At 37.7% G+C, this 72,089-nt stretch overlaps 3 protein-coding genes and 3 pseudogenes across 3 annotated transcripts; 1 reads left to right on the top strand and 5 right to left on the bottom strand.

The window, feature by feature from the left end:
* Positions 1 to 1,598: 1,598 nt before the first annotated feature.
* Positions 1,599 to 3,809, top strand: DEFB135 (defensin beta 135). The gene is made up of 2 exons (XM_045056960.1): positions 1,599 to 1,837; positions 3,500 to 3,809. Exons 1-2 carry the CDS (start codon positions 1,780 to 1,782, stop codon positions 3,667 to 3,669), a joined length of 228 nt encoding a protein of 75 aa, XP_044912895.1. The 5' UTR covers positions 1,599 to 1,779; the 3' UTR covers positions 3,670 to 3,809.
* Positions 3,810 to 17,210: 13,401 nt separating this feature from the next.
* On the bottom strand, positions 17,211 to 19,969 carry DEFB134 (defensin beta 134). Its single transcript, XM_011281571.3, has 2 exons — positions 19,912 to 19,969; positions 17,211 to 17,457 (listed from the first exon to the last, which is right to left on the bottom strand). Exons 1-2 carry the CDS (start codon positions 19,967 to 19,969, stop codon positions 17,315 to 17,317), a joined length of 201 nt encoding a protein of 66 aa, XP_011279873.2. The 3' UTR covers positions 17,211 to 17,314.
* A 2,280-nt stretch (positions 19,970 to 22,249) lies between these two features.
* Positions 22,250 to 23,202, bottom strand: LOC109499351 (annotated as a pseudogene).
* Positions 23,203 to 31,708: 8,506 nt separating this feature from the next.
* LOC109499398 (beta-defensin 131B-like) lies at positions 31,709 to 31,858 on the bottom strand (the record flags this gene model as incomplete). The annotated part of the gene is made up of 1 exon (XM_019829991.2): positions 31,709 to 31,858. A coding segment is annotated over one exon (150 nt), but the record flags the coding sequence as incomplete, so codon positions are not given.
* A 520-nt stretch (positions 31,859 to 32,378) lies between these two features.
* Positions 32,379 to 33,315, bottom strand: LOC101086648 (annotated as a pseudogene).
* A 35,991-nt stretch (positions 33,316 to 69,306) lies between these two features.
* Positions 69,307 to 70,403, bottom strand: LOC101086902 (annotated as a pseudogene).
* Positions 70,404 to 72,089: the final 1,686 nt, after the last annotated feature.

Raw genomic sequence — 72,089 nt, forward strand, 5'->3', positions numbered from 1 at the left:
TGACCCGAGCTGAAGTTGGCCGCTCAACTGACTGAGCCACCCAGGCGCCCCTCTTTTCTTTTTTTTTTTAGTGATATATATTATTCCATTGTAGGTGTGTATATGCCACATTTTCTTATCCATTCGTCTTTTGATGGACACTTAGTTTGTTCCTCTGTTTAGGCTATTGTGAATATATCTATATCTATATTTATATCATCTATATCTATATCTATATCTATATCTATATCTATATCTATATCTATCTATCTTAATGAACATGGGAGTGCAGCTGTCTCTTGAGGGTAACGATTTCATTTCCATTGGATATATACCCAGAAGTGGACTTGCTGGATCATATGGTAATTCTAGTCTTTTTTCAATTTTTTTTTTTTTTTTTTTTTTTTTGGGACAGAGAGAGACAGAGCATGAACGGGGGAGGGGCAGAGAGAGAGGGAGACACAGAATCGGAAACAGGCTCCAGGCTCCGAGCCATCAGCCCAGAGCCTGACGCGGGGCTCAAACTCACGGACCGCGAGATCGTGACCTGGCTGAAGTCGGACGCTTAACCGACTGCGCCACCCAGGCGCCCCTGGTAATTCTAGTCTTAATTCTTACCGGAAAGGTTTTATGCAGAGCAAATGCATGACCCAATTTAATGACCCTTATGAAGGTTATTTTGGTTACTGCAGGAAGGATGAATAGTAAATATGTGAAAAAAAAAATATGGGAGACCAGTTAGGAAGTGATTTAATTGGTTTAATGAATCATGGTGACGCCTTGGAGTGTGTGGTGATAGTGGAGATGGAGTGAAATGGTTGGGTGTGAGCTATATGTTGGAGCACAATTGGTAAGATTGGTTGTAAGTGGGGTGAGGGGAAGGAGGTATCAGGGGCATGCCTGCTATTGTTCTGGAAATAGCATGGGGCTGTTAGGAGATTATGAAATGCTGCTTACCTGTCCTATGATATGTGGGGCCTCAGCAGATGAACAGCCTCTAATCACCGAAGGCTACTATGGAGTAGTGTCCTCCGAGGAGAACCCAGCAGTTCACAGGGACCCAGAGGCAGAAGGGTGTGCTGGGGGAGAAGATGCAAAGTAGAAGGAACTGAGATTCTGGCGGGCACAGTGGAAAGAGTAAAGTTAGAGGACAAGCAGATTGGTTGGATAAAAGGAGATAACAGGCAGACGGAGTGAGAGAATGCTGATGTGGCTGTAGCCAATGCTCCAGGTTAGAAAGTGATCCTCAGGAGAGTGTCCCTTAGTACCCTCATGCTCCCTTGATCGCATCTTTTTGGGGTGCTCCCAACTCATGTCTTCTACTCTTCCTGTATATATTGATTTTTGCTTTGCAATTCTTTTAGGAGTCTTTCACAGATCTAAAATCTCAATCACATCACACACTTCTTGAAGTTGAAAACACCAGTCCAGTTTATGTACTATCTCACTATATATATATATATATATATATATATATATATATATATATATAACTTTATATACACTATATATATATATATCTCACTTTATATTCTATCATATATAGAGAATATAGAATAGGGCTGTTGATGCAGTGTGAATTCAGTTGCCAGCATACAAATGACACTAAGGAAGGAGATTTTCATGGTGAGATGTCATGTTCAAAGTCAGCCCTTTAGTTTATTGGACTGCTCAGTGGAGCAAGGAGATGTTCTTGTTCCTGAAAGGTTCACTAGCCATGCAGCTCCCCATGTCTAGAGAACTACATATAGAGTGACTGTCCTTTGCCTTCCAGTTGTCCCTTTGTTGATTGGTTCAGCAATGAAGAGCTTACTCTTGGTCCTTGTGGTCCTTGTCTTGCTCTCCTGTGTTCCACCAGGTAAAATGAAATCCCCTTCCTGTGCGACTATGAACAGTGAAGGGAGAGAGGGCATGAGGTTCTACAAGAGTGAAAAGAAAGCAGGACTTGGAGGAAGGAAGATGAAACAGGAAGGGATGAGAACAGAGATGGACATTCTGGGCTTTTCCGGAAAATGGAGAGAAGATACTGAGGACACATAACAGGAGGTGGTTCTTTCCAGTGAAGAAAATGGTCCTGAATTTTGGTCTGGGGAGTCTGTGATGTTTGAGGGGAAAGTCAGACTGATGATATTGGCATCACATTGGTATTTAGATTGGTATTTAGAAGACAGATAGGATTTGGGGACGGGAGGGTGGGGGGCGTTCCTTTAGGACTTTTAGAATTTGTATTCCTAAGTCAGTTTCCCAGACTGTTTTTCACACATTTAGAAGCCAAGGCAAACTCGATGCTGAGCAGAATCAGAAAATAGAGCTGGTTGTTCCAGTGTTTTAACTTACAGCATGATGGGATGCCCTGGAACATCATTGAGAGAATTCACATCCTCTGGACAGAAACTAGCAACTTGATAATACCAAGAAGGGTCCACTTAAGTCTCTGAAGTGGAGGTTCTCAAAAACTGCTTGTAGTTTTCTGGGGTCTGCAGAAAGCTTCCCCAGACCTTCATATTCGAAAGGTGCCAGTTAAAGGTCAGGTGTGCAGTACTCAGAAGACAGGCCCAGATGTGATTGTGTTGAGACTACTGCTGCTGTTCTGGATGGAAGGACCTCTGGACAGTGTGAGCCGTGTTTCTGCTGGGCTCCCTTGTCCCAAGAGGGGTGCCTCAGGGCTAACGGGCACCTGACAGGCAGGTTTGCTTGCCAGTGGCCTTTGGTCATACCACATTGATTATTCTTCTATCGCAAAGGCCCAAGGGATGGTTCCATGAACCAGCTGGGTGAGACTGATAAGGCTTAGCACACAAAAGTGTATAGTTCAGAGGGTGACTCAGAGCCACCTGCACTCTTTTAAGTCGCCTTCCTACCACCCCCTCCATGTTTTCAGCTTCCAGAGGTACCCAGGTGTTAAGGTTAGAAAGTATGCTAACCTTATGGATATAAGATGTGTGTTTCAGGTATTTCAAAGCCTTTCACACTCATTATCCCATGTGATGCTTTTCATGTACTCTGTGACTAAGCCAAGACTGATAGTAGGGTACTTGGCTAAAAATCATACAGAATGTTATTGGGATGTAGAGCTAGAACCATGGGCTTCTGTAATTCTAGGTCAGTGGTCTTTGCTTCTTCAAGCTGAGGCTCTGATAATCTCCAGCTACCTTGTTACTATCCCAGACCCCGCATGCCTTCTGGTATAGGGCCTCTGTGGATTCCTGGGACTACTCTGAGGTCTTAGTGTTCTTTCCATGGCAAATAGTCCCAAGCAGAATTTGCTGGGCCCTGGTACCTGCATATTGTTGATTAGTGATTCATGTAAGGGGGGCCCATGGGAACTAATGACTTATAATAGGGTCTCTGGAAAATGAGAGCCACTGAAAAACAGGCATTCAGCCATAACATGACTGGGATGTTTTGATCTTATCCAATTTACCATTAAAATGTTATAAAGTACAGCCTTCAATCTGATTTATCCATGGTATCATGACCCTGCAGAACACTGTGCATTAACCCTTGTTTCTGTTGACAGTTAGAAGTGGAGCGAATACATATGTGAGAACAGCATTTTCTACATGCTGGGGAGGAAAAGGTGTTTGCAGGAAATTATGTGGAGGAAATGAAGACTATCACATTTTTTGTGATGTTAGACGTCTGTGCTGCGTTAACAAAAAGCTTTTAGATGTACGGGTTAGAAGATAATTGTGAGTATCTGAGGCTCCTGCTGACTTCCTCTGGGACCCAGATCCTTTTCAATTGTGCTATCCTAATAAAATGATGGTTTTAGTCCTTCTGTGTTTCAATGTCTGCTTTGTTTCTCTACCTTTAGAGGCATTCAGTGTCTCTCCTATGAAGATAATCTCTTGGTTAAATTCCTTGTCTTCAGGATTGTTCTTTTCGTTAATTTATTCCTTATTAAACATTTCCTAAAAACTTTTTTTGAAGTATATGATGCAATCAGAAAAGTTGCGAATCATAAATGAATATCTTAATGAAGTTCATAAATTGAACACATCCACGTAACCTGCACTCAGATGGAAAAAGAATATTACAACATCTCAGTCACTACTCGTCCCTGTTCCACAAAGGATAATAATCTCTAGCCCAGCTTCTAATAGCATAAGCTTTGGCACCTATTTTTGAACTTTATTTTTTGCTTTTTTTTAAAAAAAAGTTTATTTATTTATTTTGAGAGAGACAGAGAGTGGGGGAGGGGCAGAGAGAGAGAGAGAGGGAGAGAGAGAGAATCCCAAGCCAGCTCCACGCTGTCATCACAGAGCCCGGTGCAGGGCTTGATCTCATGAACCATGAGATCATGACCTGAGCTGAAATCAAAAGTTGGATGCTTAACAGACTGAGCCAGCCAGGTGGCCCAATTTTTAAACTTTATATAAATGGAATCCTTTATATAAATGGTACTCTTTTGTGTTTGGCTTCTAATCTACATTACTTTATGACCTTAATTGATATTGTTTGATGTAATTATAGTTTATGTATTCTCAGTGTTGTATAGTATTGCATTGGGGAAGATTTGAATATTCTAGCAGACATGGTCATTTATGTAGTTTCTGGGTTTTACCTCTTATAAATAGTTCTGTGATGCACATTCTTGTATGTGTTTTTTGAGTCTTATATGCAAGCATTTCTGTGGGTATATACTTGGGAGTGAAACTGCTAGCCATGAACCATGCATATATTCAATTTTAGTAGATACTGTTAAACTGTTGTCCAAATTGGTTATATCAATTAATACTCCAGGCAGTGTCCAGGAGTTCTTGCTTTTTTCCAACCCTTTCCACAACTAGTACTTTGGTCTTTTCCCCCCTTCATTTTGAAGAGTATGTAGTGATGTCATGTGGTGGTTTAATTTGCATTTCACTGATGACTAATGAAACTATCCAACTTATTATGTGATTATTGGCCATTTTAAAAATTAGATTCCATGCCCAGAACTCACGACCTTGAGATCAAGAGTCATATCTTCTACTGACTAAGCCAGCCAGATACCCCTTACTGGCCATTTAGATATTCTTATTTGTGATATACCTGTTCAAGAGTTTCATCCATTTTTTCTATGGAATTGTCTGACTTTTTCTATTTGGGAATCTCCTAAGAAACACTCATTATTTGACACTGGAAATAATAACGTTGAAAATATTTGCGTTTAAATATGGAGAATGTTGTAGTTTACAATGCACAGAGAAATTTTGTACTGTTTAGTATGACAAGGCTGTGAAAATGTTTCTATTCTTAAATATTATTAAATTTTATCATCACAAGCAAGATAAATCATTCAAGTTAGTAGTGATTCAGCCCTCTTGTTTCTTGAATAGGTTATAGGGGGAATTAAGCCAAAAGAGAAGCAGTTCTTCCAATATGACAGGGAAAGAAGGAATAGATTTGCTCCTGATGGGCAAGCTTCTGGGAGGGGACACTGTCAAAGTATGGGGTTTTAAGTCAACACTGGCTGCTATGATAGGTCAAATACCCATCCTGTGCAGATTATATCCTAAGACTGAACTAGACTTTTTAAGCTCTTCTGTGAAAAGGAAAAAAGGTGATTATACACACAGCCAAGTTATGTTTCAATGTCATTAACATCACTACTGTCATCAGCTACATCCGTCCTGAGGGTGTCCTGTTCAGGTGGGAAGAGTAGGTAATATAGGGGGTTCCTTCTTTACTATAACCAATAAAGAGGATCCTTGCCCCTCCCCCTCTCTCTCTCCTCCCTCTCTCCCTCTTCCTCTCTCCCCCCTCCCCCCTCCCTCTCCCTCTCCCCCTCCCCCTCCTCCTCCCTCCCCCCTTCCCTCTCCCTCTCCCCCTCCCTCTCCCCCTCCCCCTCCCTCCTCCCTTCCCTCTCCCCCTCCCCCTCCCTTCCCCTCCCCCTCCTCTCCCCCTCCCTCTCCTCCTCCCCCTCCCTCTCCCCCTCCCCCTCCCTCTCCCCTTCCCCCTCCCTCTCCCCTTCCCCCTCACTCTCTCCTTCCCCCTCTTCCTCTCACTCTACTTCTCCTTCTTCTTTCTTCTTCATTATTCATTATTTATTGTTCCTCTTCTCCTACCACCTCTACTACTACTCCTTCTTTTTGGTCCCTTTCTTCTTCCTCTTCCCCTTTTTCCTTCTTCTTTTTTAGTGTTTGCTGTCGTGGACTCTATACATGTTTGTGAAATAGAGTAGACTAAAATAGGCTAGACTTAATTTTTCTAACTTAATAGTCATCTGTGATACACGAGTTCCATCAAGCCTCTGAATGGTGATGAAGTTATAATTGTACTGAGTTATGCTTTCTTGTCTTGTCTGCCTCAAATCACTCATTTACTCCGAGACCTTGGATGTGCCTTATGAGACCGACCTCCCTAAAAATTCTTCCATGCTTTTCTTGTTTGAGTTCTGGTGTTGGTGTCTGCTATTGGAAATTTGATTGGAGGTGGGATCTTCCCCTTGCAGGTGCCACTGGTTGGTACTGTCCTGTTCACTCTGATGTCTCTCCATATTCTTTAGGGCAAAAGAAAGGGCTGCCACATTCCCTGCAGGCTCCACTGAGCCAGCCTCATACTATAGTCCATACTGAGATAGGTAAATACACCTGCGTTGTATTTTTTTTCCCCCATCACTTCAGCATGAGATCAATGCTGCTCATGGCTTCAGGTCTCACAGAGTCCCTTTAGAAAACAGGACTTACTGCTACTTCCTGAAGACTCTGCACAGGACTCAGGCAAATATTTATGTGGCTGAGAGTCATCTAACGGACTCCACATTCCTCTCTCCTTCCAGGAACATCTGCAAAAATTTTCCCCTTTACGTCCCTTTCTCCACATAAAACTGAACTTGTGCCAGTAGAGGAAAGCCAATATCAGGCCTTCAACTACACACAAAACACTTATTTCTGTGGATATAAGAAATCTAACCACTGATCCATCTAATTATGGATGCACTTCAAAGTAAGTTACAAACATCAGAACATTCCTCTCTCAACACTTCAGAATGACATCATTAATTAGTGTTCAATAGTTTTTTTTTTACATTAAAAACTTACATACAATGAAATACACAGGTATTAAGTGTATCACTTAAAGAGCTTTGACAAATGCATACACCTATGTAATTGAAACCTTATCAAGGTATCAAACATTTGCATCCCTCCAGAAAGTTCCCTCATTCCCTTTTCCAGTTATTTGCCACCAGCTTTCTATTTGCTGAGCAGCAACTTCTGTTAAGTTTTATATTAACCATAGGTGGTGGGTTGTGTTTGCCTATTCTAGAACTTCATATATATATGTGTATATATATATATGTATATGTATATGTATCATTAGAGTGTGTAAGGGTTACTTACTGTTACCCTTACTGTGTAAGGGTTTTCCTTCCACATAGGTAATATTTTTTTTTTTAATTTTTTTTCAACGTTTTTTTATTTTTATTTTTGGGACAGAGAGAGACAGAGCATGAACGGGGGAGGGGCAGAGAGAGAGGGAGACACAGAATTGGAAACAGGCTCCAGGCTCTGAGCCATCAGCCCAGAGCCTGACGCGGGGCTCGAACTCACGGACCGCGAGATCGTGACCTGGCTGAAGTCGGATGCTTAACCGACTGCGCCACCCAGGCGCCCCCACATAGGTAATATTTTAGGTTCTTCTATGATACTGCCTCATCTGTAGTCCATTCCTTTCCATTGCTGAGTAGTATTCTATTGTGTGACTTTACCGCAGATTATTTATCCATTCTCCTCTGGATGCACGTGTGAACTGTTTCTACTTTTTACCTATTGCAGCAAAGCTGCAACGAACACTCTTGTACAAATCTCTTTGTGAAGAGAAGCTTTTATTTCTCTTGGGTCAATACCTATGGGTGGAATTTCTCAGACACAGGGTAGTTGTATGTTTAGTTTTCTTTTAGGCAACTTTATAGATATACAGTTCACATTCCATAATTTCATAAAACCCCTCCCTTTAAAGTATGAGCTCCTGTGGTTTTTAGAATAGTCACAGACTTGTACCACCCACTGCCCAAACAACGTTACAATGTTTTGATCCCTTCCCAAAGAAACTCTGTAGCAGTCATTCCTGTGTTTGTATATTAGGGTTTTCACAAAGTACCAAAAACCAGGTGCTTAAAGAATGGAAATTTATTGTATTATTGTTCTGAAGGTTATAAGTCTAAGATGAAGATATCAGCAGGACTGGTTCTTTCTGAAGGCTGGGAGAGAGAATGTGTTTCATGCCTCTCACCTAACTTCACATGGTTTGCTGGCATTCCTCAGCTTAAGGAAGCATCACCCTAATCGCTACCTTTCATGTGGTGTTTTCCTTGTGTGCATAGGTCTATGTCCAAATTTACCCTTTTACTATTATTATATTTATAATTCCCAACTTTATTTATTTATTTATTTATTTATTTATTTATTTTTCTATATTCCAAATTTTTATTTAAATGCTAGTTAGTTAACATATAGTGTAATATTGGTTTCAGGACTAGAATTTACTGATTCATCACTTAAATATAACACCCAGTGCTCATCACACAAAAGTGCCCTCCTTAGTGCCCATCACCCACTTAGCCCATTCCCTACTCCCTTCCCTCCATCAACCCTCAGTTGGTTCTTTATCAGTAAGAATCTCTTATGGTTTGCTTCCCTCTCTCTTTTTTCCCTTGCCACGTGTTCATCTGTTTTGTTTCCTAAATTCCACATATGAGTGAAATCATATGGTATTTGTCTTTCTCTGACTTATTTTGCTTAGCATCATTGTAAATGGCAAAATGTCATTCTTTTTGATGGCCGAGTAACATTCCATTCTCTTCTTTATCCGTTCATCAGTTGATGGACATGTGGGCTCTCTCCATAGTTTGGCTATTGTTAATAATGCTGCTATAAACACTGGGGTGAATGTACCCCTTCAAATCTGTATTTTTGTATCCTTTGCAAATTTACCCTTTTTGCAAGGACATCAGTCCTATTGGATTAGGACCCATCCTTATGTACAACATAAGGCCATTTTGACATGTACAACAATGCCATTTTAAAATAAGGTCAAATTCTGAGGTACTTGGAATGAGCACTTCAAAATATGAATTTTGGGGGACACAATTTAACCCATAAGATTCTCTATTTCTTTACATCCTCACTCAGCACTGGCTAACCACTCATCTCCTTTTGATTTGCCTGAATTAGACATTTCACATAAAAAGATTTTTGACTGATTTTTTTCACTTCATATAAGATTTGCAAGGTTCATTCCTGTTGTAGCACGAACCAATATTTCATTTTTAATTTACCAAATAGTCTGTTGTATAGATGTACATTTAATTTTATAATAAAACTTAAGAACTTTTTTCAAAGCAGTTGTACATTTTATACTTCTACCAATAATGTAATATATACCCTGTGTCTCCACATTCTTGTTAATATTGGTGGCATTAGCCTATTTAATTTTTAGCCATTGCAGTGTATATGTGCAGTGGTATCTCACTGTCATTGTAGTTTGCATTTTCCTGATGACCAAAAAACACTTTTTAATGTGGTTCTTGGCGATTTCTAGATTTCTTTTGTTAGGTGTGTGTTCAAAACTTTTGTCCATTTTTTACTTTTTTTGGTCTGTTATTATTGACTTCTTAATCTTTAGTTTTCTTCTTCTTATTTTTTTAATGGTGTGTTTTGATGTTTGGTAGTTTTGAATTTTGTTAAAGTCAAATTTATCAATGTTTTTCCTTTTCAGGTTATTGCTCTTTTGGGTCCCAAGAAACCTTTGCCTACCTCAAGTTATAAAAATATTCTCTGTTCTCTTGTGATCTTAGCTTTTATGCTTACTTTTATGATCCATCTGGAATTAATTTTTGAGTGTGGTCTGAGAAAAGGTTTCTTTTTTTTAATATGAATATTAAGCTGTTTCAGCAGCACGTGTTGAAGAGATTTTCCTTTTCCCATTGGATTTCCTTGGCAGCTGTGTACAAAATCAAATTTCTGGGTTCTCTATTCTGTTCCATTAGTCAATCCTTGAACAGTATCATGCTGCCTTTTAAAATGTTTATTTATTTTTGAGAGAGAGAGAGAGAGACAGAGTGTGAGCGGGGGTTGGAGAGGAGGGGAGAGGGGAGGGCAGAGAGAGAGGGAGACGCAGAATCCGAAGCAGGCTCCAGGTTCTGAGCTGTCAGCACAGAGCCCAATATGGGGCTCAAACTCACGGACTGCTAGATCATGACCTGAGCCGAAGTCAGACACTTAACCGACTGAGCCACCCAGTCACCCCCATGCTGCCTTTCTTAATAATGGCTTTATAATAAATCCTAAATTCATAGAATGATAGTTCTGCTATTTGGTTTTTCTATTTAAATATCATTTAAAAATTTTATGTCCTGTGCATTTCTATATCAAATTTAGAGTTAGTTTTTTGGTTTCTACAAAAATGTCTTCTGGGATTGTATCAAATCTATAGGTCGTTTTAGAAAGAATCGACGACAATTCATGAATATAGTATTTCCTCCATTTAGGTCTTCTTTTTTTTATTGCTGCAATGCTTTATAGTTTTGATGCTACTATAAATGGAATGGCCTTTTAAATTTCATTTTCATTTTTCTTTTGCTGCTAGCATATAAAAATACAATTGATTTTATGATGACTTTGCATCATAACTTTGCTAACCTCACTAATTCTAAAATTTCTGATTTACATTTAAGACTCTCTACATAAACAATTGTGTCATCTGCAAATAAAGATATACTTACTCCTTTTTTTTTTAAACAAACTTTATTTTCCTCATTTTTACTCATTTTCATTAAGGAGTGCACATCGAGTAAACATAACCTTTTTTCCAGTATATATCTTTAAGTTTTGACAAACAGATACAGTTGTGTAACCACACCACAACCAAAATACAGAGTAATTGTATCCTGCCCAAATATTCTTTCATATGCTTGTGTAGAAAACCTCTCCTGTTTCCCTTAGTTCCTGGCAATCACTGACCTGTTTTCTTTCCCTATAGTTTTGCCATTTTCAGAAGGTCATTAAAATGGAATCAAACAGTATGTAGCCAGTTAAATCTGGATTTTTAATTTAATATAATGCATTTGAGATTTATCCGTGTTGTACCATATATCAGCAGCTAATATCAGAAATCAGTATCATTCTTTCTTTTATTTATTTATTTTTTTGTATTTTAATAGATTTTAATTGTTTAGAATAGTTTTAGGTCCCAGAAAAATTGAGTGGAAGGTACAGAGATTCCCATTTACTCACTCCCCTCACCAGGTCCTCAGTCCTATCTTCCTCCATTAGCAACATCCTGAACTAATGTGGTACATTTTTTAAAAAAATATTTATTCATTTTTTAATTTACATCCAAGTTGGTTAGCATATAGTGCAACAATGATTTCAGGAGTAGATTCCTTAATGCCCCTTATCCATTTAGCCCATCCCCCCTCCCACAACCCCTCCAGTAACCCTTTGTTTGTTCTCTATTTTTAAGGGTCTCTTATGTTTTGTCCCCCTCTCTGTTTTTATATTATTTTTGTTTCCCTTCCCTTATGTTCATCTGTTCTTTATCGTAAAGTCCTCATAGGAGTGAAGTCATATGATATTTGTCTTTCTCTTACTGACTAATTTCACTTAGCATAATACCCCATGTAGTTGCAAATGGCAAGATTTCATTCTTTTCGATTGTTGGGTAATACTCCATTGTATATATATATCACATATTCTTTATCCATTCATCTGTTGATGGACATTTGGGCTCTTTCCATGCTTTGGTTATTGTTGATAGTGCTGCTCTAAATAATGTAGTACATTTGGGGTGCCTGGGTGGCTCACTCGGTTGAGCGTCTGATTTTGGCTCAGGTCATGATCTAATAGCATGTGAGTTTGAGCCCCGCGTTAGGCTCTGTGCTGGCAGCTCAGAGCCTGGAGCCTGCTTTAGATTCTGTGTCTCTCTGTCTCTGCCCCTAACCCACTCGCATTCTGTCTCTGTATCTCTCAAAAATAAATAAACATTAAAAAAATAATGTGGTTACAACTGATTAATCTACATGGACACATGTACACATGGACACATCATTATTACCCAAAGTTTGTAGCTTATACTAAGCTTCGCTCTTTTTTTTTTTTTTTAAAGTACGTTTTATGCACAATGTGGGGCTTGAACTCACAGTCCTGAGATCAAGATTTGCATGCTTTACTGGTTGAACCAACCAGGTGCCCCTAAGCTTCACTCTTGATGTTGTACATACTGTAGGTTTGGACAATTGTATACTGACATGTATCCATCATTATGGTACCATACAGAGTATTTTCAATGCCTTAAAAATCCTCTGTTCTATACTTATTCATCTCTTCCTCCCCTTTAACCCCTGTAAACAACTGATCTTTTGCTGTCTCCATAGTTTTGCCTTTTCCAGAATACCATATAGTTGAAATCATACAGTATGTAGCCCTAAGATTGGCTTCTTTCACTTGGTAATATGAATTTAAATCTTTTTCACATCTTTTCACAGCTTAATGGCTCATTTGTTTTTAGTGCTGAATAATATTCCATTGTGGATGTGCTATAGTTTATCTATTCATTCATTCATCTACTGAAGGATTTTGGTTTCTTTCAAGTGATGGCAATTATCAATAATGCTGCTTTAAACACAAGTGTGCAGATTTTTGTGTGGACATAGGTTTCCATTTCTTTGGATAAATACCAATGAGTGTGATAGCTGGACCATATTCAGAGTATTTTTAGTTTTTTAAAAAGCTCTCGAACAGTCTTCTGAAATGGCTGCACAATTTGTATTCCCACCAGCAATGATTAGAGTTCCTGTTAGTCCACATCCTTGCCAACAGTGCTGTTGTCAGTGTTCTGAATTTTGGCCATTTTAAGATGTCTAGTGGTAATCCATCTGGTCTGCAATCTCTCCCAATTCCCTGAGTGCCAAACTCATATTTCCCCTTTCCCTTCCACACTGTGACTGGTTCCTTGTATGTGTTTCTAAGGGTGGTGGCAAAAGTGAGCTCCAGTAGGTGGGAGTGAACATGGTGGGGAACCAAAGCCTGTGTGTGTCAAGGGAGAAATCACAATTGTGGGCTGTAGTGGTCCATTTGGGAAAATAAGTTTTCTAGCAATCATCCTGATGTGTTGAAAATTGAATGAAGACAAAAACTTAAGAATTCTGCTACAAGAGGGTACCTGCAGTTTGGAGCGGGTGTATCTATACAAGGTCAGAAAAAGCCCCAGATATAAGCAAGACCAACAAAAAGTACCTCTCATCTGAATGCAGCTAGTAATGATGGGAAGAGGACACTGATACTTGAGATGGGAGATCAGGAGCACAAAGCTCCAAGGAACATGAAGAATGAAGGAAACATGGCACCACAAAAGATCACAATAATCTCCAATAACTGAGTCCAATGAAAAGGAGATCTGCAATTCACCTTACAAAGAATTCAAAAAAGCTGTTTGGGAAAATCAAAAAGAGAATGAACTCGATGGAGTAAAGCAAATAATTCACAGTTATTGAGTCAGAAGGGTATGGATTGCACATTGGATCAAATATACAAATGAACGGAGGTTTCCAATATTTAAACAAGCTAACAGGATTTGAAATGCAAATCCTGAATGATGAAAATGTTCTGAAATACAAAGCATCAGAAAACCAACATCGTGCTCTTTATGGGATTTTAGTTTAACGAGGCAAGATTATTTTTATATTCTAGCTGATTTTAGGACACATTCAAGCTATGGAGGCCGTCCCACTTCTGTGTGACATACAAGAAAAGGAGAGAGATTGAGGATGTCTCTATCTCCCTGGCTTATGGTCACAGGAAGCAATTGGTGAAGAGAGTCACTCAGAGCACTAGGGAAGGTAATGGATTCTCTTTCTCTACCCTATCTTGTCTCCACTAAAAGGAGCAAAAGGAGAAGGCTGGGTTAAAAATCTATCTCTGTGGTTGTTGCCATGATCTCTGAATCTTTAAAGGCAGTTCTAGTTCATCAGCTCCTTGGCTAATTGAGAGACATCAAAGCCACTTATTTAAGTCAGCTCTAAGCAAAAACGAATTTCCTTAAAGACAGAGCTTTTTCTTGCTCTTGAGTCTTCTCAGAATCTCTACCACAACTTCTAGACATCCCAGATGTCATTTTTATTCTTTATTTTTTCTTATTTATTATTGAAGTATAATTGACGTACAATGTTATATTCATTTTGGGTGTACAACACATTCTACAATTTTATACATCACTCAGTGCTCCCCATGATAAGTGTAGTCCCCAGATGTCAACCATGCAACATTATTACAATATTATTGATTATATTCCCTATGTTGTATTTTTCATCTCTGTGATTTATTTATTTTATAACTGGAAGTTTGTACCTCTTAGTCCCCTTCCTCTATTTCACCCATCTCCCCACCTGCCTCCCCTCTGGCAACCAGTGTGTTCTGTGCATTTAAGAATCTGTTTTGTTCATTTGTTTTATTTTTTAGACTCCGCATATAAGTGAAATAAATCATATAGTATTTATCTTCCTCTGTCTGACTTATTTCACTTAGCACTATACCCTCTAGGTCCATCCATGTTGTCTCAAATGGCATTCTTTTTTTATGACTAATATTCTAGTGTGTGTGTGTGTGTGTGTGCGCGCGCGCATGTGTGCATGCCGGCAACATCTTCTTTATCCATTCATCTATTGATGGACACCATGTATCATTTTTAGACTGCAATTTTGCCACCAGATGAGTGGGATGTCAGGGACTGATATCCAAAAATAATCCTAAAGGAAGTTTGCTCTCTATTGTGAGAATACCCTTCCACATTTTGTGGCTTTACTGAGAGATTTGGTAAATACTTTATTTAAAAAAAATGCTTTGGATCTTAGAATTAAGTTTCTTTTGGATGTGTCCATGTACAGAGACTAACCATAGTTAGCCAATTTCTTTTCAGGTTCCATATTTACAGAATCCCAGAAAAGCCAGATTGCTTGTGTAATATTCACACTGTTATGCCCAGAATTTGTGATCCCCAAAGACCACCAGGGAGCCGAGTCCCATGCAAAAGCAAAAGAGCCTTTATTCGAGCTAGCTCGAGCTCAATCCCCTACCTGCACCGATGCAGTGGTGAGATACCGGGGAGAGAGAGTGCTAGTTTCAAAAGCACAAAGGTTTTATAGGGGTCTAGGGGCAGTTGGTGAGGTAATGGCTGTGGCCTCAGCTGATTGGCTGGGGAAGGGTCGGAGTCCTGTTTTGCAGGTCTCTGGGCTGTTTTGATCAGGAAGTTTGAATGGGTGAGCGGGAGGTTACTCAAGGGGAGGAGGCGTGGTCTAGGTGAAGGACCCAGAACAAGATGGAGTCGGCTGGCGTAGGCCCGCCCTTTCAACACCTTATGTCAAAAGAATAAAACAGTTTACAGCTACCATTGTTAACAACAGAGTTCATTTCCTGACAGGGTATATGAATGTAGAGGTTTGGGTTTATGGAACAGTCAGGTAAAGGCAGCGTACTGTTGGCCTATCCAACTTTCTTTTCCTTTCTTTCTTTTTTTTTTTTTTCCTTAGTGGTGGGAATTTCTGTTTGTTCAAGACTTAACCAGATTCCAGAGAGTTTCTGATTGTTCCAGCAGAGATAACTCATGTTTTCTCTGTTGCTTTGACGATCACCTCCCTAAAAAGAATGGTGTCCTTTGATCCATTTGGAAAGAGAGGCTCCTCAGATAGCAGACTGAATTGCTTTCAAATTTCAGTTATCTGTGTGCATAGAGGATGTACATCTGAGGTGAAAGAGTAAAATGAGAAGCAAACCTAAAGTTACCTGGGATGTTAGGAGGTCTGGAGTCACACTTTGATAAGGTCCAGTGCTCTTTGGATGACGATTCCCTTGCCTCCTTCAGAGTCCAATAGTTTTCCTGGGCCCTGTCTGGATGCATTCCTTACTCTGGATACTTAATAACCATGACTGCCATTCCAGGCCATCTCTAATGCTATTCCATTTGGCCCATCTCCCCTACTGACTCTGCAGGTGAGTTCGGGCTTCTGAGAAGAGGACACACTATCATATTTTTAGTGCCTTCCTCCCTAAAGTCACAAACACTGGATTTTCTCAAAGACTGAACAGCGTCTGGGAGGGTAGAGCTCCTCACAACCCCTCATCTTTCTCATCTACTATTCTCCTTTCTTCTCTGTCCAGTTGCAGAGAGTGGCTGCAAGGGCAGTACTGTGATTTCAAGCCAGGACTTAGCCGTTGTTTCCTCGGCCATGTACTAGATCGTCAATCGACTATTTGCAGCTACAGCTCCATCTTCTCAGAATTACTAGAGAGACCATGCTGTGTTCAGCACTGAAGTTAAAGAAGACAACCAGAATCTACCCCCTCGGCCGCTGCGCCCCTTATCCTGAACAGCAAGTGCAGAACTCCGCACTCATGCATTTGTGTATAGGTTGACGGTGTTAAGCAGTTAGGCAGACGTGCAGCAGCATCACTGTAGTCAGTGGGATAATCAGCACCATAATAGAATTTGTAGGTTTGCCTGGACACCTTCATAGGGTTGACTGGTAAAGAAAACAGTGGGTCCAAATGGATTCAGACAATTTATTACTTATATGCACGGCAAAGTAAGATCAGCGTGGTGTTAGTTCCTAGTGCTACAGGATGACCCCCAACCAGAGCGGCCAGATGAGAGGTAGCAGAGGTGTTGGGCCACTCTGCTGGTGAGGAGTTGACTGCAAACCATAGCCAAGTGGTCTGGTAGCCTGTAACTAAACCCTAAGGAGGTTGAGGGAGGAAGTCCTGTGCTTTCACTCTCTGAAATCATGGTTGTGGCTGAGAACCTACTTCGTGGCTTCCCATTACCACAAAGCCTTTTCCCTTGTGTTTCACGAAGAACTACAGGGTCAGACTCAGTCAAGACTTGGGCCAGCCTGCAGTTAAGCCTCACCTATGTGGTCTTTGTGAGAAACCTACAAAGTCATCAGGGGGCCAGGGCAGATCTGTTTCTCTAAGATGGGCGGTACAAAGAGAAAGAAAATGGGGGAACTGAAGGGACTGGATGTTTCTGTAATTTGAAGCTTCTATGAATAATTAAGGTGTCCTTTCTAAGAGTAAAGAGAGAAATAGGCACTGAGAAGAGCATGGATATCACTTTGAAGCGAGAAAACATATCCTAAGTTGTTTTCATGAGAAGCTTAGCTGTCTTGAGCAAGGCTGCAGCTCAGCTTTTCAAATGCAAAATCATAAGATTCTGATGGCTTATGTAAAAAATGCTAAAAACCAACAACTGTGGGCACATCACAGTGTCACAGTTTAATCTAAATTCCCTGGCTGTGTGAAAGTTGGTGGAGAGGATGTCAATTACTTTCAAGTTAATTGGCATTCACTGGCTTCTTGTGTCAGGGCTCAGGGTTTCCTTTGACACAGCACTCCAGCTGAAACATACAGTAGGCAACTAACATTTCACTTGTAGAGCACTCAAGTCTACAGATACCATTCCCGTAGCATTTCTGGTGCATTTCTGATGACAGTGGATTCAAGCCTGGAAAGAAGATGAATACAAAAATAATTATTTAGTCCAAAAAGTCACAGAATTAGTGCCTCCATTTCTATCAAACTGGATTCCAAGGGGACTTAATCAAGTCTTAATCATAATGATTGATTCTGTAGTTGAAAAAGGATGAACTAGTGCTATGAATTGAATTGTGTTCACTTTATCCCTCATTCTCCATTCGTATGTTGAAACCCTCACCCCCAATGTGACTATTTGGAGAGAGGGATTCTAGGAGGTAAAGTGAATTGCATCTCTAAGGGTGGGGCTCTTAAACACAGAGAGAGGCTGGTTGTCTAAAATCCAGGAAGATAACTCCCATCAGAAACAGAATCAGCCTGCGGTTGATCTGGACTGTCCAGCCTACAGAACTGTGAGAAAATTCATTTTGTTGAAACCACACAATCAGTGGTATTTTGTTATGGTACTCTGAGCTGAGACAATTAGTAGCTTGGAAGTTTGCCCAAATTGGTAAGTTAATATACTCTAAACAATCAAGTTACCTATGCATGTAGTCATTCACTCATTATTTAATTATGTATTCATTCCCAAGCCAGTTTTTATAAGATTTGAATGCAATGTAGACCTTAAACTCAAAGAATTTTCAATCTAGACCAGGAGAGAAGAAACACAAAATATCTATGAGAGCGCAGAAGACAGAATCATTTGCAAAACAGAATGCTATGATGAGTTCAGTGGAGGATAAAATATATTCTGAAGATTTAGAATGTCTTATTGGTACCCAGGGCATTTTGAGCTGAGCTTATGATTTTACGGACATGTTACTCTGTAGAATTATCAAAATATGGATATGTCTTTATTTCCATATGTAAGAAGGTGTTAAAAGGAAAAGAATGTCAAGTATTTTGGTCATCTGTAGAAATTTTGAGTCAGCCCATATCCTGTGTAAGTTATCATGTCCTGGAAGGTAATTGTCCTATAGGGCAAAAAAGGGATCAGGATTACTTACCTGGCAAGATGAAAGCCCAGGGAGATGAAGTGAAGTGGGCTATGTAACAAGACAAGAAATTCCTACAGAAATGACAGCTTTGGGAATGTATAAGGCACTAAAGTGAATATTGTAGACTATCTCAGTTGTCTAGAAGCCATGAATCCATTTCCATAAACCCTAGTGGAATTGGTCCCATCAATAGCTTCAAGAGGCCTGGGTTGTATGGATTCTTAAATCCAGCCAGGGGCGCCTGGGTGGCGCAGTCGGTTAAGCGTCGGACTTCAGCCAGGTCACGATCTCGCGGTCCGTGAGTTCGAGCCCCGCGTCAGGCTCTGGGCTGATGGCTCGGAGCCTGGAGCCTGTTTCCAATTCTGTGTCTCCCTCTCTCTCTGCCCCTCCCCCGTTCATGCTCTGTCTCTCTCTGTCCCAAAAATAAATAAAAAACGTTGAAAAAAAAATTAAAAAAAAAAATCCAGCCTAATGAGTCAGGTGACCAGAAAATCTGGTTCACCTGCCTAGAGATTACTTGAGGGCAGATGAGAAATTAAATGGACCCTATAACATATGGACTTGAACTGATTCAATAGCACTGAGTGAAGAGAATATTCAGGAGAGATTTTAAATTTTTTTTTTTCAACATTTATTTATTTTTGGGACAGAGAGAGAGAGAGAGAGAGAGAGACAGAGCATGAACGGGGGAGGGGCAGAGAGAGAGGGAGACACAGAATCGGAAACAGGCTCCAGGCTCTGAGCCATCAGCCCAGAGCCTGACGCGGGGCTCGAACTCACGGACCGCGAGATCGTGACCTGGCTGAAGTCGGACGCCCAACCGACTGCGCCACCCAGGCGCCCCAGGAGAGATTTTAAAAATCAGTCATGAATGTGGTCAAGCTACAGTTTGAGGCCAGTCAGCATTCTCTCATGTGTCCCTGATCAGATATTTCTTTTAGCACGTAAAGCTCCTTAATTCTCTTGGAACAAGTAGTTCCAAATCTATTTCTCCACATATCTAAGGAATCTACAAATTATAAATTTCAGTAAATTAGAAAGCTAACAAATTGTGTTATCACTATTTTCTGTTTTGGACTATTCTGCCTGGATGTGTTCCTAAATTAGGGACAAAACAATAGTGGCAAAACAGGATGGGGTATTACTAATGAAAATATTATGAAAACTCTCAGGAGTCACGTACCTGTTATGTATAGGCCTGTTCTATACATCAGCACACTTAATCCTGGCAAGACTCAGAGGTTAGTTTTGTTTCCATTTTGTGAATGAAGAAACTAAGGTTCAGAGAAGCTTTGACTTTTGCCTAAAGCTGCACAGTTAACAAGTTGGAGAGCCCAGATTCAAGCTCAGGTCTTGCTAACATCAAACCGGTTGATGCTTCCAATTTGAAAATAAAAGGGTCCACGGTAGGAGGACATTTGTAGGTTTGCTTAGTGGAGTTGCTCTTCTAGACAAATGGTTCCCCAGGAAGAGTCCCATTTTACCTGCCAGAGCTGGGTCCACACGGGAGAGCAAGACAAGGACAATGACGAGAGGCTTCATGGCCGGGAGCTTCTGCTGAGGATGAAGGTGGCAGGGTCTGACACTGGCTGTCAGAGTGCAGAAAGGGAAGGTTGAACACACCGTCCTGTACAAACCTGAGAGGTCTGGGGTATACACTGCTCTGGGTAGACATGCTACACTGATCTTCCCCGAGGCAGTGGAGTTGGCCAGCTTGTGTGAGGAAAAACAGCCAGCTCTTTCTGGTGTGGCCACTTCTCCTGTTGACGAAGGCACTGCTCCCCCACCTGGATTTCCCAAAAGTATTAATGGAGAGCTGAGAACTATAGTTTTTCTTTTTCAAGGAAATAACCTTGAATTTTTGGGTTTTTCATGTTACAACAAAAATTAAATGCCAATTTTAGAAAATTTATAAAATACTAAAAATGACAAGGAAGGAAAAGTTAACACGTGAGCCTCATCTCTCAGAAACAAGCTGTGTGTTTCTTAAAGAAATTTTATTTATGCCTGGTTTATTATTTGATATTTTGTTTTGTATAGTTCTAAACAATATACTCAGATATGCTGTTTTTGTAGCATGATATATACCATAAGTATTTTTTGTCTCATTATAAACTCTTCATAAATGATATTTTAAAAGCTGCATAATATTCTGTCAAGGTCTTTTTTAGAACTATCACTATTGAAAAAAATCTTTACTGGGGTGCCTGGGTGGCTCAGTCGATTAAGCCTCCAAGTCTTGATTTTGGCTCAGGTCATGATCTCATAGTTCATGGGTTATGAGCCCTGGTCTCTGCTGATGGTGTAGAGCCTGCTTGGGATTCTCTCTCTCTCTCTCTCTCTCTCTCTTTCCCCTCTCTCTGCCCCTCCCTCACTTGTGCTTGCTCTCTCTCAAAGTAAATGAATAAACTTAAAAAAAATCTTTATTGAGATATAAATGACATAAAAATTTAAATATTAAAGTGTAGAATTTGATAAGCTTTGACACATATACTTTTGTGAAACCATCATCACATTCAAGATGATGAACATATCTGTTACCCCAACCATTCTTCAAGACTTTTCCTCAACAGCTTTAGTGAGGTATAATTAACAAATGAAAGTTGCTAATGTTTAAGCAGTAAAATGTGATGATTTGAAGTACATATACATTGTGAAATGCTTACCACAAACAAACTAATTAACATATCTATCCCCTCAAATAGTTACAATTTGGGCGCCTGGTTGGCTCAGTGGGTTAAGCGGTTAAGCAGTTAATCCTCTGACTTCAGGCTCAGGTCATGACCTCGAGGTTGTTGAGTTCTAGCCCTTGCTGGGCTCTGTGCTGACAGCTCAGGGCCTGGAGCCTGCTTCGGATTCTGTGTCTCCCTCCTTCTCTGCCTCTCCCCTGCTCACACGCTGTGTCTCTTTCTCTCTCAAAAATAAACATTAAACATTTAATTAAAACAATTAAAAAATAGTTACAATTTTTTTCTGGTGAGAATATATGAGATTTACTTGCTTAGCAAATTTCAAGTATACAATATTTTATTAACTAGAGTCACCATATTGCACATTAGGTCCTTAGAACGTATTCTTATAACTGAAAGTTTGTTACCTTTGACTAACATCTCCCCATTTCCCCCACTTTCCAAATTCTGGCAATATCCACTTTACCTTCTGGTTCTGAGTTTCACTTTTTTGAGATTTCCTTAAGTGAGATCAGCCAGTATTTGTCTATATATGGCTTTTTTCACTTAGCACAATATTCTCTAGGTTTATCCATGTTGTCCCAAATGGCAAGGTTTCCTGCTTTCTTATGGTTGAATAATAGTCCATTGCATAAACATACCACATCTTCTTTATCTACTTAGTATTGACAGTCACTGAGGTTGTTTCCATGTTTTTTAAAAATTTGTATTATTATTATTTTTTAGTTTTGACAATTATTGAAGACCTTTATTAACAGGTGCTTGCCATTTGTTGACTTTTTTTGAAAAAATGAAGTTAGAGACTTTTAATACAAATTAAAAATGAGGTTCTTAAAAATCTCGGCTTGACAGGATATGAAACAATTAAAAAACCTTTAAAAGTGTATTGAGAAAAACCATTTTTTTTTCCTTTAAACACATTTGTCATTACCAAAAAGAGACATCTTTAGGTAAAAGTGATAAAACCCCCATGCTGCATAGATAGTTCTATTTATCTGGTCAATGGGCAAAAAACAAGTACTTAAGGTCTTCAACTCTAATATTTTGTTCATTTCTTATTGCTAGAATTCCTTATCCATTTCTTATTGTTGGAAGACTAACCTGGATGATGGTAAAGATGGTAAGGTGGCATTTACTCAGCCCTGCCCTGCCCATTCTTGGGAGCAGATGATTTTTCAGCTGGTGAACTGGCTGCTTTTATCTCTTTGTCATCTTGTGGTTTAGGGTTTTCTGGGCTTTGGCCTCTGTAATCGAAGTTGCAGCGTACCAACATTGAAGTGACCGCTGGCTTTGGGTCTCATCGCGATTTCCCTTATCTTCTGCGTTGTTGCCTTCGGTCAGCAGGACCCCTACAGAATCATAGTCTATAACCCCCCCCCGCCCCCCCCCCCATACATATTCTGTCTCACTGGTCTACCTTGCTCTCCTGCACCCTGCTCGACAGCTCCCTCTACCACCTCTCCCTGCCCAGGAGGGTTGGAAGACTGGTTGACGCCCGTAGGGTCTCCGCATGTAAGTAAAGTGGAAATCGTCACCTGCCTTAGGGCTGGCACGGTTGCGCCTGGCCTTAGGGAGCGCTGTCTGATCCCTGGTTCTTTTCCCCACTCTCACCATTTGGGTAATTCTGGGGGCAGTAGGGTGGAGGACCTCTGTGACATGCATAACATCCATAATGCTTATGGTTTGCTGCATATTTACTGCCTTGCACTGGGATGCAATGAGGGCCTATCACAGTTGCTGCCTTTGCACCCTTTTCTCCTTCAACAACATTAAACTCTGCAGTCTCTCCATCCCCTGCCTCCATTGCAAAGGTGCTTCCTGGGGTTATTCTTTATGGCAGTCTGGCGTGCAAATACATCTACCTTGGTGTCATTCCTCTTGATAAACCCATATCTGTCTTCCTACACGGAGCCATTTCACTCTTCCCAAAACCTTGGTTGGATGACCCTGTCCCTGCTGGAAGACACTGTGGATGTGAGGCCATCGGGGTCACCGCTCCCTGTGCCACTGCCTGGTGATGCCCAGCTTGGTGTGGGCAGTGCTGGGGGTGTCAGGCAGCTGCTGAGACTCTGCCTTGCTGCTCATGTTTGCAGTGATGGTGACTGGGCCGGCTGTGGCAGCTCCTCCCAGGTGTGATGGTACCTAGACGGGTGGTGGTGGTGGGGCTGTTCAGGGCTCTCTGGGACCCGCTCTCTGCTCCCGCTACTGGTGGAATTCTGTTGTTTGCATATCCTGGCTATTGTAAATCATGCTGCATTAAACATGAGTGTGCAGATAACTCTTTGAGATATTGATAAAGTTTCCTTTGGATATGTGCCCAGAAATGGGATTGCTGGATCACATGTAATTTTAATTCTTTGATTAAATTTTGATTTATTTTTTTGATTAAATCTATACCGTTTTCTGTAATGGCAGTACCAATTTACATTCCCAGCAATAGTGCTCAAGGGTTCCGTTTTCCCCACATCATTGCCAACACTTCCTGTCTCTTGTCTTTTTCATAATAGCCGTTCCAGCAGGTGTGAGGCAATATCTCATTGGGTTTTGCTTTGCATTTCCCTGATGATTAGTGATGTTGAAGCCCTTTTTATCTACCTATTGACCATTTGAATGTCTCCTTTGGAAAACTGTATTCAAGACCTTTGCCTCTTTTTAATTAGTTTGTTATTTTTCTATTGAGTTGTATGGGCTCCTTATATAATTTGGATATTACTCTCTTATCAGATATATGATTCACAAACATTTTCTCTCATTCTTCTCATTTTGTTGATAGTTTCCTTTGTTGTACAGAAGCTCTTTAGTTTGATGTAGTCCACTTGTTTATTTTTCCTTTTGTTGCCTGTTCTTTTGGTGTCATATCCAAAAAATTATTGCCAAGAACTCAACGTCAAGGAGCTTTCCCCCCATGTTTTCTTCCAGGAGTCTTATGCTTACAGGTCTTACATTTAAATCTTTAATATATTTAGAATTTATTGTATATGGTGTAAGAGAAGAATACAGTTTCACTGTTTTCCATGTAGATATCCAGTTTTCCCAACACCCCATTTATTAAATAGACTGTAGTTTCCCCATTATGTGTTCTTAGCACCCTTGTCAAATATTAGTTGATTATATATGTGTGGGATTAGCTCTGAGCTCTTTATTCTGTTCACTGATATGTGCCGGTTTTTGTGCCAGTTCCGTAGTGTTTTTTTTTTTAATTTTTTTTTTTAGCGTTTTTATTTATTTTTGAGACAGAGAGAGACAGAGCATGAACGGGGGAGGGGCAGAGAGAGAGGGAGACGCAGAATCCGAAACAGGCTCCAGGCTCCGAGCAGTCAGCACAGAGCCCGACGCGGGGCTCGAACTCACGGACCGCAAGATTGTAACCTGAGCTGAAGCTGGACGCTTAACCGACTGAGCCACCCAGGCGCCCCAATTCCATAGTGTTTTGATTACTAAAGCCTTATACTGTTTGAAGTCAAGAGAGTGATGCCTTCATCTTCGTTCTCTCTTAAGATTGCTTTGGTCATTCATGGTCTTTTGTGCTCCCATAGCAGTTTTAAGATCATTTTTCCTATTTCTGTGAAAAATGCCATTGGAATTTTACTAGGGATTGCATTGAATCTGTAGATTGCTTTGGGTATTATGGACATTTTGACAATATTAATTCTTCCAGTCCATGAACACAGGATTTCTTTCCATTTATTTGTCTTCTTCACTTTTTCATCAATATTCTATAATTTTCAGTGTAAAGATCTTTTTACTTCCTTATTTAAATATGTTCCAAAGTATTTAATTCCTTTGATGCTACTAAAAAGGGGATTGTTTTCTTTCTTTCTTTTTTAAAGTTTATTTATTTGTTTTGAGAGAGAGACAGCATGAGCAGGGGAGAGGCAGGAGAGAGAGAGAATCCCAAGCAGGCTCTGCACTGACAGTGCAGAGCCAGATGCGGGGCTCAAACTCATGAACTGGGAGATCATGACCTAAGTTGAAATCAAGATTTGATGTTTAACTGACTCAGTCACCTAGGAACCCCAAGGGGATTATTTTCTTAATTCATTTTTTCAAGTAGTTTTTTTGTGAGTGTATAGAAATGTAAATATTTTTTCTATTTTAATTTTGTATCCTTTACCAAATTCGCTTATTAGTTCTAGAAGTTATTTTGGTGGAGTCTTCAGTGTTTTCTGTACATAAACTCATATAATCTGTAAACAGAGACAATTTTACTTCTTTTCTTATTTGAATACATTTAATTTCTTTTTCTTGCCTAATTGTGATGGCTAGGACTTCCAGTATTATGTTAAATAGAAGTGGTGAGAATGGGCACCCTTGTCCTTTTCCTGATCTTAGAGGAAAAGCTTTTCACCATTGAGTATGAAGTTAGCTGTGTGGTTGTCTTATATGGCCTTTATTATATTGAGGAACATTCCTTCTATACCTTATTCGTTGAGAGTTTCTATCATAACAGAACGTTGAATTTGTTAAACACTTCCATTGAAATGATCACATAATTTTTATCCTTCATTGTGTTAATATGATTTATCACATTTATTGATTTGCCTATGTTCAACCATCCTTGCATTCTGGGGATGAATTCCACTTGATCATGGGGTATGATCCTTGTAATGTGATCTTGAATTTGGTTAACTAATATTTTCTTGATGATTTTTGCACCTTGTTCATCAGGGGTATTTGCCTATAATTTTCTTGTGGTTTCTTTGACTGGTATTGGTGGCAGGGTAATGCTGGCCTTTACAATAAGTTTGAAAGTGTTACTTCCTTTTCAATTTTTTGGGGAATATTTGAGAAGATTTATTTTTATTTAAGGTACTAAGTCTTCTTTGGATTTTTTTTAATGTTTGTTTATTTTTCAGAGAGAGAAAGACAGAGCATAGTGGGAGAGGGGCAGAGAGAGAGGGAGACACAGAATCTGAAGCAGGCTCCAGGCTCTGAGCTGTCAGCACAGAACCTGACGCGGGGCTCAAACTCATGAACCGCCAGATCATGACCTGAGCCGAAGTCGAACGCTTAACTGACTGAGCCACCCAGGCACCTATTAAGTCTTCTTTAAATGTTTGGTAGAATTTACCAGTGGAATCATCTTGTCCTGGGTTTTTGTTTATGGGGAGATTTTAGATTTCTGATTTAATCTCCTTGCTTGTTATTGGTTATCAGCCATTCTATTACTTCATGGTTCAGTCTTGATACATTGTGTGTTTCTAGGAATTTATTTCTCCTAAGTTATCTAATTTATTGGTATACATTTCTTCATAGTAGTCTTTAAGGTAATTTGCATTTCTGTGGTTATCAGTTTTAATGTCTACTCTTTCCTTTATAATTTTATTAACTTGAGTCATCTCTTATTTTTTTTGGTTTAGCCAAATGTTTGTCAATTTTATTTTATTTTTTTAAAATTCTTACCTTCATTTTTTCTGTTGTCTTACTAGTGTCTAATTAATTTATTTCCAATCTAATCTTCATTATTGTCTTCTATCTGCGAACTTTGGGCTTAGTTTGTTTTTCTTTTCTAGTTGAGGTGTTAGGTTAGGTTGTTTATTTGAGGTATCTTTTTTCTTAATGTACTTGTTCATCATTATAAACTTCCCCCTTAGAACTTCTTTTGTTGTATTGCATTAGTTTTGGTGTGTGGTTTGTTCATTCATTGGTTTCAGGATATTTTTTTATTTATCTTTTTATTTCTTTGGTTCATAGTGTTTTCAGAAGAGTGTTGTTTAATTTCCCCCACATTAGCCATTTTTTGACTTTTTTCCCATCACTAATTTCTAGTGTCATAACATCTCATTTGGGAAACATGCTTTCTATGATTTTAATGTTCTTACATTTTAAGGCTAGTTTTGTTTTTCTGACTTATTTATTCTGGAGAATTTTCTTTGAGAATCATATGTATTCTGCTTCTGTTGGATAGAATGTTCTGTAGATGTCTGTTAGGTCCATTTGGGCTAAAGTGCAGTTCAAGTCCATTATTTCCTTATTGATTTTCTGTCTGGATGATCTATCCATTTTTGAAAATAGGGTATTAGATTCCCCTACTATTATTATACTGCTCTTTATTTTTGCCCTCGGGTCTGTTTATTTATGTGCTGCAATATTGTGCACATATATATTTATAATTGTTATATCCTCTGGATGAATTTACCCTTTTTTCATTATATGATGACTTTGTCTCTGATTACAGTTTTTGACTTAAAGTCTATTTTGTCTAGTAAAAATATAACTAGTTCTGCTCTCTTTTGTTTTCTGTTTTCATGGAATGTCTTTCCCTTCAATTTCTGATGATGAGTGTTCTTAATGCTTGAGTATCTGGTGGGCCCATATAGCTGAGCTGGGTCTTACTACTTTATCCATTGAAGCATTCTGTCTTTTAATTGGAAAATTTAAGCCATTTACATTTGAAGTAATTTTTGAGAGGTAAGAACTTACTATCACCATTTTTGGTGATATGATATCACCATATCAATTGCTTTATGATTTTTTTGGTAGTTTTTAAATTCTTTTCCTCTTTTGCTGTCTTTCTTTGTTAGCTGATTTTTTTATAGTAGTATTCTATTATTTTTTCTCTTTATTATCTATGTATTTATTATGGATTTTGCCTTGTGATTATAATGAAGGTGTCATAGTACATGTTATAGTTGTAAGTCTATTTTTAGCTGTGATAATAACTTCGATTGCATAAAAAAGTTCATACATTTATTTTCTTACCCTTGAAGTTTATGTTATTGGTGCTCCTATTTACATATTTTTATATTGTGTACCCATTAACAAAATATCATAGGTATATTTTTGACCATTTTTTTTTAACCTGTATGCTAGAATACATACATTTTCTTAATGGCATCTGGGAACTTGTTTGCTACCCTTTGGTTAGCTGAAGTTGCTTCTCCTGTTATCTCGACATTTTAAAAGCCATACCTCTTTCTATTATCAAATTATCCTCTATTAGCATTAAACTTTTCAGCCTTAAATTCTTAACCTTCCTTTTGCTTTAAGTTAATTTTGCTTTTTTCTCTGATCACATGAGAGTCTACAGGTAAGCCTTTCTTATAGCAATTCTGCACCTACATAAAAGCTACATTTTTCAGTAGGACATAAAAAGATATTTTGCAAGGGCACCTGGGTGGCTCAGTCAGTTAAATGTCTGACTTTGGCGCAAGTCATGATCTCACGGTTCATGAGTTTGAGCCCCACATGGGTCAGCAGAACCTGGAACCTGCTTCAGACTGTGTGTCTCCCTCTCTCTCTGCCCCTCCCCAGCTTGCATTTTGTCTCTCTCTCTCTCAAAAATAAATACAACATTTAAAAAAAAGATATTTTGCAAAAAGTGCAAATTTTACACTTGCTGGTATAGCTGTGAGGATGGGTTGATGAATTCCTTTTTTTTTTTTTTTTAATTTTTTATGTTTTTGAGAGGGAGAGAGCAAAGGAGGGCAGAAAGAGAGGGGGAGAGAGCATGGAGCCTGATGTGGAGATCAATTCCACAACCTTGGGACCAACCTGAGCTGAAATTAAGAGTTGGACACTCAACCGACTGAGCACCTCATCCTTTTCTTTTTTTTTTTACAATGATCTTTATGCTGGATTTATTTCTTTATGTTTGTCTGTCTGTCTGCTTCATCTTTATTTTTATTTTAAAATTGATACAACTAGAAGGAAGAAATATAAAAAGGAAGGAAAAATAGTTAAATGAAAGCAAATATAATATATTTGTGCATATTTTATAGTTTAGTAAGTGATAAAATAGACTATATTGGCATGTATTTTATGCATTCATGACATGACTTTTTCTTTTTCTTTTCTTTTTTATATTCTCTGCTACATGTCTCATTTGTGAGTTTTTCAAATTGTCCTAAATCTCCAAAATTTTTCTAATATATTTATTGAAAAAAATCTGTGTTTTGGGCACCTGGCTGGCTCAGTCAGTTGAGCTTCCAACTTCAGCTCAGGTCATGATCTCTTGGTTTGTGAGTTTGAGCCCCACATTGGGCTCACTGCTGAGCCAGCTTTGGATCCTCTGTCTCCCTCTCTCTGCCCCTCCCCTGCTTTCTCTCTCTCTGTCAAAAATAAATAAATAAAAAAAAGGTGTGTGTAAGTGGAGCCATGCAGTTCAAAGTCATGTATTCAAGAGTCAACTCAATACCATCCATTAGAGGTGAGTAACTCAATAGGAGAGGATTACATAAGAGCATGTATACCAAGATGCTGGAATCATTGGAAGCCATTTTAGAAGCTGCTACCCTATACATGGATTTTGTTTGGGAAATTTCTTACTAATTTTTTAGATTTTGATTTTAAGAATATTAAGAAAATTTTATCTGCTTACTTCCCCCTGTTTTAAAAAGTCCAAAACAATTCACCATTACCAAATTCTGAACAATGTGTACCTTTTCCCTTTGAAAAGAGAGAAATGAAGAGCAGGTTTCTGCATGTCAAAAGACTTTGTTCTCTTGGGCACTGGAAGGAACTCTTGGATTCAGATTTTATGATCGATTTTGGAGAATGAGATTAATTAAGAGCTTATTTCTTCCCTAAACCAAGTTTTGAGTAAGGTAGAGGAAGGATAGAATAAAAATGAAAGAAAATGAATATTTTAGATATTGGGGGGAAGGGCATCACTGTTTCTGTCTCCAATTCTGGAATTCATATAGTGGGAGGGGAGAGAAATGAGAGCAGGTAATAGAGGACACACACTAGTGTTTGCTTAGGTGAGTGGAACTCAGAGAGGTGGCAAGGCCATAGCGTAGCATAGCACTGATTGACTGGTTTTCTTTGGTAGATAGGTCTGAGATTCTCACAGCATTGTGAGGTAGTCTTCCCTCACACGGGTTCCCCCAGCATGGGAAGGGAGTAAGAGTAGAATCCTTGTATGACTGAGATCACCATAGGATGTGGTAGAGTGATAGATATTCCCACTGGAATTTCTGGTAAACTAGAATGATGCTTGAGTGGCAGAATTATCCTATGCACTAAAGAATGAGCCTTTCCCAAAGAGGTTTTTTTAAAAAATGTTTATTTATTTATTTTGAGAGAGAAAGAGAGAGAGAGAGAGAGAGAGAGAGAGAGGGTGGACAGAGAGACAGGGAGAGACAGAGAGCCCGATGAGGGGCTTGATCCCACAAACCTTGAGATCGTGACCTGAGCTGAAATCAAAAGTCGGATGCTTAACTGACTGAGCCAGCCAGCTGTCCCCCAAGCCCCCAAAAAGAATTTTAAGAATTTTAGTAAGAGCAAGAAGCACCTTAGTAGTTGTACATTGGCTAGTGACGCAAGACCAAGCAGGGATAATGATATCTTAGTTAATGTTAGCATAATCAATGCTCTCCCGGATGCCTCACCACTATAAGTCCTCTCAAACTTCCAAATAATTCTAGAGAAACAACTCTGAATACACTGAGTTTAAGTTTCTGTGACGAAGGGGAATGAGGTTCATAATAGGAATTAGGCTCATTTATTAAAAGAATAAAGTTGGGATGCATGGGCGGCTCAGTTCATTAAGCATCCGATTTTGGGTCGGGTCATGAACTCATGGTTCATGGGTTCGAGCCCCGCATCAGGCTCTGTGCTGACAGCTTGGAGCCTGCTTCGCTGTGTCTCCCTCTCTCTCTGCCCCTCCCCCACTCATGCTCTGTCTCTCTCAAAAATAAATTAAAAAAGAAATAAAATTAGACTCTTAAAAATATGTCCAGTGAACTGATATCCATATCCCTTGCATGACTCCATTATGCTAAAACATCTCTTTATTGACACTCCCTGCACTCCCAACCTATCTTCTCTTCTGGCCTCTCTAGTTTAGTGAATTGTATTGCTAACCATTTTTTTTTGCCAGCTTTGAAATCACAGTATCATCTTTCATGCTTTCTTCTTATTATAGCATATAGCCACTAAATTCTGTCAATCTTATTTTTGAAATCCATCCTGAATATCTTCTTTCTTCTTAGCCCTCAGTACCAGTGTCCCAGTCCTAGATTACTGCAGTAGAATAGTGCTGAATAAATATATTGTGTTTTATAAGGTTGTATATCTCATACATGGAAAATATACCTTACTTAAAAAACACATGGATTTTTCACAAATACTAATTTTAACTTAGATCACAAAGAATTTTTTAATAAATTCCAAAAGCTATAGAACAGGTCACATTCTCTGGCTCCATGAAATTATAGTTAACACATATAGAACATACATGGGGTCAGGTGCTGCTTAAGACCTTTACACATACTAAGTAATATAATCCCCATAACACCATGATGTAGGTATCATTGTTATCTCATTTTGTAGATAAGGAAAATGATATATAGAGAGAGTAAAGAACTTGCTCAAGGTCAGACAGTAAATTGTGGGGCTGGGATATAGTACTATAGGTGAAACAACAATATGGTTGTGGATATAAATTAAAGAAATTAATGTAAAAGCACACACATGAAAATAGAGTGTAAGCCTTTATAAAATTCATATTTACTTGAACCTTGTCATTTAAACATATAATTATCATGAATTTCCTTTATCCATCATATTGATTATTCTTATATAGAAAAGAGTTTTAAACATTTTTAGTTTCTTTTCCCAGAATCTGAAGAAGGTGGAGATAGACTTTTCACCACTTTTTTCCCCTAAATTGAATTCTCTTTCTTTTGCAGCAGATGGTCCAGTCAGCACAGTATTTAATTGCATGTTCATCAGGATTGCACTTCATTCTGCAGTGATAGTTTTTTGAGGAACATATGTCTTTAAAAAATGAGGTCCTGGCTTTGAAAAGAGAAAAAAAAGTTATACTTTTATTTATATATTTTAATGTCTGAAGTGTTTTACAATAAATTAAAACAACATCAGTAAAGAACTTGCTCAGAAAAAAATAACAACAACAACAAAAAGAATGCAGAAGAGAAAAGTAGAGATAGTGAATAACAATAAATGAGGATTTCTTCTATAGGGTAGATAAATGGAGCAGTGAGCTAAAGAGGAGAGTTTTTCCTGAGGACCATGACAGCATATTTCTGTGTAAAATGGGTAGTTTGTTTAGTGGTGGGGATTCATGATGCAAGAAACAATGTTCCATTTCAGCAGCGAAGTCTTTAACAAGTGAGTGGGGATGAAATGTAGTTACATTATTTTTCATTTTAAAGAGTATTATTACAGGATGTTATAATCGGAATACTTCAGAGCACCTTCTAGTTAAAATCAGAATTTTGGTAACTGGCTTTAAAGTGTTCCTTGAGTATTTTTCTCACACTGACTTTCAGTCAAAAGTACTACTTAGTGATTGTTTAAGAGATGTTAATTCGGTGAAACAGTTTATCCTCAATAACCTGAGACATCAATCCATGGGTAGCTTCTATGGTAGTTTTACTACACCTGTCACTTTAGCCTTGGCATGTTTGTCTTCTTTCTGTCATGTGTTTCCAAACCCAACATGAAACTCCCTCATCCCAGCTGGGCTTGCTTCTGACTGTTTCTAATTTTTCAGACAAATTAAAGAACTGACCAGTGGTGTAGTTTGCATTCGGAAGAAAGCTAGAGGAACTCATCATATCCACACAGTATTTATTCTGCAAAAGCTCAAACAATTTGCGATCCAAGGAGGATTTGAAATATGACACTTGTAAGGCGTAATATTGTTTGCATGTTTGTAGCCCTTTGGGTGTGTTGTAAAGGCTCCAAGATTCACTTTCTCTGCAGATACTATTCTTGGGTCAATTACTACTGCTAGGAATGGTTCCTGGAACTGCTGATTCAGCGTTTGATTACTGACATCAATCCCAGAAAGCCAGCAGCCACAGCCAGGTTGGCTATGATGCCAGCCAATTGCATTTCCAAGGAGGCCAACCTGTTCGGCATTTTCTATATATGCAGCCATGTACTCATATGCAGCAGCCTGAGCACTTATTTACTCGGGTTTCAGTGCAAAGCAAAACTGTCTATAATGATCATGGTTTCACCATCCACCTTTCCTAGCATTAGGCCATCACTTCAGATCAGTTGCTTCCTGATCTGGCAGGCATCACCATTTTCAGTAGGGCCAATGCTGAGATTTTGCAGTACTTAAAGCAATGGCGATCGTTAGTCCAGGGCTTCACCGTCAGAATTTCTTGCTGCTGTTTCTTGTATTTCTAGATTTCATCGATATCATGAACAACATGCTTCCTGCACGTTGTTGGCCCATTCCCAGGTTTTCTGAGCCATACCACTCCCGGATGCAGCCATCACCGAGGAATCGGAGAAGTCATCTCCTCCCAAGACGCAGCCTCCTGGATGTGGGCTTGGGACTCTCTCCACCACAGGTGCAAACTCCTACTAGTCTCTGGAGGCAACCATGACACCTCGCGGAGGGCTAACTTTAAATCAGAAAATGAAGAGAAGGCAGAGGAAGGTAAAATTAGGGGAAGACATATGGTGGTGGGAAAATGCAGAAGTTATCTCTTGGTGCTTTTACTTTCTTGGTGAAATAAAAAGAAATCATCAACTGACAATAAGGAAGTTGAATCTTGGTTCTAACTGTCCAGTATATTTAGGCTCAAAGCCATGTCTCCTTTACTGAGGAAGTTTCTAAGATTACACAAATTCCTGTAAATCATAATTTCTCACTTCGGTTTCCAGTTCTTACCCCCACTTCTCTCTCTCTTTCTGTGTCACATAGGCATTTCCTTCTATCTTTTGCCCTCCAAGAAATCTAAGTTTTATAGAGATCATTTCTTTACTTTTATTTTTTTAATTTAATTTTTAAAAATTTTATTATTATTTTTTTTAGTTTTTTTTTTTTAATTTTCAAACTCACATCCAAGTTAGCATATAGTGCAACAATGATTTCAAGAGTAGATTCCTTAATGTCCCTCGCCCATTTCGTCCATCTTCCCTCTCACAACCCCTCCAACAACCTTCTGTTTGTTCTCTGTATTTAAGAGTCTCTTATGTTTTGTCTCCCTCCCTGTTTTTTTTTAATGTTTCTATTTATTTTTGAGAGAGAGAGACAAAATGAGTGGGAGAGGGGCAGAGAGAGAGGGAGACACAGAATCCAAAACAGGCTCCAGGCTCTGACCTGTCAGCACAGAGCCCGACGTGGGGCTCTAACTCACGAACTGTGAGACCATGACCTGAGCCGAAGTTGGACACTGAACCGACTGAGCCACCCACGTGCCCTTCCCTCCCTGTTTTTGTGTTATTTTTGCTTCCCTTCCCTTACGTTCATGTTTTGTATCTTAAAACACTCCTCATAGGAGTGAAGTCATATGATATTTGTCTTTCTCTGGCTAATTTTGCTTAGGATAATACCCTCTAGTTCCATCCATATAGTAGCAAATGGCAAGATTTCATTCTTTCCAATTGCCAAGTAATACTCCATAGTACGTATATACTACATATTCTTTACCCATTCATCTGTCAATGAACAATTGGGCTCTTTCCATACTTTGGCTATTGTCGATAGTGCTGCTATAAACATTGTGGTGTATGTGCCCCTTCAAAACATCACACCTGTATCCCTTGGATAAATACCTAGTAGTGCAATTGCTGGGTCATAGGGTAGTTCTATTTTTAATTTTTTGAGGAACCTCCATACCGTTTTCCAGAGTGACTCCCACCAGCAGTGCAAAAGAGATCCTCTTTCTCTGCATCTTCACCAACATCTGTTGTTGCTTGAGTTTTTCATTTTAGCCATTCTGATTGGAGTAAGGTGGTATCTCATTGTGGTTTTAATTTGTATTTTCCTGATTATGGGTGATGTTGAGCATTTTTTCATGTATTTGTTTGCCATCTAGATGTCTTCTTTGGAAAAGTGTCTATTCATGTCTTTTGCCCATTTCTTCACCAGATTATTTTTTTGGTGTTGAGTTAGATAAGTTCTTTATAGATTTTGGATACTAACCCATCTGCTGTGTCATTTGCAAATATCTTCTCCCATTCTGTCAGTTGCCTTTTAGTTTTGCTGATTGTTTCCTTTGCTGTGAAGAAGATTTTATTTTGATAACGTCCCAATAATTCATTTTTGCTTTTGTTTCCCTTGCCTCTGGAGACATGTTGAGTAAAAAGTTGCTGTGACTGAGGTAAAAGAGGTTTTTGCCTGCTTTTGCCTCTAGGATTAAAAAAAAATTTTTTTAATGTTTATTTTATTTCTGAAAGAGAGAGAGAGAGAGAGAGAGAGAGAGAGAATGAGTGGGGGAGGAGCAGAGACAGAGGGTGACACAGGATCCAAAGCAGGTTCCAGGCTTTGAGCTGTCATGGGGGCTTGAACTCACAAAATGTATGATCATGACCTGAGCCAAAGTTGGTGCTTAACCAACTGAGCCACCCAGCTGCCCCTCTTCTCTAGGATTTTGATGACTTCCTGTCTTATGTTTAAGTATTTCATCCATTTTGAGTTTATTTTTGTGTATGGTGTAAGAAAGTGGTCCAGGTTTATTATTCTGCATGTCGCTGTCCAATTTTCCCAGCACCATTGCTGAAGAGACTGTCTTTATTCCATTGGATAGTCTTTCCTGCTTTGTCAAAGATTAGTTGGCCACATGTTTGTGGGTCCATTTCTGGGTTCTCTATTCTGTTCCACTGATCTGAGTATCTGTTTTTGTGCCAATACCATACTTTCTTGATGATTAGAGCTTTGTAATATGTATTGTCGTCTGGGATTGTGATGTGTCCAGCTTTGGTTTTCTTTTTCAGGATTGCTTTGACTATTTGGGGTCTTTTATGGTTCCATCCCAATTTTAGGATTTTTCTAGCTCTGTGAAGAATGCTGGTGTTGTTTTGACAGGGATCGCATTGAATATTCAGATTGCTTTGGGTAGTATCGACATTTTAACGATATTTGTTCTTCCAATCCAGGAGCATGGAATGTTTTTCCATTTCTTTGTGTCACCTTCAATTTCTTTCATACGCTTTCTATAGTTTCAGTATATAGATTTTTCATCTCTTTGGTTAGGTTTATTCCTAGATATTTTATGGTTTTTGGTGCAATTGTAAATGGGGTCGATTCCTTGCTTTCTCCTTCTGCTGCTTCATTATTGGTGTATGGGAATGCAACCATTTTTGTGCATTGGTTTTATATCTTGTGACTTTCTGAATTCGTGGATCAGTTCTAGCAGTATTTTGGTGGAATTTTTTTCATGTCGAGTATCGTGTTATCTGCAAAGAGTGAAAGTTTGACTTCCTTCTGGCCGATTTGGATGCCTTTTATTCCTTTGTGTTGTCTGATTGCTGAAGCTAAGATTTCCAATACTATGTTGAATAACAGTGGTGAGAGTGGACATCCCTGTCTTGTTCCTGACCTTAGGAGGAAAGTTCTCAGTGTTTCCCCATTGAAGATGATATTAGCAATGGATCTTTCATATATGGCTTTTATGATTTGAGGTATGATCCTTCTATCCCTACTTTCTTGAGGGTTTTTATCAAGAAAGGATGCTGTATTTTGTCAAATACTTCCTCTTCAGCTTTTGAGAGGATCATATGGTTCCTGTCCTTTCTTTTATTGATGTGATGTATCACATTGATTGTTTCACGGATATGGAACCAGCCCTGCATCCCAGGTATAAATCCCACTTGGTCGTGGTGAATAATTCTTTTAATGTATTGTTGGATCTGGTTGGCTAGTGTCTTGAGGATTATTGCATCCATGTTCATCAGGAAAATTGGTCTGTAGTTCTCCTTTTTAGTGGGGTCTGTGTCTCATTTTGGAATCAAGGTAGTACTGGCTTCATAATGAGTTTGGAAGTTTTCTTTCCATTTCTATTTTTTGGAACAGAGTCAAAAGATTAGGTGTTAACTCTTCTTTAAATGTTCGGTAGAATTCCCCTGGAAAGCCATCTGGCCCTAGACTCTTGTTTTTGGGGGAGATTTCTTATTACTATTTCCATTTTTTTTACTGGATATGGGTCTATTCAAATTTTCTATTTCTTCCTATTTCAGTTTTGGTAGTTTATATGTTTCCAGGAATTTGTCCATTTCTTCCAGATTGCCCATTTTATTGGCATATAATTGCTTACAATATTCTCTTATTTGCATTTGTGCTGGGTTGGTTGTGATCTCTCCTCTTTCATTCTTAATTTTATGTATTTGGGTAGTTTCCTTTTTCTTTTTGATCAACTGTCTAGGAGTTTATTAATTTTGTTAATTCTTTCAAAGAACCAGCTTCTGGTTTCATTGATCTGTTCTACTGTTGTTTTTTTTTTTTTTGTTTTTGTTTTTTGTTTTTGGTTTCAATAGCATTGATTTCTGCTCTAATCTTTATAGTTTCCTGTCTTCTGCTGGGATTGGGTTTTATTTGCAGTTTTTTTTTCCAGCTCTTTAAGGTGTAAGGTTAGATTGTGTATCAGAGACCTTTCTTCCTTCTTTAGGAAGTCCTGGATTGGTATATACTTCCCTCTATGACCACCTTAGCTGCGTCCCAGAGGTTTGGGGCTGTGGTGTTATAATTTTCATTGGCTTCCATGTACTTTTTAGTTTCCTCTTTAACTTCTTGTTAGCCCGTTCATTCATTAGTAGGATGTTATTTAGTCTCCAAGTATTTGTTATCTTTCCAAATTGTTTATGGCTGATTTCGAGTTTCATAACATTGTGGTCTGAAAATGTGCACAGTATGATTTCCATCTTTTTGTATTTTTTGAAGGTTGACTTGTGTCCTACTATGGAACCTATTCTGGAGAGCGTTCCATGAGCACTGGAGAAGAATGTATATTCTGCTGCTTTAGGATGAAATGTTCTGAATATATCTTTAAGTCCATCCGGTCCAGTGTGTCATCCTTATAGAAGATAAAACAAAAACAAACCGAAAATATTTCCCAGCTATGTTTCTTAATACATCGTTCTCAGAGATGTGATTGGGTTTTGTGTAAAGAAATGCAAAACAAAAAACTGTTCGCAATGAAAGAAAATTAAAGTCCTTGTAAGAAAAGAAGGAAATGATTTCTCTTTTAGTTTTGAAGAATAATTTTTCTGGAAAGAATAATTCTAGATTGGTGGAGTATTTTTTCTTTCAACACTTCACATGTTTCACTTCACTTCCTTTTTCTTGTATGGTGTCTGAGGAGGACTGTTGTAATTCTTATCTTAGCTCATCTATAGGCTGGATTTTTTCTTTCTATTGCTCTTTTCAAGATTTTGTCTTTATTTTTCTTCAGGTTGAATATAATATTGCTAGGTTTATGTCTTTGGGGGCCATTTATCCTTGATATTCTCTGAGTTTATTAGAATGTATTGTGTCTATCATTAGTTTTGGGAAATTACCAGTCATTATTGCTTCAATGATATCTTCTTTATCTTTCTCTCTTTCTTCTTTTCCTGGTATTCCCATTAGACATATTTTACAACTTTTGTAATGTTACACAGTTACTGGATAGTCTGTTCACTTTCATTCTGTTTAAGCCTTTCAGTTTTGGAAATTTCTGTTGACATATTTAAAAAATTTATTTTTATTTATTATTATTATTATTATTATTATTATTTTTAATGTTTATTTATTTTTGAGACAGAGTGTGAGTGGGGAGGGATAGAGAGAGGGAGACACAGAATCCAATGTAGGCTCCAGGCTTTGAGCTGTCAGCACAGAGCCTGATGCGGGGCTCAAATTCATGGACTGCGAGATCATGACCTGAACTGAAGTCAGATGCTTAACTGACTGAGCCACCCAGCCACCCCTTAGATTTTTTTTTTTACTGTTTATTTATTTTTGAGAGAGAGAAGGGGGGGTAGGGCAGAGAGAGAGAGGGAGACACAGAATCCAAAGCAGGCTCCAGACTCTGAGCTGTCAGCACAGAGCCCGATGCAGGGCTCGAACTCATGAACTGTGAGATCATGACCTGAGTGGAAGTTAGACGCTTAAATGACTGAGCCACCCAGGTGCCCCAATCTATTGACATTTTTTAAGCTCACTAACTCTTTCTTTGGATGTGTCCCACTTGTCGATGAGCCCATTGTTATCACCCAAATTGTATTCTCCCAAAATCTATATTTTCATATCCCAACCCCTAGAGCTTCAGAACGTAACAATATTTGGACACAAGTTTTTAAAATAGATGAAATTAATGAGACTATTATGGTGGAGCCCTAATCCAGTATGACTGGTGTCCTTATAAGAAGAGGAAGAAACCCCAGGGATGTGCCTTGACAGAGGAAGGTCTATATGAGGACACAATGAACAGGTGGTCATCTACAAGCTAAGGAAAATGGCTTCAGGAGATACCAGATGTGCTGACACCTTGCTTTTGAACTTTTAGCTTCCAGAAGTATGAGAAAATACATTTTTGTTTAAGTCACCAATCTGTGATAGTTTGTTATATAGCCCTAGCAAACTAATACACCCATCAAAGATATTCTTTATTTTTGTCACAGTGTTTTGATTTCTAGCATTGTATTTGATTCCTTCTTAGAGTTTCTGTCTCTCTGCTTACATTATCCATTGGCCTTTGCTTGCTGTCCATTTTTGCATTAGGGACCTTAGTGTATTAATCATAGTTGTTTCAAATCCCCAGTTTGATAATTCCAGCATCTCTGACATATCTGTGTCTGGTTTGGATGTTTGTCCTGTCTCTCTAAACTGTGTTTTGGTCTTTTAGTATATCTTGTAAATTTGTATTGAAAGCTGAGTATGATATAATGGGCTAAAGGAATTGAGATAAATAAATCTTTAGTGTGAGATTTTCTGTTTCTCTTGCTAGGGGTTAAGTTGTTTTTACTTTTCACTTTAACAGTAGCTATTAGAAGTGAAAATTTCCTCTGATTTCTTTGCTTTTATATTCCCAAATGCCTTTGGATTTACCTCAAGATGACTTCTTGAGTAAGGTCTGAGACACGCAGTTCTTCCAGGTGTATTCCCCTTTTGTAATATTTTGGTGTGGGGGCAGAGAAATCATTTTATGGTCCTATGATAGATATCAGTTTTTAGTGATACTGTGCCCCTTGAAGGGCTATGACGTTCACAAATTGTTTCTCAGTACTCCCCTCTCCCACCCTTAGGTGAGACAAGAGTCTAGAGGAGACTGGAGTTGGGCATTTTCCTTCCCCCATGTGGAAACCTAGATCAGGCTAGAGTTGGGTATTTCACTTTCACCTGGTCACTCTGGCCCTGGTAAAACCTCAGTTGGTTAGGTTCTGGTGATATAGTTTCTTTTGAGGGCAGACTTTGTTAAGAACAGATTGATCTGGGTATATTTCAAAATGACTACTCTCATCTCTTTCTGCTGGAACTATGAAAGGATTTTCTTCCTAATAATCATTGTAAAAACCTGTTAGCACTCCAGGAAGTAAAATTCACAGTAGTGTGAAAGCACCCCTAAGACTTTTTTTCTTAATTTCTAGGTTTTAACTCTCGAATTTATATTGAGTTTCCTGAAATTTGTCAATTACCCTGGTACTTGTTCTCATGGATAAAGCACATGGGCTTCTGTTCTGGTAAGTTTTAATTCTCTGTATCCGCTTTTCTCTCTCTCTAATTATGGGGGCTGTGGTTTGCTCTGTGACTTCAGTTCTCTGAGAGACGAAAGAAAGGGTTGTTGGCTTTCAGTTCATTCCGCTTTTCTCTTTCTGTGAAAATGGCAGTTATGGTTCTAAGCTCCTTACATGCTAAACCAGAAACCAGAAGTCCCAAACAGTTTTATTTTAGTAAAAAAAATTATTTATTTATTTATTTTGAGAGAGAAAGAGATAGACAGAGAGCGAGCATGAGCAGGGAAGCAGCAGAGAGAGAGGGATAGGGAAACCCACAAGTAGGCTCTTGAGCTGTTAGTGCAGGAACATGATGTGGGGCTCCATCCCACAAACCGTGCAATCATGACCTGAGCTGAAGTCGGACACTTAACCAACTGAGTCACCCAGGAGCCCCAAGTCTAATATTGTTTTTAAAGAACTCTTCAGAAACCCAAGAAATATAATTTACATATGCACTTTTACAGTGGACTGATTGCTGAAATTTATATGAGCTGTTGCAATGAATTTATAGAATATATTTTAATGTATTTCTATCTACTATATGTAAAAGAATTAGAAGTTTAGGATTTTAGCAAGTATATGATAATGATTCACCTGTTTCACAAATAATGAGAGCATAGAGCTTATATGCTTGTCATGTTTATAGAAACTGGAGTATACAGTGAATAAAAAAATTCTTACTGTCCTGGAAAGGGGGTAGAAATGAAAGAACTAAGAGGAGTAAATTCCAAGCATACATCTTAAAGATGATGGTTTGCTGAAGGTTAATAAACTGTTTAAATTCTTTCTGTAATGGCAGATTCTGGCAAATATTTATAGTAAGGAAAATCAATTTTCCAATAATTAGCTTTAAATATGCTCAAATGTTGGAATGAAAATTCTGTTCACTGGCTGGACCAGGGAAGTCTGCTATAGAAAGTTTTTTCATCGTTTCCTGTTAGTCTGTATGTGTCTTTCAGCCTGGAGGGAGTCTCTTCTAGGCAGCATGGAGATGAATCTTTTTTTTTTTTTTTAAATCAATGTAAACCTCTTATGTCTTTTGATTGGAGCATTTAATCCATTTACATTTTAAGTAATTATTATACTTAAATGTATTTACTGTCATTTTATTAATTGCATTCTGGTTGTTTTGTAGTTCTCTGTTCCTTTCTTTTTCTCCTGCTCTTTTTCTTTGTGAATTGATGACTTTTTTAGTGGTATACTTGATTTCCTTTATTTTTTTGGATCTATTATAGGTTTTTGGTTTGTGATTACCACGAGGTTCATACAAAGCATCTTATGTATATAGAAGTCTATTTAAAGTGGATGGTTACTTAAGTTCAAATATATTCTAAAAGAACTACATTTTTACTCCCCATTCTATATTTTGTGTATATGATGTTACATTTGACATCTTTTATTTTGGGTGTCCCTTAGGTAATTATTGTAGATAATTGATTATTGATTACTAGTTTTGTCTTTTAATATTCATACTGGCTTTATAAATGGTTGGTTTACTGACTTTAGTATATATTTGCTTTTACCAGGGAATTTTTTTTCCATTCGTAATTTTCTTCTCATCACAGCCTTTTTCTTTCCACTTAAAGAAGACCTTTCAACATTTCTTATAAGTCTGATTTAGTGGTGATGGACTCCTTTAGTTTTTGCTTGTATTTGAAATTCTTTATCTCTCTTCCAGTTCTGAATTATAATCTTTCCATGTGGAGAATTCTTGGCTGGAACTTTTTTCCTCCAGCACTTTTAATATGTTGTGCCACTCTCTTTTCTGGCTTACAAAGTTTCTGCTGAAAAGTCTGCTTATAGCCTTATGAGGTTTCCTCTGTATGTAATAAGTTGTTGCTACTTTTAAGATTCTTTCTTTCTATCTTTAACTTTTATCATTTTAATTATAATGTGTCTTGGTTTGGGTCTCTTTGGGTTCATCATATGTGTAACTTCCTGGGAATCTGTATATTTGTTTTGTTCCTCAGATTACGGAAGTTTGCGGCCATTCTTTCTTCAAATAAGTTTTCTGGCCCTTTCTTTTTCCTATTTGGTTCTTTGTAATGCAAAAGTTATTACATTTGATGTCCCAAAGGTCCCTTAAGTTATCTTTATTATTATTGTTATTGTTATTATTATTATTATTATTTTTTCTTTTTGCTGCTCTGTCTGGATGAGTTCTATTGCTTGTCTTCTAGCTCTCTGATATGATTTTCAGCTTCACCCAGTCTGTTGTTGAACCCCCACTATATTTTTTAGTTTAGTTATTGTATTCTTCATCTCTATGACTTCTGTTTGGAACTTTGTTATATTTTTTATCTCTTTGTTGAGAATCCATTGTGTTTATCCATTCTTCTCCTGAGTCCATCACGCATCATTATTATCATTACTTTGAATTCTTTACCAGGTAGGTGTCTTATTTCTGTTTTATTAATGCTTTTTTTTTGATGTTTTATCTTGTTCTATCATTTGGAATGTATTTCTCTGTCTCCTCATTTTCCCTGGCTCTGTTTGTTTCTATTTATTGGTCAGATTAAGTACCTTTCCCAGTCCTGACAGAGCAGCCTTTTTTAGGAGATGTCACTTGGAGCCCAGGAATGCAATGTCCTCTGACTATTAGAGTTGGCGTGCTCAAAGGTTTTCTCCTATGTGGGCTGCACACACCTGTCTGCTGTTGTGGAGTGTGTATGTGGTAGAAGGGTGGGTGGGGCTGCGACCCATAGTTGCACTGTGGGATTGGGTAGGGCTGGTGTCAGCCTGACTGTGACACATGGCTGTGTTGGGACATGGAGGTGGGCTGAACCATTGCCTGACCCAGCTATGAGGCACATTTGTATTACAAGGATTGGTAGGGTTCTCAGCTGGTTATGCACACTGTCTCCCGAAAGTTAGAAGGAGAGTTTCAAAATGTCACATGCCAGTGCCAACCTTAGCAAGTTAGAATGAGGTCACAAATATGGCATCCACTAGTGTCTCCATCCCTGGGAAAGTTCCGGCAGGCAATTTAAAATTAATAAGTAGATTTTCTTCACATATGGTCTAGGGTCTTTTCACGTTGTTATTTTTGCCTTGGCTCCCAGGGTGAGCAAGTCTGCCATAAACCCTTTAAGAATGGGTTCATATTCCCTAGAGTTCAATGGTTTTCCTGGACATATTTCACATTGGTTTTTCAAAGCCTAGTATTTAGGGGGCTTGTGAAAAATCTAAGGGTTGTAGTCCCTGATGTGGAGCACACATCCCCTACTTCTCAGGAAAAGATTCCATATTTTTGAGATCTCCCAATTGTGGATCACCACACCCAGGGTGGGGCTTACTTGGCCAGATGATGTCCTGCCTTTCCTACCCATCTCAATGCTGTCCTTTTTGTCCTTTGTTGTGGATGCTCTGTTCAACCAGTTTCCTAGTCTTTTTCAGAGGAAATTATTCCATATATGGTTGTGTATTTGTTGTATCTTTGAGATGGAGTAAATTCAGGATCTTCCTTTGCCACCATTTTGAACTAAACCTACATTTTTTAGAGATGTTGTGAATGAGATAATTTTCTTTATTTCTTCTGCTGATATTTAGTTGTTGTGTATAGAAAAGCAACTGTTTTGTGTATTTTGATTTTTCTTTTTTTAATTTTAGAGAGAGAGAGTGGGGGAGAGGGGCAGAGGGAGAGAGAGAAAGAATCTCAAGCAGGCTCCATGCTGAGCATGGAGCTCAATGTGAGGCTCAATCCCACAACCCTGGGATCATGATCTGTGCCAAAATCAAGAGTTGGACACTCAAACAACTGAGCCACCCGGGCACCCCTGTATGTTAATTTTATATCTTGAATCTTTACTGAATTTGTTGATTAATTCCAAAAGGTTTTGGCTGAGTAAGGATTTGCTATATGGTTATATCACCTGCAAATAATGACAATTTTACTTAACCATTTCAATTTGGATGCATTTCATTTCTTAGTCTTGCCTAATTATTTTAGTTAGGATTTTTAGAACTATGTTGAATAAGAATGGTGACATGGAAACTCTTGTCTTATTCCTGATCTTAGAGGAAAAGCTTTCAACCTTTTATAGTTGAGTATGATATTAGCTCTGGGTTTGTCATATGTGGTCCATATTATGGTCCTTCTATACAGAATTAGTTGAGGGTTTTTATCATTAATAGATGTACTTTGTCGGATGATTTTTCTGCATTTATTGAGAATATCATATGATTTTTGTCTTTCATTGTATTAATTTAGTGTATTATATGTATTGATTTGGATATGTCGAACCATATTTGCATTTTAGGAATAAATCCCACTTGATCATGGTGTAGCATACTTTTAATGTGTTGTTGAATTTAGTTTGCTAATATTTTTTAGAGAGTTTTTGCATCTATATTCATCAGGAATGTTAGACTGTGGTTTTATTACTTTTTTGTAGTGTTTTTACCTGGCTTTGGTGTCAGGGTAAATCTGGCCAGATGAAATGAGCTTGGGAGTGTTCCCTCCTCTTCAATTTTTTGGACAGTTGAGAAGAATTGATGTTAAGTTTTCTTTAAATATTTGGTATAACTCACCAATGGAACCATTTGTTCCTAGGGTTCTTTGTGTGGAAGGTTTTTGATCACTCATTCAATTTTTCATTTATTATTGGTCTGTTCAGGTTTTCTATTTCTTCCTGATTCAGTTTTTGTCGGTTGTATATTTCTAGAAATTTATCCATTTTTTCTAGGTTATCCAACTTTTTGGCATATAATCATTCATAGTGAATGATCAATGATACAATTATGATCCAATGATTTCTGTGGTATCAGTTCCAATGTTTGCTCTTTCATTTTTTATTTTATTTATTTGAAACCCCTTTTTTCCTCCTTAGGTAGTCTGGCTAAAGATTTGCACATTTTATATTTTCAGAAAAACAACTCCTCATTTCACTGATATTTTCTATTTTTTTTCTGGTGTTTATTTTATTTCTTTCCACTTTAGTCTTTTTTATTTCCTTCTTTCAGCTGACTTTGGCCTTAGTTTGTTTTTCTTTTTAGTTCTTGGATATAGAGTGAGCTTGTTTACTTGAAGTATTTCTGTTTTCTTTTTAAAAAAATCATTTTAAGGATAGTTTACATTTGTTCCAGGTGTACGAACAGTGATGCAACATCTCTATACATTGTGCTATGCTTGCCACAGGTGTAGCTACCATTTGTCACCGTACAATGCTGTTACAATATCTTTGACTATATTATCTATGCTGTGACTTTTATTAACGTGACTTACTCTTTCCATAACTGGAAACCTGTATCTCCCACTTCCCTTCACCCATTTTGTCCATCACCCCTCCCCACTACCACTCCCCTTCTCTCTGGAAACCATCAGTTTGTTCTCTGTATTTACAGAACTGATTCTACTTTTTGTTTACTCATTTGTTTTATTTTTTTAGATTCTACATATGAAAGAAATCATAAGGTATTTGTCTTCCTCAGTCTGACTTATTTCACTTGGCATAATAATCTATAAGTCCATCCATGTTGTTACAAATAGCAAGATCTCGTCTTTTTTTTTTTTAATAGCTGTGAAAATTTCGTGTGTGTGTGTGTTTGTGTGTATTTATATATATCTCATATCTTCTTTGTCCATTCATCTGTTGATGGGCCCTTAGGTTGCTTCCATATTTTGGCTATTATAACTAATGTTGCAATAAACATAAGGTTCATATATCTTTTCAAATTAGGGTTTTCATTTTCCTTGGGTAAATACCCAGTAGTGAAATTACTAGATCATATAAGCAATCTATTTTTAAATAGAATTAAAACATATTGTTTTTCAAAGTGGCTGTACCAATTTACATTTCCAACAACAGTGTTATGAGGGTTTCTTTTTCTCCCTATCCTTGCCAACACTTGTTATTTCTTATCTTTTTAGTTTAGGCTTTCTGACAGGTATAAGGTGATATCTCATTGTGGTTTTGATTTTCATTTCCCTGATGATTCATGCTCTTGAGCATCTTTTTCATGTGTCTGCTGGCCATTTGTGTGTCTTCTTTGGAAAAATGTCTATTCTGGTCTAATTTTTAACTAGATTATTTGTGGGTTTTGTGGCATTGAGTTGTGTAAGTTCTTTATATATTTTGCATATTACCCCCTTATCAGATACATCATTTGCAAATATCTTCTCCTTTTCAGTAGGTTGCCTTTTTTAAAATGTTTATTCATTTTTGAGAGAGCACAAGTGGGGGGGGTTAGCGATTAGGGGAGAGAGGATCCAAAGTAGGCTCTGTGCTGACTGCAGCAAGCCTAATGTGGGGCTTGAACTCATGAGCCATAAGATCATGACTTGAGCTAAAGTCAGATGCTCAACTGACTGAGCCACTCAGGTGCCCCCAGTAGGTTGCCTTTTTATTTTGTTGATGATTTCCCTCAGTGTGCAAACCCTTTTTATTTTGATATAATCCCAATAGTTTGTTTTTACTTTTGCTTCCCTTGCTTTAGGAGACACATCTAGAAAAATGTTGCTATGGCTGGTGTCAAAGAAATTGCTGCCTGTGTTCTCTTCTAGGATTTTTATGGTTTCAGGTCTCACATTTAGGTCCTTAATCTATTTTGCGTTTATTTTTGTGTATGGTGTTAGACAGTGGTAATTTCATTCTTTTGTGTGTAGTTGTCCAGTTTCCCCAGCAGCATTTATTTAAGAGACTGTCTTTTCTCTGTTGTGTATCCATGCCTCTTTTGTCATAAATTAATTGACAATGTAACTGTGGGTTTCTTTCTGAGCTCTCTATTATGTTCTCTTGATCTATGTGTCTATTTTTGTACCAGTGCCATACTGTTTTGATTACTGCAGCTTTGTAATATATCTTGAAATCTGGCACTGTGATATCTCAAACTTTATAGTTTTCTTTCTCAAGATTGTTTTGGATATTTGGGATTTTTGGTGGTTCTGTAGAAGTTTTAGAACTAGTTTTTCTAGTTCTGTGAAAAATGCTGTTGATATTTTGATAAGGATTGCACCGAATCTGTGGATTGTTTTAGGTAATATGGAAATTTTAACAATATTAATTCTCCCAATCCATGAGCATAGTCTATCTTTCCATTTGTTTATATCATCTTCAATTTGTTTCATCAGTGTTTTATAGTTTTCAGAGTACAGATCTTTCACCTCCTTGGTTTAAGTTTATTCCTAGGTATTTTATACTTTTTTGTGGAATTGTAAATGAGGTTGATTTTTTTATTTGTCTTTCTGCTACTTTATTAAAGATTGTTAGGAATTTATCAATTTCTTCTAGGTTGTCTAATTTGTTGGCATATAATTTTTTATAGTATTCCTTTATAAGCTCATATGGAACCACAAAAGACTTTGCATAGCCAAAGAAACTTTGGGAGACAAAAACAAAGCTGGAGGCATTCCACTTCCTGATTTCAAAATATTACAAAGCTGCCGAAAGATTTAATTTTGCAAAGATGTCCGCCTTCCCGAAATTGACCTCTAGATTCACTGCAATCTTCATGAAAATTCTCACTGAATATGTATGTGTACTTGAATACCTTATTCTTAAATTTATGTGGACATTCAAAGGGGCAAGAATATTCAAGACACTCCTTGAAAAAAATGTAGATATCTTTCTCTACCATATATGAAGACATTATATATTGTCATTAATTAGAATAGTATATTATTTGTACCAAGGAAGACAAATGGAACAGAGTAGGTAGCCTAGAATATATACTAGATTTATGACAAAAGGGCACTGTAAGTCATTGAGAAAAAAGTTTTCTCCAGAAAAGTTTTTGGGTCAATTAGCTACATATATAGTAAAAACAAATTTAAGAACAAATTTGACCCCAATTTCATGAAAATCAATACGAGGTGGAGATTTACGATCTAAATTTGACAGGCGAATAATAAAACTTTTGGAAGATAAAGAAAAGCATTTTGAAGAGGATATTCAGAGAATATCTTTATGGCCTTTAGGTGAAAAAGGAACACAAAAAGCCCAAGGTAAAATGAAGTCTGATGAATTGGACTTACATTAATATTGAAAATCCCTTTTTATACAATAACATCATAAAGGGGGTAAAAAGGCAAGCCATAGAGCAGAAGATATTTACAAAGCACATAATAAAACATTTGCATCCAGAATTTATAGTGCAACCCTACAGATCACTGAGAAAATATCAAATAGCTCAATGAATAATGAACAAAATACTTGAAAGGTACTTTGAGAATTGATATTAAAATGGCCAAAAACCAAATGAAACTGTCTTCAATCTTATTACTAATATAGAAATTTAAATATAAAGTACACTCTGTTACTACCATGCATATACTTGAATGGTTATAACTTAACACCTTGATCATATAAACTTACTGGGGATGTGGAGCAATCAGCGCTGTTCTTTGCTGCTGAACATAGTGTGAATTCGCTCAACTACTTGGGAAACTCTTTGGCATTATTTGCTAAAGTTGAAGATATACATGTTCTATGACAAAACTTTGATTCCTAGTTATATACCTGATAAATAGGTGTTCACATATACAACAAGAATCATTTAGGGATCAGCGTAATGCTGGCTTCATAGGATGAGTCTGGAGGTTTTCCTTCCCTTCCTATTTTTTGGAACAGCTTGAGAAGGATAGGTGTTATCTCTGCTTTCAATGCCTGGCAGAATTCCCCAGGGAAGCCATCTGGCCCTGGACTCTTATTTGTTGGGAGATTTTTGATGACTGATTCAAATTCTTCACTAGTTATGGGTCTGTTCAAATTTTCTATTTCTTCCTGTTTGAGTTTTGGAACTGTGTGGGTGCTTAGGAATCTGTCCATTTCTTCCAGGTTGTCCAGTTTGTTGGCATATAATTTTTTATACTATTCCCTGCTAATTGCTTGTATTTCTGAGGGATTGGTTGTACACTCTTATGTGGATCCTGAGAAACTTAACAGAAGATCATGGGGGAGGGGAAGGGGAAAAGAAAAGTTACAGAGAGGGAAGGAGACAAACCATAAGAGACTCTTAAAACCTGAGAATAAACTGAGGGTTGATGGGGGGTGGGAGGGAGGGGAAAGTGGGTGATGGGCATTGAGGAAGGCACCTGTAGGGATGAGCACTGGGTGTTGTCTGGAAACCAATTTGACAATAAATTTCATATTAAAAAAATGAAGTTCTTAGGCAACTAATGTTAATTGTATGCATAGTCCCATGCTCATTGTGGGGCTTCTGTTTAAAAACTAAAATAAAATGGGGCCTATGGGATAACAAAGAATCATTTATCAAGAATTCATAGCAGTGATAGTATTTATAGCAGTCAAATCCTGGAAACAATCTAAATGTTCATCAATGGTAAAATGAATAAATTGTGGCATATTACTCTGAACACTATATAGGAATGTGTCATATACAGCAACATAGTTGAATTTCATACATGTCATATGGAGTAAAGTAAGCCAGATACAAAATGTACATACATACTTTCATTTATATCAATTTTAAAGCAAGGTGACAAAACTAAACAATAGTGTATCGATATATGTGCTTAGGTGCCATAATCTTAATATATGTTCTTGTGGCCAGAGTCCTAATGTTTGGTTGTCTACCATTTTTCTAGATATCCTAGGCATAAATCTGTATTAAGTGTAAGCCAATGATAGTGTTCTCTATTTCTCTGCCAGCAATTAGTTTGGGGGTGGGTATGTAAGCCATTTCTGGGGAACTTGAGAGAAAGTGTTCCTTGTTGGTATGAGAAGAAATGCTTTCCTTTTACTCTAGTGTAACGTGGTGGGTCTGGATATGATCTCTAGAACAGTGGCAGCTATTTTGAGGCCATGGGAAAAGCTAGTCAAGGATAAATCTGACACTCTTCAAACACATGATGGTATCGATGACCTGCTGCATTAGCCAATTTCAGAATTGTCTGACCTTCAGATTTCTTGTATGTAATAATATATTTTCTTTATTGTTTAAGCCAATTGAATTTGAGTTGTTTGTAGATGGAACCTGGAAACCCACTGGCACAGCAAGCATTTCCAGTAAAATATTTTAAAAAATCCCACAGAATGGGAGAGAAGAGTTGCAAACCTATATGTGATAAACGTTTAGTGTCCAGAATATATAAAGAACTGGCAACGCAACAATAAAAGACAACCTAATTAAAAAATGAGTAAAGGATTTGAATAGAAGCTTTTACAGAGAAGATATATAAATGGCCAATAAAACATGAAAAGATAAAACAGAATAAACTGAGGGTTGATGGTGGGTGGGAGGGAGGGGAAAGTGGGTGATGGGCATTGAGGAGGGTACCTTTTGGGATGAGCACTGGGTGTTGTATGGAAACCAATTTGACAATAAATTTCATAAAAAAAGGATGATAAACATCATTAAATTGCAAATTAAATGCAAATTAAAACTACAATGAGATATTGCTACAGCAACTAAGATAATGATAATAAAAAAAATGGACAATAGCAAATGTTGGTGAAGACGTGGAGAAATTGGCTTTTTATGCATAGCTGGTGGGATTGTAAAATGAAGCATGCAGCTGTGGAAAATTGTTTGATAACTTCTCTGAAAGTTAAACATAGTTATTGTATAGCACAGTAATTCTGTCTCAAGTTGTATACCCTAGAGATGTGAAAATATATCCACACAAAAATTTGGATGTAAGTGTGCACAGCAGCATCATTCATCATAGCTCCAAACAGACGCAACCCTAATGTCCAGTAACTGATGAATAGATGAATAAAAGGTAGTGGATCCATGCAATAGACTTCCATTCATCACTTGAAACAAATAAGGCATTGATGCATGCTACAACTTGGATGAACTCTGAAAAACGTGCTAAGGGAAAGAAAAGGACTCTAAGGGTCACATATTGTATGACTACATTAAACCAGGTAAACTAATAGAGACAGAAAATAGATTAGCAGCTTCCAGGGTCTGAGGAGAGGGGAGGATGGGGAATGGCTGCTAGTGAACGTGGAGTTCCTTTTTGGGGTGGTGAAATGTTCTAGAATTAGTGGTGATGGTTGTACAACTTTATGAATACACAGAAAACCACTGAAATTGTAGACTTTAAAAGAGTGTGTTGTATCTCATGGAAAATACATAATAAACAAGAACAATGAGGGAAATCTTGAATTGTTAGCTATTAAAATGTGCTCTAAGGCAGTGTGTGCCTCAGAAAAGATAGATAAGTCAATAGATAATAATGTAAATCCCAGATGTAAATCCAATAATTAATATATTTTTATTATGTAGTATTAGTGGATTTAAAAATTAACTTGGGAAGGTTAGATTGATTATTCAATAAATATCCCCTGTATAAGTGGTAATTTGGATAATTGTTAAGATGGGATCTTAATTCCCATCATACACAAAGCAATTTCCACTGAGGCCTTTCCCTTCATCTGTGATCAGAGTTCTGCAACCCACAGAGTATGATGGGGCAGCCTCCCCTTCACTCTTGGCCATTCTAGTGACTACTCACTTTCCACTGTTTTGATTCCCCCAATTTCCTCTGTTCTGTGAACATCGTCTCACCATCTTTGGATCAAACGATAGTCCTCAAGTTAGAGTTCACAAATAAGTGAAATCACTGAAAGGAACGACCTTATGAATCTGCCCTTTGCATCCATCCAACCCTCCATTCCTGTGAGGGCCAATGCACTCCTCTCTCACGTTGTGTGGTACAATCTGCACCTGTCTAACTCTTGGGAGATTTTGTATTCTCCTTCATTTATATTTTCATGTCTTTGTAATGAAAGGCTTGCGTCTTACCTTGAGCAACTATGGACAGCAAGGCAAGGACTCCAAGGATGGAATGCAAGAGCCTCATGTTGAATAAGCCAGTTAGAGAGAATCAGTAGCTGGGATGAAGAGAACTTCTTTGTGTATTTAGTACTCAAGAGATGAGTTGCTGTATGCTTATTGAACCTTTTAGTAGCAGGAACATTTCTGTGTTCCAATGAGCCTTCATATCAATACGGCATGCAACGGACAGGACTATCGGTCATTCAAAGTACATTTGTCAAATGTTGACAGGGTGTAGATGAAGATCATAGGATGCAAAGCACTTACAGAGAAGGAGCAGCTATGGTGAAGGCAGAAGAGATAGTCTGTGAAAAATCATTGTCTTATGGTTCCTGACAGAACTGTAAAGGTTAAGGCATTTACAGAGTTAAAGTATTCAGTTTATTTCCCAACAACGGGAAGAGACACTAGTATAACAGCATGTCTATTTATTAATATTTTTTGAGTCTGTATTAGCAGACTTTGACAATGCAATTACATTTGAAACCATATACAGACTACTGAGACATAGAAAAGCTTCTGCTTGATTGCCTCTCTGTCCCCCCGACCGAATTAAATCAACTAATGTTTACATCTAAAGTCCTAGTGAATACAAATTGTTTACACATCACAGTTATATGTAATGTGAGAGGAATCAAAGAGGAAGAGCACACCTTTGATGCACTTAGGACAGCAAGTAATATAGAAAGATCAATGGCAATGCAATATGAACATATGTCTGGCAAAGTGGCACAAATTACCTCATAGACACGAAGGAAATGAACATAAGGGAACACCAGAGTAGTTTGGGAGCTGCTAGGGAATGCTTAAAGAAGACATAGTAAAAATATCAATTTTAGCAACTGCAAAGTGCATTCACATTCATGATCTTATTTGATCTTTATATTTCTTAGATGGTCTTACTCCAGCTCCTTTCTGCTGTGCTTCCTTTAGGTGCTGGTTCTACTTCAGGGTTTCATTGAATGGAACATATAATTACATTATTTGAGAGGGTCTTCCCTGACTATTGAGACTTTGAAAATGACATCTTGAGCTAACTCAGGATACAGGATTGTTGGAAGCATGTAGTGCTGTTACCGGAGGTCCTGAAAGAGGTAAACCTCAAAAGCCTTAGCCTTAGTAGGGCCACGTGGGCTGAGAGCTCTGGGGATGACTTTCCCTAAGTTTGGGTTCATGTTTTTCCCCCTGACGTTACTGGGAAAATAGTACCTGGGAATAAATGCCTCCCAGTATCCTAAAAACTCCACAGAGGGATTGGAGGGTCATTGGGATATGTCCTGGTTATTGATGACTGCACCATTTACTTAAACCTGTCTGACCTGGAATATTTAGCATCTCTGATCATCAATTCAGAAGTTACTGATTTTTCTCATGTGTCTTGGAATTCTTGTCTTCTTGATTATGAGGAAAAGCTTTGGAAGTATAGTTTGTGTTGCAAAACAATCAAATTCATGAGCACAAGTCTTCAAGTTTCCTTGTGGAACACTGAGGGCAGAATTTTCAGTGATGCTTTGACATTTTCTATAAATATTTGTTTCCCATCCAGGTAGATCTGGAGCCAGGAGGTGGGCTTGGAAGGCTGCCCAGGAAGCCCAAGAACATTATGTGATCCATGGGCTGGCAATCAGGGACATCAAAGGAAGGGTAGGAGTAAGGTTCACTGCATTCAGGGGGTGGGTTGGTGGGCACCAGGTGAATGTTGAAAGGTAGCTTATCACCAAATTGCTTAGGGCATCAGAAAGAAAAAATAAGGCACTTTGTTAAACTCCTTTCCTTAAAAGAACACGGAGAAGAAAACCAGATAGCTATCAAGCTATCCAAGTACACATTGTCACAGCAGAAGGATAAAGGAGTTAATTTACCATGAAATAGTAAAGTTAGACCTAGGAATTACTGTGTTTTATTGGATACAGCTCTCAAGAAAGGCGCTAGATACTCAATAAATAATTTATAATCAAGTGTTAATTGTCTATCTTCCTTCCCTGTACTCAGTAGTGTTGAAAGCTTTAGAGTCCTTGCTGCATCAATGATTTCTTTTCCTTCTTGTTGCTGCAATCTTTCTTAATCAAATATTTCCTTATTTGCAGTCTATAAACATCCTCAAGTTCCTGTACTTTAAAAACAAAACATAAAATTAACTTTCTTTTTTAAAAATTATTTTATTTATTTTTTTACATTTATTTATTTTTGAGAGACAGAGAGAGAGCACAAGTGGGGGAGGGGCAGAGAGAGAAGGAGACACAAAATCCGAAGCAGGCTCCAGGTTCTGAGCTGTCAGCACAGAGCCCGATGTGGGGCTTGAACTCACAAACCGTGAAATCATGACCTGAGCTGAAGTCAGATGCTTAACCAACAGAGCCACCCAGGAGCCCCAACCTTTCTTTTCTTTAGTTTACTTTTTATGTAAGACCCTAATGTCCCCGCCTTCATCTCAGGAAAATAGTAGTATATGCTCTGTTTCCAATTCTTTCCATTCACTTCTTACCTTACAGGTTTCTGACATCTTCTCTTGTTTTTCTTTTTTTTTTTAATTTTTTTTTCTTAACATTTATTTATTTTTGAGACAGAGAGAGACAGAGCATGAATGGGGGAGGGGCAGAGAGAGAGGGAGACACAGAATCTGAAGCAGGCTCCAGGCTCCGAGCCATCAGCCCAGAGCCGGACGCGGGGCTCGAACTCACGGACCGGGAGATCGTGACCCGGTCCGAAGTCGGACGCTTAACCGACTGAGCCACCCAGGCGCCCCTCTTGTTTTTCTACTGAATATACTTGTGTTATTAATAACTTTTTCTCTGTATATAAACAAATATATATTCACATATACACACATAGATACTTGTATACTCTCTGTTACATTTTATTTTTTATTCTGATTTCTAAATAGTATTTTTTATTTTAAAATTAGAAAACCCATTAAATTGAGATGATGATAAATGTAATGCATTATTCTACCACTTGAAAGATCATTACTATTTTGCTTTATTTCTTTTCCATTAAAATAACAGGTAGAGAAGAGTTTAAATATTATAACACAATACTACAAACTTCCTGAATATCTGAATGAAATGGAAACCTTTAGGGAAGTATAGATCAATAAAGTTGGCCAATAAGATAAAGTTGCAAGTAGTCAAAGTTCTATCTTTTCACATCCAAGCTAGAATTTATTCACAGCTTTCAAGTAATAGATAATTTCCATTTTATGAGAATAATTCAGATAATAGAATAAGATAGCTACTCAACGCATTTTATGAAATAGAATAACCACATTATAGAAATGTCACAAGGACGATGTATTAGTTACATATTATTGCATAACAGAATACCCCAAAATGTAGTGGCTTAAAACAACAAACATTTATTACCTTATGGCTTCTGTGGATCAAGAATCTGGGTGTGGCTTAGCTGGGTGACTTTGGCTCAAGGTCTCTTGTGAGGTTGCAGACAAAACTGTCAGCTGAGGCTGTATTTTTATCTGAAGGCTGTGGGAGTTTTCTTTCTAAACCCACTCATGTGGTCATTGGCAGGCCTCAGTCCTTTGCCACATAGGCCTCTTCACAGAACTGTATCATGACACGATAACTGCCTTGCTCAAGAGCAAGTCATCTGTGAAAGAGTGAGAGGGCATACTCAAAATAAGAGCCATAGTCTTTTTTATCTAACTTTGAAAATGGCATCCCATCTCAGGTAATAGACTCTATTCGTTATATCTGAGTAATTAAGTCCAGCTCACCCTCAAGGGGACAGGTTTGCATGTGAGCGTGAACCTACTGGAAGAGATAGTTGAGGATTACCTTAGATACTACTTACTACAGACAGCAAAAGATAAAAATACCAACCTATCAACGTAGATACAAATGCTACATAAGCTATTTTCAAATTGAATTTGACTTCAAAGTAAAAGAATAACTTATCTGGGAATGACAGGATGGGCCAACATTAGAAAATCAATTAATTTAATATACAAAATTATCCCATTTTTATTACATCTTTATTCGCTCATCCACTGATGGACACTTAGGTTGTTCCCATATCTTGGGTATTGTGAATAATGTTTCAATAATCACGGGACTGCGTACATTTCGTCGATATCCTGTTCTCATTTCTTTAGAAGTGGAATTGCCGGATCATGTGAGAGATCTATTTTTAATTTTTTAAAGAACCTCTGTACTGTTTTCCATAGTGGTTGAACCAATTAACGTTCCCACCAATAGAGTGCAAGTGTTCCCTTTGCTCCACATTCTCAGCAACATGTTGTACCTTTGGTCCTCTTGATGATAGCTGTTCTAACAGGTGTGACGTGTTATGTGGTTGCCATTTTTATTTGCATTTCCCTGATGATTAGTGATGTTGAACATCTTTTCAAGTACCTGATTGTCATTTGGATTTCTCTAGAAAAAATATCTACTTAGTTCATCTGCCCTGCTTTTCGTTGGATTGTTTGTTTTTGTGTTTTTTGGTTACATGTGTTCTTTATATATTTTGGGTATTAACCCCTTACTTGATATTTGGCTCTCAAATATTTTCTCCCATTCTATCTATAGGTTGCGTTTTCATTTTGTTGACTGTTTCTTTTGCCGTGCAAAGCTTTTAAGTTTGAGGCAGTCTGACTTGTTGGTTTTGCTATTGTTGTTTGTGTTTTTGGTGTCCTATCCAGAAAGTCATCGTCAAGACCAACGTTGAGGGGCTTCTCTGTGTTTTCTTCTAGGAGTTTTATAGTATCAGGTCTTATATATTTAAGTCTTTAATCCTTTTTGAAGTAATGTTTGTGAGTGGCATAAGAGAGGGGTTTAATTTCATCTTTTTGCATGTGTGTATTGAGTTTTCCCAACACCATTTGTCAAAGACACTATCCTTTCCTCTTTGGGTGCTCTTGCCTCCTTTTTGTATTAATTGACCATATCCGCAGGGATTTATTCCTGGGCTCTCTATTCTGTTCCACTGCTGTGTGTGTCTATTTTTATGTCAGTACTCTACTGTTTTAATTATTACAGCTTTGTATTATAGTTTGAAACCAGGAAGTGTGATGCCTCCAGCTTTATTTTGCTTTTTCATGATTGTTTTGGCTATTCAGGGTCTTTTGTGGTTCCACAACATTTTAGGATTGTTTTTTCTATTTTTGTGAAAGTGCCATTGAAATTTTCATAGGGATTGTACTGAATCTATAGATGGCTTTGGGTAGTATTGACATTTTGACAATTTTAATTATTCCAATCCATGATGCGGATATCTTTTTATTTATGTCTTCTTTGATTTCTTCAGCATAGTCTTGTAGCTTTTGTTTTATTGATCTTTCACTTCCTTGGTTAAACTTATTCCTAGATATTTTATTGTTTTTGACCATGTTGTAAATTGGATAGTTTTCTCTGTTTCCTTTTCATATGTTTCATGTTTTTCGATATATAGGAATGCAACTGATTTCTGCATATAGATTTTATATCCTGTAACTTTATTAAATTCTTGATTAGTTCCAATAGTTTTTTGGTTAAGTCTTTAGGTTTTTCTACATACAAAATTGTATCATTTGCAATGACAATTTTACTCAGGTTTTTTTTTTTTTTTTCTTATTTGGACGCTTTTTATTTCTTTGTCTTGCCTAATTGCTTTACTTAGGACTTCCAGTACTATGTTGAATAAGAGTGGTGAGAGCGAGCATCCTTGTCTTGTTTTTGATCTTAGAGGAAAAGCTTTCATTTTTCATTTGGTATGTTGTGTGCTGTGGATTTGTCATATATAACCTTTATTATGTTGAGGTACATTTTTTCTATATCCAGTCTGCTAGTGTATTCTTTTTCTAGTTCCTTCAGGTGTAAAGTTGTTTATTTGAAATCTTTCTAATTTCTTAATATATTTATTTATTACCATAAACTTCTCTCTAGGAACTGCAGCATCTCATAAATTTTGGTATATTTGTGTTTCCATTTCATTTGTTTCAAAATATTTTTTTGATTTCTCTTTTGGTCTCTTCTTTGACCCATTGGTTGTTTAGAAGTATGTTGTTTAGTTTCCACATAGTTGTAGATTTTACAGCTTTCCTTGTGTTTTGATTTCTAGTTTCATACCATTATCGTCAGAAAAATACTTGGCATGATATCATTCTTCTTAACTTTGTTAAGACCATTATTTTGCATCCTATCATATGATCTGTTCTAGAGAATGTTCCATGTATATTTGAGAAGAATGTGTATTGTGTTGCTGCTGGATAGAATGTTTTATTAATGTCTGTTAGGTTCATTTGGTCTAAAGTATGGTTCAAGTCCAATATTTCCTTGTAGATTTTCTCTCTGGGTTTTCTATATACTGCTGAAAGTGGGGTACCGAGGTCTCCTACAATTGTTGTATTATTGTGTCTTTCTCCCTTCAGGTCTGTTAACATTTGCTTAATATATTTACATACTCTGATGCTGGGGTGTATATATATATTTTTGATTATTATATCTTCTTGATGAGTTGACCTCTTTATCATTATGTAATGATCTTTGTCTCTTACCATTTGATTTAAGTGTATTTTGTCAAACTTTGGTTACACATATTTTATTTTATTTTTTTTGGTTTCTACTTGCATGGAATGCCTTTTTCCATCCCTATGCTTTCAGCCTGTGTCCTTAAAATCAAAGTGAATGTCTTGTAGGCAGCATATACTTGGATCTTGTTTTTTTTTAAATTTTTTTTAAATGTTTATTTATTTTTGAGACAATGCAAGAGACAGAGTGCAAGCAGCGGTGGGGCAGACAGAGGGAGACACAGAATCCGAAGCAGGCTCCAGGCTCTGAGCTGACAGCCCAGTGACTGACGCGGGGCTTGAACTCATGAACCATGAGATCATGACCTGAGCTGAAGCCGGACGCTTAACTGACTGAGCCACCCAGGCACTCCCCCCACCCCCTTTTTTTAAGTCATTCAGCCACTCTGTGCCTTTTGATTGTGAATTCAATCCACTTACATGGGATAATTATTGATACATAAAGATTTACTAATGTATTCTTGTTGATTGCTTTCTTGCTGTTTTGTATTTGTATTGTTTCTTTTTCCTTCTGTTTCTGCCAACCTTTGTAAATTGGTGATTTTACATGTGGTATGCTCTGTTCCTCCTCTTTTTTTAAATATTCTGTGAATCTACTCTAGATTTTTGCCTTATGGTTGTCATAAGACTTACATAAACCATTTCATAGATAAAACTGTCCATTTTATGATGGTAGCAACTTATCTTCAATAGTCTACAAAAGCTTTACTCTTTTACTCCTCCCTTTTATATAGTTTCCCCTTTTATATTTTTGATGTCACAGTTTACCTCTTTTTATGTTGTGTGTTTGTTAACAAATTAAAATAACTATAGTCATTTTTTAATATTCTTTTTTCCTTTAATCTTTATATCAGAGTTAAATGGTTAACACACTACCCTTTTATAGAATTAAACTTTTCTAAATTTGACAATATATTTTTCACTTTTGCCAGTTGTGTTATATACTTTCATATGTTTTCATGTTGCTGATTAACATCTTTTTATTTCAGCTTTAAGAACTCATTTTATTTTTTCTTATAAAGCGAGTCTAGTGGCGATCAGCTCCTTCACCTTTTGTTTGGGGATGTCTTTATTTCTCCTTCATATCTGAGGCAAAATTTGCCATAGACTATCCTTGGATGGCAATTACTGTCTTCTAACATTTTGAGCATATCATTACACTCTTCTGGCCTGTAGGATTTCTGACAGGATATTCACTGATAGACTAATAGTGGTTCCTTTGTAACTTACACACTTTTTTTTTTTCCTCTGAATGCCTTTAGGATTTGTTCTTTATTGTTGATATTTGATAATTTCATTATAAAGTATCTTGGAGAACATTTCACATTGAGATAATGGGGTACAGGTAATAATTTATTAGCTTTGCCAAACTTGGATGTCTTCTAACCAACTGTGAGATCATGACTTGAGCCGAAGTCGGATGCTTAACTGACTGAGCCACCCAGGCGCCCCAATTGGGTCTTTTTTTTTAATCCATTCAGTCACCTTATTTATTTATTTATTTATTTATTTATTTATTTATTTATTTATTTAATTGAAGCATTTAGTTCATTTACATTTAAGGTGTTAACGTCATGACAGGTACGTACACCATTTCGTTGATAGTTTTTGTAGTTCTCTGTTCTTTTCTTCTTCTCTTGTTCTCTTCCCTTATGATTTGATAAGTTTCTTTAGTGTAATGTTTGGCTTCTATTCTCTTTATTTTTTGTGTATCTATCATAGGTTTTTCTGTTTGTGGTTAACAGGAGGCTTGTGTATAACAGCCTGTGTATATAGCAGTCTATTTTAGATTGGTGGTCATTTAAGTTTGAATGCATTCTAAAAGCTCTACAATTTTATCCCCCCATGTTTTATGTTTTTGGCAAATTTTAAGTCTTTTTATTTTGTGTATCCCTTAGCTAATTATTGCAGTTATGTTGATTTTACTATTTTTGTTTTTTAACCTTCACACTAATTTTATAAGTGATTGATCCACTACTTTTATTGTATGTTTGCCTTTGTTGGGAGATTTTTTCCCTCTCATATTTTCTTAATTCTAGCAGTGGCCCTTTCATTTCCACTTAAAGAGGTCCCTTTAGTATTTCTTATGAAGCCCTGCTGTTGTGCTGGGGCCATGACTGCTGGGGGTGCACTGACTTGTGGGACTAGCCTGGCTGGCTGCATGGTCTGTCCATGACTGTTGAGGCTGTGCTGGTGTGTGTGTGTGGGGGGGTGGGACCCCAACCTGGCCGGTTAGGAAACCTGGTTGTGACTGCTGTGGATATGCTGGGTGTGAAATTGTCTTGTCAACAATAGTTCCAGCCAAGGTGCGTGGTTGTGCACAGCTTCCAATGGGGCAGGCCACCTGGTTAGTCTAAAGGAAGGATTTCAAAATGTTGCCTGCTAGCTCCAGGATCAGCAGAGCAGAGAAATACAGCAAAAATGGCTGCTACCAGTGTCTCAGTCCCCAAGGGAGTCCCGGTCACCTCCTCCCACTTCAGCAGGTGCTCCAAGATTAGTCAGGGGGTCTCCATCACCTATGGGTCTATGGTCAATATGGTGTTTTAATGCTGGTTTCTAGGTTGAGAGAGTCTGCCTGAGTCCTTTAAGAGTGGGGTTTCCTTTCCTTTCAGTTTTATAGTTTATAGTTTTGTAGTTTTCCTGGATATATTTCCTGGATATATTCCCTGTTATTTTTCAAATCCATGTGTTTTGGGTTTTTTTTTCTCTCCTATGCAGAGGCTTAAGGAGCCCCTTTCACCTCTCTAGGTGGTTGCTGTCCTTTGTTTGAGAGGCTCTATTGATTCAGTTTCTTAGTTCCCTTCAGAGGGAATTATTCCATATGTAGTTGTGGATTTGTTGGGTCTGTGAGAGGAGATGAGCTCAGGATTTTCCACCATCTTGAAACCTGTCCTCATTCACTGAATTCTTCAGCTCCAGAATTTGTTGGGTTCTTTTTACAGTTTCTATATCTTTGGTAATGAGCCCATTTTGGTCATGTATTTTTTTCCTTATATCATTGAGCTGAGTTTTCCTGTAGCTCATTAAGTTTTTTTTCCAAAACAGCTATTTTTTTGTTTGATTTTTCCAGTTTTATTGAAGTATAATGTACACACATCATTGTATAAGTTTAAGGCATACCATGTAATAGTTTTGCTTACATATATTGCGAAATTATTACGATAAGTTTAGTTAGTATCCATCATCTCATATAGACACAATAAAAAGAGAAATAAAGAAAAATTCTTTTTCCCTTTTGATGAGAACTCTTAGGGTTTTCTCTCTTAACTTTCCTGTATATTATACAGCAGTGTTAACTGTTGTACATTACATCCCTAGTAATTATTTATCTTGTAACTGGAAGTTTGTATCTTTGGACAAGCTTCCTCCTTTCCCTGTCTTCCTAGTTTCCTGCTTCTAGTAGCCACAGATCATATCTTTTTCTGAGTTTGGTGTGTTTTTTCCTTGCTTGTTTGTTTTAGATTCCACATATAAGTGAGATCATACAGTATTTGCCTTTCTCTATTTTACCTAGCATAATGCCCTCAAAGTTCATCCATGTTGTAGCAAATGGCAGGATTTCCTTGTGTGTGTGTGTGTGTGTGTGTGTGTGTGTGTGTGTGTGTTTTATAATGGCTAAATAATATTCGCTTGTGTCTATTTGTACCACAATTTCTTTATCCATTCATCAGTTGATGGACACCTGGGTTGTTTCCATGTCTATGCCTATTGTAAATAATGCTGCTGTGAACATGAGGGTGCAGATATCTTTCTGAGTTAGTGTTTTCTCAAAACAGCTATTTTGAATTCTTTATCACCTAGATCACAATGTTCCATGGATTTGAACTCAGTTGTTGGGAATTATTATTTTCCTTCTGGTGATGGCATACTTCCTCGATTAGTCTTATTCAGATGTGGCACCGTTCCTTGTTGTTGCTTTCCTGGGGTTGTTTAGGATTTGCGTGGGTAGACCTGCTTCACTCCTGTCTCCCTCTTGTAACAGAATTCTAAATTCTTTATGTATCCTCGCGTTCTTACAATTTACCAGGTTGGCTGCTGGGAAACTTCTTTTTGTTTTCCAGAGGGTGGCACTAAAGCACCAGTTTACTGTAGAGTTTTCCCTTGCTGGGAAACAGACCCTGGTCTGTTTTTCTGAGAGCATTCTAGTTACCAGACCTGCTCACTGCAGCACCTGGGAGCAAGCCTGAGTTGGGGGAAGGTTTGGGTTTAGCACTCAGGTATTGGGGGTGCCTCTTGTGGGGGGTGATCCTCGAGTGACTTACTCCCAGGGTGTCATGTACAGACTTCCTGTTGAAGTCCTGAAGCAGTCAGCAGGGGCTGTGCCCCTTTAATGCCCTTTGAAATTTTTATTTGCTTCCTTTTTTCTTTTTTTGCCCTCTTCTCCTCATACGTGGAGGTTATGCCTCAGTCAGTACTCTGAATGCTGCTGGAGAGAAACAAGAATTCTCTAACTATGACCAGCACAGCTGGGAAGACAACCTCAGTCTTGGAAAATTATTATTTTCTTTTTGTGATGACATGTTTCCTTTATTTTTCATGTTTCTTGTAGTTTGGTATGACTGTCTTTACATTTGAAGTAGCGGACGCCTATTTAAGTCTTTGTTAGTTACCTTTGGACAGGGTATTCTGCTTGATGGTGTTGTTATTGACTGAGGCTTCCTTTTTTCATATCGGCACACCTACACCGCTCTTCCTGTGTTCTTTTGGCAGAATTCTTAAGCTTTTAGGTCTTCTCTGGCTCTTGCAACTCACCATGTTGGCAAATGGAAGCCTTTCTTTTGTTTCACAGAAGGTGGTGGTCTAGCTCACGTGTTTGGTTTCTCCCTTGCCCGCAGACCATGGCTTGTTTTCTGAGCACACACCCTGTCCATGCTTCTGCGTTTCGTAAATATATGGGGGAAAATTGTACACTGAACAGGAAAAATGCACCTCCTTTTCTAACTAAGGGGGTCAGTTAAAGAATTATTGGGAAAGAAGGAAAAAATATAGCCTTTGCACTTAGTGCAAAATTAGTTGCAATAAATACCTAAACAGTGTCACAGACAAAGCAGTGACTTTGAAATTATATGTGATTCCTATCAGAACTTTAAAATGGCGTTGTGTTTGATTCTAGAAACTACCAGACCGAAGCCTTCTACACCTTCTGCAGCCATTGTTTCGTCTGTTTAAGAAACAGAACCAATGACTAAGCTGAGCCTACAGAAAAGATTGATGTTAGCTCACAGGGATCAAGCCCTGAGTAAGAAACACCTTGACAGTGATAATGCCAGGGGCTCCAGTGGCTCCTGCCCCAGTTGGCTTATGCCAAATATGCTTTCAGCAACTTAGAGAGGTTTCCTCGTATCTCTATCTGATTGGATTTTGTTAAAGGAGCATAGGTTGCATTCTATCAATTGCAATTTCAGTATCTATTAAGATGATCAGAGGCTTCTCTCCTTTAATCTGTTGATATTTGTTCGTTAGTTCTTTTTCTTTTTTTTAAAGTTTGTTTGTTTGTTTATTTATTTATTTAGAGAGTAAGGAGAGGCAGAGAGGGAGAGAGAGAATCCCAAGTAGGCTCTGCTGTATCAGCGTGGAGCCAGGCAAGGGGCTCAATCTCATGAATCGTGAGATCATGACCAAGAGTTGGACGCTTAACTGACTGAGCCACCCAGGGGCCCTCCTTAGTAGTTTTCTTAATAAATTGCAGTCTTCTTGCATTTCTAGCACAAAACCTTTCTTGGTCTCAATACCTTAGGCTTTCAATATAGTTCATGGCTCACTTTGCTGATGTTTATATAGGGGTTTTGCCCATATTTTAAATACCAAATTAACCACTACTTCATGTGTTATTCTTTAGGTTTCTTCTCCTTCTTCTCCTCCTCCTCCTTCTCCTTTTTAAAACTTTTTTTTAATGTGTATTTGTTATTGAGACACAGAGAGAGACAGAGCATGAGCATGGGAGAGGCAGAGAGAGGAGACACAGAATCCGAAGCAGGCTCCAGGCTCCAAGCTGTCAGCACAGAGCCGGATGCAGGGCTGGAACTCACAGACCATGAGATCATGACCTGAGCCCAAGTCGGAACCTTAACCGACTGAGCCACCCAGGCGCCCCTTCCTCTTCTTATTCTAAATGGAGTTAAAATACACGTAACATAAAATTTACAGTCTTAACCATTTTTAAACGTACAGTTCAGTGATGTGAAATATATTCACATTGTTGTGCAACCATCACTACCATCCATTCCCTAATTCTTTTCATCTTGTGAAGTTGAAACGAAGCTGAAACCATACCCAGTCTCCTCTTTCTCCATCCTGGAAACCACCATTATACTTTTTGTCTTCATGATTTTGATTACTCTAAGTACATCATATAATTTAGGTGCATAAGATATCCCTATCTTATGTAAAAAGTGGTTTGTTCTTCATTTGACTCGTTGTCTAAGATGAGTATGACAGTATAACACAATGGCATTACTAGGAAAATATTATGTTCATCCTCCAGTGAAATTCTGTATGCACAAATCAATAGCCAGTCTTAATCTGAGAAAAATATATTCTAGAAAAAATGTTCACACCGTACACTAAATTAAATTCAGTTTTGGTAATGTTTTTGTTTCCAAAATGAAGAAACATTTTCTTAATCTAAACAAATAACATTTGGGGTGCCTGGGTGACTCATTTGGTTGAGTGTCCCAATTTTTGATTTTGACTTAGGTCATGATCCCAGGGTTGTGGGATCGAGCTCCATTCTCAGCATGGAGCCTACCTGAGACTCTCTCTCTCTCTCTCTCTCTCTCTTTCTCTCACTCCCTTTCTCTCTCTCTCTCCCTTTTCCCCTTTCTTCCACTTGCCCACTCTCTTTAAAATAAAATTTAAAAAATCTAAATAAATAACATTCAATATTTATTTTCTTAAGTGTTTAATTTCCTTTAAGTGTAACAAATTTTGAAGTTTAGGGAGATTAATGACTTTTCTATCCTACATCATTTAACTTGAGTTTTTAACCTAATATTCTGCTTCTATTATGAATGCTTTAAAAACATTCTTCCATATGGGTGCTTCTATTTAATCTTATTCTGCCTGTCTAGTAAGGGTTTGGGACTTGCCAATATGTTTGTAGAAGATACTGCTAGCTGTTTAACAAATTGACATTGGGTTCTTCTTTGGGCTCATAATTAGACTGTATATCCAAGCTCCCAAAGCAGGTAGGTGAGGCCATTTCCCTGAGTTCTAGCCAGAGACTGTGAACGGAAGTGGTGGGAATCCCTTTCAGGCCTGGCCATAAGAAAGTTCTATGTCTATACCTCTGCGTTCTTTTTCTCTTCCTATTGAATGGGGGTAACAATGGCATCTGTTTACATTGAAAGCCACATATTGGAGATGGCAAAGGCTCAGTTAGCTGGGTTCTGGAATGACCACCTGGAGGTAGGCTCAGTCTGCTGGAGTCACCTTTCCTAGACTGTGCATGTCAATATGAGATAAGTTTCTATGCATATGAGAGATTCCACAGCATATTTGTTACTCTTTATTATAACTAGTGTTACTGATTAATACCAGGATTCATAATTTGAGGTAAGACAAAAGGAGAAAGTAGAATAGGGTGGGGACAATAGATTAAGAATTAGGCAAGAAAACCAAAACCAAAAAACACCACACTATTATAATCTCTATACTTACTATGAGAGTGGTACAGATTTGGTTCTAAGATAACTAGCAATGCATGAGACTAAGGCATTCTGATTAATAAGCAAATGACCATGTAAGAAAATTAATGTGAGCAATTTCACAAGATGAAGTATGAAATATGATAATGTAGGGATTTCTCTTGCCATTCAACCTAAAGTAATAATTATGTAAAAGTGTTTCCCACAACTTTTGGGTCAATATTCTTAAGTGTTTCAAAGACTGTTTTAATAATCCCCAGTACATGTTGATGTCATGACACTGGAGCTCCTTTTAAGTAAAAATAATTTGGATGGGGTAAAAATGAAATAGTTTGAATTCACATTTCTCGATTGATCTAGACTGATAGAGGAGTATATACAATATTATCTGGTCCAGTGGGCTAGTCTCTGAAAACTAACTTCATGCAGCTAATGCCAGCTGAATTCACAAGCATATGTCATATACGATGTGTGAGTAGAGTTAACATTCTTTTATGAATGCTGAGAATCCCAGCAATCATGGGTGCCATATCAGAAGGTCTTCCTCTGATCAAAAGAATGTCAAAAGAGGAACACATTTTATGTTTTAAGATTTTTTTAGAAGTACAAATCTCTGAACATTTATTGAGCATACATTATGTGCTTCACACTGGACCAAGCTTGATATCATAGCAGTTTTTCTTGTTTAGAATTTATAATCTAGATCAGATGTCATGGGGCCTCTTAAGAGAGGACTCTGTACCACATTGTAACGTCAGGAAGCTACACTCAAGTTAAACTCTAAAAAGTTCAGAGAAAGACACCAGAAAAGGTCATTTCAGGCAGAGAGAAAAGCATAAGAAAAGGCACAGGCAGGAAAGAAATAAGACCTGTTACCTCCTTAAGGAGCTATAAATATCTCCTTAAAACCAAAAGACAAAGTGAGAGGTGGGTTGAAGAGGTGACAGAGGTAAGAAAGGAGTCAGGTTACCAAAGACCAAATATACTATTCCCAAGAGTTAATTTTATCTGAATGAGGAACCACTGAAGATTCTCAGCAGGACAGAGCCACGAAATTTATGTTTGAGACAGAGCAATCTGAAGAGGATGGAGGACAAGAAGGTCAGTAGCCGAGAGAGCAATCCTAAGGCTTAATACAATCACCGGTGGAAAATGGTAATAATTAGAATAATGGTGATAATAATAGCTAACCTTTATTAGGCTGAAAGCCTTTATGGATTATTTCATTTTGTCTTGTGACAAACCTTTGAGATAGGTGCTATTATTTCATGTTTATCCTACAAATAAGGAAAATGAACCCTGGTCAAATCACGCTGCCAGCTAACAAGGGGCACTGTGGGTATTTGGTCCCAAAGCCTTTCGCTGATGCCCATAGTGTCCACTGGGCATCTGAGTATGAACCAATCCATCAGTAAGTCATATTAGCTCAACTTCAAAATGTATCTTACAACCAGCTGCTTCCTACTTCCTCCAAGCTACCACCCTGGCCCAGCCACCATTATTGTTGGCCTGAATTATCACAGGTGGCTCCTAATTGGGCTTCCTCTCTGTCACCTGTCTCTGTATTGTTCATTGTCACCGAACAGCTTGAGTAATCTTTTGAGTTTTAAACTGTGTCACTCTCCTGCTTACTGCCCCAGTGGCCTCCTATTGCAAGACCCTAAGTGTGCCGGCCTCCACCTACCTTGAGGCAAGCTTACTTCCTACCCATAGCTTTTACACTGGCCGTTTCCTCTATTTCAGGAATGCTCCTTCCCCTTGTCTTTCTATGGCAGGTTTCCTCTCATCCTTGAGCCCTCTGCTCGAATGACCATTCTCTCTTGACTAACTTCCTACATGGAACCTAGAAGGGATGAAGATGTGCGTGCATTTAGATGTGTGAAAAGGCAACTTATTTTTGCATTTCTCAGTTTACACTTTCTTACCTTACATATTTTATTCTTCCTTAAGACTGGTCATTTCTGACTTCATCTGTTATTTTTGAATTTTTCATCAGTTCAGTCTCTGAATATAGTTTCCGAGTCTCGCAGCACTATTTCCATCATAATTCCTACGCTTTGATAATAAAGCCGAAATTAAAAGAAATGAAGTGAACTGGCCTATCACTGAGGAGCAGGGCTAGATTTTAACCAATTTCTAGTGCTTTTCCCATAGGCATGGATATGCTTTTCATGAAAAGCAAGTACATAGTTGTTGGTCAGTGGTTTAGTAGGGGGCAAGTTATGTGTTAACTTCAAATTCAGACTAACTGGTATTTATATTTATGAGCACCATTCAAAATAATCTTTTAAAAGCAATTTTATATTTATTTTCCCATTTTTCCCCTTAAAACTGTCAAGGTAGGCAAGAGGTCACATCACCCCATTTTATAGATGAAGGAGACGTAGAACTAGGTAATTGCTTGAAATGGCAGTGTTGCATTCTAGGGGTAATACTTTTTCCATTAAACTGCTGTCTAGTTAACAAAATAACAATATTTAATTAAAGTACTGGTATCCAAAGGACCTGTGGCCAAATTAAGAACAGTTAAGAGTAGAATAACTATATTTTTCAATGAGGTGGGGTTTGTTTAAAGGCTGTCATAGAGATATCACATTTATGGGAATTCCTCTGTCTAAAAAGGTCAAGAACATGGCACAATCAAGGAATTACAAAAGGTGTGGCTAAAGGAAAACCTGAACCAATGAAACACTGAAAATTTGAGCATGGCAGTTCTTTGTATAGGATGTAATACATTTATAGACTTAGTATTCAAGGATGGTTATAGAAACACAGGTGTTTTTGAAAACTGGCATAGATAAATTTTTGAATGTCCCAGACACGTAGATATTAATAGAGCTATTAATGACTGGGATATATTTAATCTTCAAAATGTTAAGGAGGCCACCAGGTTCTTCCATAATGATGGAATCCTGGAAAAGATGGAGTATATGTGTGATCATCAATTCCATATCCTTAAGATCAAGGCAAAAGTTTTAAACATTTATCCAATAATTCAGGGTAAACTAATCCCTTTTATTTTTATATCCTGAAGGATTTCTTTTACCTTAATAAAGGATTACACTTCGGAAACCGCACCTGTCCTATGAGTATGCTTCATCCATTTCCTCGGGATTGATTTTGACTTACAGAAAACAATCATTAAAGTTTCTTTCTTATGGAAGTATTGAATCACTATAAGTGAAACTAATATAAAGTAATATGACACTATGTTAACTAACTGGAATTAACATAAAAAACTTAAGAAAAAAACTCTTTTTCTGTTCCCAAGATTTAAAAAGAGAATCAAGCATTAAATGAGGATACAGAAAGGCCTATGTCAAGTAGCAAATGAAAAATATAACTCCAGACCATGTATGCACACCGATAGTAAGTGCGTCGGTATGTTCTCTACAGTGTGATGCTAGAGAGTTTACAGTTGGTGATGTCAAACAGTGGTTTCCAAGGAACTTATTTAATCAGTCCTTTAGAGAGCTCTAGAAACCTTCATTTTTAACAATTGCCCCTGAGGATTCTAGGCTTTGATTAAAAGTGTGGTTTGGGGAAGCACTTTTAACCTTCATTGTGTGTCAGATTATGTACACAGTAAAATTAAAGTGTAAATCATGTAGTTGAACAAAAAATAATTTTCTTATAAACTATTAATAGACACCTAAATGCACTGTGATTTAAAAATGAAATCATGTATATTTTGCTGTATTCATAAAGAGAGTATGCTAATGAAAAACTTGTAACAATGAAAAGCAAAACAGCAAATCCAAATCCAAATGAAGGTATTTCTCTGAATTCCATGTTTTGTTGAGACTCAAAAGCCACCGATAATTTAATTCTTTTTTTGTCCGTTATTCTGTATGCATGTTCTCTGCATCCACTTGCATCCCAGGATTTTATGTCATTTTCTGTGTGACATTTCCCAGAGATATGTGTTGTTGGCTGCTGCTTTGGGGTTGAATATCCTTCTGAGTGTCCATTGTCCATCCGCATGTAGCATGGAGACACTTCTCACTTGGCACTTACAGATTCTGGCTCATCACGGTGTGGCCAAGGTCCTCTCTTTTTACCACTATTGCAAAATTGTCTTCCCATCACATTTCTCATAGACATGCAAATCCAGATATTTTCACCATGACTTTTGTCATGTTCATGCAATTCCAAACAATAAAGGTAAATCAGGTATTTCAGTCTAATAGTAAAAATCCAGTGAAATTCTCTGGTTTTGTTTATGTTTCTTATAGTCTCAGTCGAAATAGTGGATAGAACACATTGTTTTTAAATATAAGTTGATAAAATCCCAGGACTTTTGGACATTGAGGTAATGGAAAAAAGCCTATATATCAGATATCCCTCTATAAAGTCTATAATAAGCAAATTATGTAGCAGCTTATAGTTCAAAGCAGACAGAACAAATCCTTTTCTTTTTTATGTCAATTGGTTAGTTGCTAAGGAAACTGGTTGAAAATTATTTATTTCCTTTATCTCACCTATTTTGATGTTCTGCAGTAAGTTATCACTGTCAATTCATTGTGTTTCTTGAAAAATGCCTACCCTTCTATATACACAAAACATTAGTCAACTCAGATCAGTTATTTGTATATTTGGTTATAGTAGAGTATACTTAAATTGAGTAAACATTTGCATTGTGACAACTTCTGTTTTTTTTTTTTTCTTCTTCTTGATGTTGAACAGTTTTGACTGCTTTTAAAGGGCACACAGCTCTAGCTGTCTTCATTTGGGCTATGTCAAAGTCATCACTGTTAGGGTCATTACTGCATTTTATGTGTTGGAATAGTTCGTTTACAGATTTGGCACTATGTCGAGCACAGACTTGGAGTTCTAATTCTGTTGAAAACAACATGCTGTGAATGCCCAAACCCCAAAAAGACAAAATGTGACTTGGAGTTTGGCCACATGCTGAAACCACAGCATTCATGTATTTACAGCTGATATCAAACATTCACAACATGGACTTTGGTATAAAATGTAGAATGACTGGCGATCAAAATATGATGTTTAATATTATTAAATAATTAAAAAAATTCTTCTTTAAATTCAGAGGTGGTAGCCTCCAGGTAAGATTATACTTTTAATGTTTGAAATTGCCATTTGACACATGTCACATTTATATAATCCAATCTCTCTTCACAGGAAATAGAATATTAAGCCTGGGTTTTAGCTGTCAAAGAATATTTCCCTATGATAACTTCTGTCTCTAGAAGTGAAAAGAGATGTGGGAATATGAAGTCAAGAATAGCTCCATGACTTTGAATTCTAAAAATGTAACAAAGAAAATGAATTTAAAAATAACCTTTATATTTTTTAAACGTGTTGCTATAATCCTGTCTGAGAAAAAGGCATGTAGTAAGGTCAGCTAAACCCATCAGAGGCAAAATTTGAATTTCCTGTATCTACATGTAGAGTTGGTTGGCCTAACAGCCTCATGTCAGTTAAAGTAAGAGATAGCCATTTATTTCTCTAGTAGGCATAAAAGCTCCTATATGATAACGCACTTGTATAATATTATCACTTTAAAAAATAATTCTAAGTATACTTATTCTATAAAAATCAAACTGAATTTATGAAGGATAAAGAGTCATTTAATAATAGAGGGAAGTCCTCTTTTATCATACTTGAAGAAAATGCTCTTGGATGTTAAGTTC

Source organism: Felis catus, chromosome B1 (assembly GCF_018350175.1).
Source record: "Felis catus isolate Fca126 chromosome B1, F.catus_Fca126_mat1.0, whole genome shotgun sequence".
Lineage (NCBI taxonomy): Eukaryota > Metazoa > Chordata > Mammalia > Carnivora > Felidae > Felis > Felis catus.

Bases quoted from the DNA above. Each gene is read 5' to 3' on its own strand.
- DEFB135 (XM_045056960.1), top strand. From the start codon at position 1,780: ATGAAGAGCTTACTCTTGGTCCTTGTGGTCCTTGTCTTGCTCTCCTGT. The intron at 1,838-3,499 runs GTAAAATGAAAT...TTCTGTTGACAG, and splicing joins GCTCTCCTGTGTTCCACCAG to TTAGAAGTGGAGCGAATACA.
- DEFB134 (XM_011281571.3), bottom strand. From the start codon at position 19,969: ATGAAGCCTCTCGTCATTGTCCTTGTCTTGCTCTCCCGTGTGGACCCA. The intron at 17,458-19,911 runs GTAAAATGGGAC...TCTTCTTTCCAG, and splicing joins TGTGGACCCAGCTCTGGCAG to GCTTGAATCCACTGTCATCA.